The sequence below is a fragment of the Gossypium arboreum genome, chromosome 13, assembly GCF_025698485.1.
Source record: "Gossypium arboreum isolate Shixiya-1 chromosome 13, ASM2569848v2, whole genome shotgun sequence".
NCBI lineage: Eukaryota > Viridiplantae > Streptophyta > Magnoliopsida > Malvales > Malvaceae > Gossypium > Gossypium arboreum.
Genome location: NC_069082.1, coordinates 52540630 through 52601577, shown reverse-complemented (window position 1 = coordinate 52601577; position 60948 = coordinate 52540630). Strand labels below are relative to the sequence as shown.

Here is a 60948-nt window from a genome sequence, read left to right as displayed (position 1 = left end):
AGATAACCAACAAATATACCAAATTATCTAAAGTTGGGATTCAACGAAATGGCTAGGGTTTGTTCATGACATGAGTATGATTTCTTGTTTATGTTTGCTGCAGGATTCAAGGATAGTTGTCCGGTTTGAAGTAAGCTTGTACATCAATGACATGGATGGTCTTTGGGTAGGAAAATGATTTTAGTCCTTTTATGTTTATGCAAAAACCAACAAAAATCACCCGGCGAAAGAATATACAAAGGATGAAGAAAATGGAAGTAGAAGTTTTGCAATATACTCCTCCGAAAAATTGTGCAACTTAAGGATTAGGAAAATTGTTAAATTAATTTCTTTTAAAATGTAATGTTATGTAAATCATACTATTTTCAATGAACTGTTAAAATTTATTATCTATTATAATGTAATTTGAATGTGATATTAATTAAAAATTTTAAAATTTGTTAATAACTTTTCTTTCAAAGATACAATATATTAAATAAATTTGTTAATCTTAATAAAGATTTAATGATTTAAAACTAAATTCAATTTAGGTTAAAGATAAATAAAAACTACTTACTATCAATGTACTTATCCTGACAAATATGTCTATAAAATTGGTGAAATATTTAAATCTCATAAACCTTACCAGTTAAATTTCTTTAAAAAACTATTTAAAAATTACTTTATTTGTCTACAATACTAGGATGAAAATTGCAATGACCAAACGTATTGGTTGGATTTAGGGATTAGATTGATTTGATCTCAAAACGATAGAATGATAGTTAAATTAATTTATATAATTTAATGGAATAAATCGATAGAATAGATCAAAATGGAAACCAATAATTTCAACATTTCGATCACCAATTTAGTGGAGTAAAACTTGTGAAAAAGCCGAAGCGGGGGGGCTAAAATTATAATTCGCAGAAAACAGCAATCTATCAAAGGCGGCGAATTTGCGCGCTTTGCCGAAAACAAAAAAAGGGAAGAAAAAACTCAATACCCCTTTGTACTTTCAGAGTTTTCAAATCCACACCTCGATAACATACCTAAAACAAAATGGCAGATGATTCCCCCGCTTCCCATCGAAGAGACCCCATCAAATCCTCAGGTTCGTCAGCTCTCTCCCTTTCTAGGCTTTTTCCCTAACACGATATTTCCCATTTTAATCTGGCATTCTTTTTTCCAGTTGGGAACGTAGCGGCTCAACGACGGCGGCAGAATGCGGTGACGGTGGGGAAAGAGAGGAGGGAATCCTTGGTCCGAGCGAAACGATTGTGTAGAGTGGGTCCCAGCGGCGACGGCGATGTTCCTGGCGAGGAAAATGATATGGTAACTGATGAAGAAGGGTTTCTTTTAGATGCCCAAACTTCTTCAGCCGTCGAGGACTTAAAATCTGCCATTGCTTACCAGTATGTTTATTGGTTGATTTGATCATAACGTTACATTTAATAATGTTGAATTAGGTTATCTTTATATACTATGTCTGGGTTATAGTAATTTGCGAAATTATGAATAAAATTATTTAGGGGAAAAGGTGCAATGCAGAAGAGGGTAAATGCACTTCGTGAACTAAGGCGATTGTTGTCGAAATCAGAGTTCCCTCCGGTTGAAGCTGCTCTTAAAGCTGGAGCAATTCCTTTGCTTGTGCAATGCCTTTCGTTTGGTTCTCCTGATGAACAGGTTTAAAGAATTTGCAAGTTTTTCACTTTAGCACAATGTACAATGCGTGGTTTTGCAGTAATTAATTTGTAATATTGCATCTACGTCGGAGGAATTTGTGTTTGCCGATGTTTGCAGTTCTTGAACTGAGTCATAATTCTTTGCAAGTAAATCACATGAGTTTCCCATTTGTTTTATGTTGTGTTGGTTAAATTACAGTTGCTTGAGGCTGCTTGGTGTCTTACAAACATTGCAGCAGGAAAACCAGAAGAAACGAAAGCTTTATTGCCTGCATTACCGTTGCTGATTTCTCACCTTGGAGGTTTGTTTCTATGACATGTAGTCTTCTTTTTCTGGCTGTTGAACCCTGAAATATCGTTTCTGTTTTTTGGCTGCCTTGGATCTAGAAATTATGCTGTTAGTCACTGAAAGTTTGTCCCATTTTCCCACATTTTGTAGAAAAAAGTTCCTTGCCCGTTGCTGAGCAGTGTGCATGGGCATTGGGAAATGTTGCTGGTGAAGGGGAGGAGTTGCGAAATGTTCTGCTATCTCAAGGGGCTTTGCCGCCTCTTGCAAGAATGATGTTGCCAAACAAAGGTTCAACTGTGAGAACAGCAGCTTGGGCATTATCAAACCTTATCAAGGTTTTAACCTTTTCTAGTAAATCACTTTCATAGTAGGGATTGTAGCGTGTCGTGTTTATGCATATGTGCATTTTAAACTTTCTTTTTCAACATGTTCTTGCTTGGACTTAGGGGCCTGATCCTAAAGCTGCAACGGAGCTCATCAAAGTTGATGTCCTACTTGATGCAATTCTTCGGCACTTACGAAAATCGTAAGTGCAGATGTCAAATTGAATATTTAGTTCTGTTGAAATACTTTACTGTAGATGCACTGAAAGGTTGCTCTTCTCAAATCTAGGGATGAGGAGCTGGCCACCGAAGTAGCATGGGTGGTGGTGTATCTCTCAGCCCTTTCCAATTTTGCCACTGGTGTTTTGGTGAAGAGTGATGCCATTTTACTTCTTGTTGAAAGATTGGCAACATCAAATAGTTTGCAACTGCTCATTCCGGTAACATACAAAATGAGTTATAATTTTGCTTTGTCACAAGTTCAAGTTTATATGCTTCTCCCCTGCATGATGCTGTTGTTTCTAAATGGCTGATGGTTCGGAATGAAAGAAAGCTAATAAATAAAAGTAAAATAAAAAAATATATATTGCAATTCTTCTTTTATAGTGTTCTCTCAGATAGTATTTATTTGGTCTGTTGCATTCCCGTTGCATTGTTCATGTACTCAAATGGACTTAAGATTTTTCAAGAGCATTTCCTTCTCACTGCCTGATTCTTATAACAACTAACAAATAATGTTTCATCTAGGTGCTGAGAAGTTTAGGCAATCTTGTGGCTGGTGATTCACATACAACTTCTACCGTTCTGATCCCTGGGCATGAAATCACAGGTTAGTTAATATCTCTGTTTTCTAGAGATGATTTATTGTAATCCTTATTGCTTTATATATAAAAAGTTGATGATCGTTTTTCTTAATTGCCTTTCCAGATGGTGTCATTAAAGTCCTAGTAAAATGTCTGAAGAGTGATCACAGGGTCTTGAAGAAGGTGAGTGAGTTTGCTTAACTGGTGCTGCTATTAACCTTCATCATTAATTCTAACTTGAAAGTCTTTACTGTTCACGCAGGAAGCATCATGGGTTCTATCTAATATAGCAGCTGGTTCCATTGAACACAAACGGTTGATATATTCTAGTGAGGCTGTACCTTTACTACTACGCCTTCTTTCAACTGCACCCTTTGATATACGAAAGGAAGTAGCCTATGTGTTGGGAAACCTATGTGTTACCCCAACTGGTGGTGATGGAAAGCCAAATCTGATTGAGGAGCACCTGGTTTCCCTTGTTCAGAGAGGCTGTCTCTCAGGTTTCATTGATCTGGTTAGATCTGCTGATATAGAGGCTGCCCGAGTAGGACTTCAATTCATGGAGCTGGTGAGCAAATCTTGCAAATTATTTGTCAATTTCCACATCCTTGTGCACTATAAAGTTATCTATGTTTTTTACAAATCGTTTTTTTACCATACTTATCTTGAAAAATAGGGATTAAATCTGTCAGCTCTAACCTGAATATGGAAACTCAATCCATTAACTCAAAATCCAAATTAGGCCTAACCTGATTTGACCATAAAAAAACAATCCAAACTCATTCAACCCAAATCTGAAAATTACCCAAAGCCAGAATAATTCAATCCCTAAATGACCTAAATCCGGAATAATCCAACCCCAAAATGATATTTGAACCTGAGATGACCCAACCTGAATGACCTGAACCTGAAGCGATTCAAAACAAACCAATACCGAAATAATTTGAAAGTTTTAAAACCTGAATTGGCCTATATCAAAATCAACTTGACCTGTCCAATTGACAACTCTAATTTGGATCTGAATTCCCCATTTGCCTTGTTTGTTGGGCATGAACAGCATTTTTTGCTTGCTGCAATGTCTTTAGGACCCCATTATAAAACGTGCAACAACCTTTCCTTAGTGTTTCGAGGAATAACAGAAACCTCGTTCTTCTATGTGCATCATAGGTTTTGAGAGGAATGCCAAATGGAGATGGCCCAAAACTAGTTGAACAAGAGGATGGGATTGACGCAATGGAAAGATACCAGTTTCATGAAAATGAAGACTTGAGAAATATGGCCAATGGTTTGGTTGATAAATACTTCGGTGAGAACTATGGGATCGATGAGTAAAGTAAGGTTTTATGACAGGCAATCCTTTGGTTGTGATCGATTTCGTTGTAATGTTTTTTTGTAATTTTATTTACCCTTCTTTTGTGGGATGTAAATTTACATGAACTGGTTCATCGAAGGACTTGTCGGCATTGCCCTTTGTCAACAAAACTTGGGCTGTCAAGGCTAACCATGTAGGATGTCTGATAGGTTGATAGCATTTGTTTCCAAGAATTATCGAACTGTTTGTTGTTCTACCTTTTATTTTATCATCAATTTTGTTGGGTCAATGATAAAAATAGTAACTTTTGTTTGTCTTAGGTTTTATTTTAGTCATTTATATAGTGTTAATTGCCGTTAACTATGTAACAATAAGTTGATGTGGTATGTTAAATCATCATTCTAAACAAAAATTCTAAGTTAAAATATACAATTGGTCTTTATATTTTGTTCGTTAAATAAGTTTTTTTATGTTCTTTGAATTTTTCAATTCTCTTTTTTATATTTTTATTTGTTAAAATTAGTTTTTATACTTTTATTTTCTTGAACAATATAAATTTTTTTCTTTTTTTCTTCTCTTTTATTTTTCTGTCTTCATATTTCTCACTGTAGAAATATAATTTTGCCCATAAAATAAACTAAGTTTTTATTTTTTCACATGATTTATAAATTGAATTTAACTCAAAATCGAATATCAATCATTGTTAATTAAATCTCGATTTGAATATAAATTAATTTTGAAACTAAAATTGAATTTAACTAATCAATATAAAAATCTATATCCTTAATCAAATTTTAACATAAATTGAATTCTTTATATTTAATACAAATTTATTTCATTTCCAAACTTTTACAGCATCATCTAGATTATTACTTTCTTTTCCTTTATTTTTTTTTTATGAATAAAATTAAGCAAACGATAAAATTGATTTAAACCTTCTTGGATATTCCTAAGCAAGCTTGATTGGAAGTCTAGCATGGATGAACTGAAAAGAGAAAGGGAGCATGGAACCAAACTGGTGGGTAAAACTGAGGGTAAGTTTTGTATAGTGGTCGTTTTAGTCATTAAGAGTGTAGAACTCGTTTGAAGAATTCGTGAAACAACATAGTTTCGGAAGGGCGAAAATTTTGCAGGTAAGATAGATAAGGTGGTCGGGGGGGTTGGTTAGGAGGTTAAGGGAACAAGTTTGGGAAATTTTATTGAGGGTGGACTGCCATAAGTCACGACTAGCTATGTCTTCAAGTGAGACGAGCTTGTGGACTAGGTCATTGAGAAATCCAAATTAGTTTGTTAAAGTGATGATGGACGATGAGGATTTGTAATTATTGGGTGAGAAATGCGAAGGAAGTTTCTTTTTTTTTTTTAGCTTTTACCTTGTCTTTTTTCATAAACATAAAAAAAAGTTTTAGCTAACATTTAACCTGAAGTAAACAAAAGTGACTATTTTGGTAGTTTACCTGTAACAGCTCGATTTTCGGCCTAATCAGAACCACAAATACGAGGTCAAGAAATTATTTTTAATATTATTTTATGTGTTATAGCATAATTATATGAGTGCATGAAAATTTTGGACAATTAATTTTAGCAATTGGAAGCTTAATTTTGAAAAGGACTAAATCGCATAAAGGGAAAAAGTTGTGATTTGCTAGCAAATGGTGTCAGATGGCCATGGATTATAAATTAGGGGTATTTAATGTGAAAATAGGCCAATATTTAAGGCATAGTTGGCCATTGAGACAAAGAAAGGAAAAAAAAAATCAAGGGTTGTTGGCATTAAGTGATGTATTTGACTAAATAAATAAAATAAAGAGAAAAATATTGTCATCTTTTTACTCCTCTTTCTTCCACCGATTTTTCCTCCGAGAAATATCCATGGGAGCTTGAAACTTTCAACCACTTTTTCCTTTCTCAAGTAAGTAATTTAGATGGTTATTTTTTATGATTTTGGTACTTTTGGAACCCTTGTAGCATGAGCTATCTATTGAGGGGACTATTTTGAAAAATGGTTGAAAGCTTAGATATTCACCATGAGATTATGATATTTGCTGAAATTTCATGGAAGAAAATGAATCTTAGTTGTTTAATAAACAACTTTTGTGAAGTGGTGTTCATGAAAAACACCTAAAAGGGACTAGTTTGTAGTAATTGTAAAATAGATAGTAATGTTGTGAAATAATGAAAATTTTGGGTTTCTATAAGAGTAAAAAGGGTTCGGCTAGGCTTAATACATGAAGAAATTCGATAAAAATTGATTTTCGAGCCTAGGAGTAAAATGGTCATTTTGTGAAAGTCTAGGGGCAAAATGGTCATTTTGCCAAAAATATGAATTTTTGATTGTCTAAATTTATTTAGTGATTAAATGAGTGAATTTTTACTATTTTAGATCAAGAAATACAAAATCCGAACCTAGACCGGGGAAAGGCCAAGCAAGTAGATTAAATTGACTAGTCGCTTACATTTTGTAATCCGAGGTAAGTTGCGTGTAAATATTTCAACTATATTGTGTTTATGCACTAATAAATTTATATAACATGAAATGTTCAATTGTGATTGTGGAATTGCATGACGAGAATGATATAGTAAAATCCCGGTTGAACCGTAGGAATAGATTGGATATTCCTTGCCATAATACTAGGGTTATTCGAGAGCTAGTGTAAGACCATGTCTGGGACATGGCATCAGCCTCGACATACGAGAGCTAGTGCAAGACCATGTCTAGGACATGGCGTCGGCCTCGATACATGATAGTCAATGTAAGACCATGTCTGGGACATGGCATCGGCACCGATAGATGAGAGCCAGTGTAAGACCATGTCTGGGACATGGCATTGGCACAGATGGACGAGAGTCAGTGTAAGACCATGTCTGGGACATGGCATCGGCCTCGACATACGAGAGCTAGTGTAAGACCATGTCTAGGATATGGTGTCGGCCTCGATACATGATAGTTAGTGTAAGACCATGTTTGAGACATAGCATCGTCTTTGATACGTGAGCTAGTGTAAGACCATGTTTGGGACATGGCATCGGCTTCCTACCCTACATATGAGGCTTATCGGATATCTTTTAATATTCTAATGGTTCAACGGAAAATCGAAAGTTAGGTTAAGAATGAGAAATGCTATGACCATGTTGTGAGTGCACAGGTACCTAAACGATATTTATGAGGATTGAGCCAAATTGTATTGTGTAAATTTGCATGGGTGAAAATGAGTAAGTTATGCCTATGCATGTTTTTGAATATGTGCAAATGATGATATGTTGTGAGTAAATTATCGCATGGTAATTAGTAGTAAATTATTTATATGCAACTTACTAAGTTTTGTGCTTACTTTATTTCCTTTCCATTTTCTTATTGTACCACCTAAATAGCTCGTGGATCAAAGAACGTCGGAGACATCGGTTACACTATCCATTGAAGCACTTAGTATAGTTAATTTTAACATTTTGAATATGGCATGTATAGGACCTTATTATTTTGATTAAGTGACATATTGTTTTGGAGCCAAATGTGTTGGCTTGCCTCAGAATTTGACTCATTTTGTATAAGGCCACGAATGATGGCCAATATTGAAATTTGATATATGAATATGAAAAGGTCTTTCATGGATGTGAAATTGCTAGTATGGTTGAACATATGAATTTCAGTGCATGGATAGCAAAGTGCATAAATTGGTTGCTTAAGCTTATGTGAAATGTGTATAGGCTTTTGTTGTGGTTGTTTGGTTGAGAAATCATGTTGTGTTGGACTTTGGTATGATGGATAGTGTTAGATTATGTTTCAGGGTGGCAAAAAGGCTTGGTAGATAGCCTTATATTGTCCACACGAGTAGACACACAAGCGTGTGTCTAGGCCGTTTGTGACACACGGTCTGCCCCATGGGTGTGTGGCTCGACCGTGTGTCCCCTACACCTTAAAATTTCAAGTCAGTATGATGGTAGTAAACACACAGGTAGAGACACAGCCGTGTGTCTCAGCTGTGTGGAGGACACAACCTCTAGGCACGGGCGTGTGCCTTGGCCGCGTGCCCTTAAATGGTTGCTAACGTCAGAAATAGAATGTCAAGGTTTTTAGACACGGGTTAAGACATGAGCGTGTATTGGCCATGTGAGGGACACGGGCCATGGACACGAGCATGTGCCAGGCCGTGTGAAAACCCTTGTAAGTTCGAACTAGGAAATAAATTCGCACGGGCTAGAGACACAGGCGTGTCCAGATATGTTCAGGCCGTGTGAGCCACTCAGGCCTTCAACATGGCCATGTTAAGGAGTCACACGGGTGTGTTGCCCATCCACACGGGCGTGTGCCCCTATTAGCTTGAATTTTTACAAAGTTTTCCAGAGTGCACAGATTTGTCTCGAATCAAATCCAAAGTGTGTTCAGGGCCTCGTAGGCCCATAGTAGAGGCATTAAGGTATTATTAGAAGTTTTAAATTGGAACAAAATTTCATAACCAGGAAATGTATGTTTGCGTATGTTTAAGTCCAGTAACACCTTGCATCCTGTTCTGGTGTCAAACTCGGGTAAGGGGTGTTACATTACCCATTTTTTTGTTTCTTATTTTTTCTTTGTCAATTGACATCTTTGTACTATATTCGATTTGGGATATTTAGTTTTTTATACTTCAAAGTTTTAATTTTTTTTACTATTATTAATGTTATGCTGTGGTCCAAATCTTAACAAATTGGGTAAATTATACTAATAGTTATCGAGTTATTAATGAGTTTTTGTTTTAATCACTCAAGTTCAAAAATTATATTTTACTAATTAATGTTATCATATGATATTTTGGTTATTTTCTTATTGAATTATTAATGGAATGTTAACATGTTTCTTTTATTGACATAATAACAAAATTGGCTTTCTGATGTTTTTAAATTGTTATCAAATTGGTTCAATTTTAAAACTTTTGACAATTTTGAGGCTCTTTGAAGAATGATTGGATGGCGGGGACGAGGAGAGAAAAAAAGTATGATGATTATGGCTAATGTGAAAGACTACTTAGAGGCCAAAATACGTAGAGCAAACCAATATAAAATAAGCATGTCATCACTTTTATTGTGACAAATGATAACTTCATAATTTTAGTGGTTTGAAGGTTAAGGAAGATGAAATGAACTAGAAGATTATAAAGGATTGTTTGGTTGAGAAAGGAAGTTTTACCAACAAATAAATGAAATGTACCGAAAGAAAGTGTAAAGAGTAGAGTCGGTAACACTAGGTACAATGACTGGTGATGATTGGTAAGATGGAAAAAAGGAAATGTACTAGAAGATATAGAGGAAGGATGGAGTAAATATGATAACACCGAGTACAAAAACAAGTGATAGTAGGTAAGATGTAGAGAAAGAAATGTGGTTGATAATCAAGCTACAAAAAATAACATGTTGGAGAGGATTCTAGAGAATATTGGGAGTCCAAAATGTCAAAAGTCCCCAAATAAGTTGTAAGAATTTGTATTTATAAGGGAGTGAGAAATAAAAATTACAAAACGCAAAAGAATATAGCATATGATCAACCACTTGGATTCTCATTGTTAAAAACAAGCCTAAGATGTTCCCTAGACCTCAGATGCCGGCTAAAAGAAAGAAAGTGAGTCTAAAGCATTTGCTTAGCAGTTTCAGAATCAACATCATAACTAGAAAGCAGACCTGAGAAACTGTACCTATAAGATTTCCAGGCAGCATAAAGCTATAAATGATGCCAAAACATTTCAAGCCGAAAAGTTCCCATGAGATTACATTGAAATCCACCAAGCAAAACAGTTGAAACATAGAGCGTACCACTGAAAGTTAATGTATACATAACAAATGTTAAACCTGTAACTATTAGCATGCAGGCCATCCATAATGTTCGACCACTGGTTCTCATCCTGCAACAACACAAACCACTTTGTAACCTCTCAAACCCAGCCTAGATGTTATGGTCAAATTGTGGAGATCACATTGGTCACCTATACAACACTGCTACTGTATCGTTTGTTGAAAACCTTAAGTACCATCTCTTTTAGGAAAAATCATGGTTAGGAAAAATCATGGTTTATCTCTGTTATTTTTGAAAAACATTCATTAATTAAATTCATCATTCTTAGGTAATGTTATTAACACTAATTATGTTTGGAAAATAGTTAACTTAATGTTATTTATCAAGAATTTTGTTATCTTTTATCGCAATAAAAAAATTCGATATTAACAGATTAATTGTTTAAGCCAGATATCATGCTTTGTCCATTTCCAAATAATCCTATAATAACCAAATCTATATCTCAAGTATGCATGCATAAAAATCCCAAAGTAGTAAGAAAACCCTAACCACAGTTCAAATAGCTTTACAGTCCAAAAAAAACTGAATAAATTTAATTAAAACCCAAACAAAATAATAAGAATGTCTAAAGTCCATTGAATGTCCACATGCAATGTCTGATCCTAGTCACGTTCGTTACTTGAGAAGGATGAAACTATGGGGTGAGCTAACTAGCTCAGTGTGAGTCAAATCAAGAGAACATACAATCATACATGCTAACATCATTCACCACTATTACATTTGCAACACAAACATATCATAAGTATAATCATTTATAAATGTCATGACATATCATAATGCATAATGAAATCCTACCCATACCATCCGCTACACATCACGAGTTCATTAGAACTCATCTGCCAAACTCCAATCATTGCGAGCAAAGCTCGTTGTGGTTAAACCACCATAATACATAATGTAGTCATACTATCTTTTAACATAAAATGCGATATTATCGTCATTCTCCTCATTACTCCCGGTGTAGTGAACTGACAACATATATACGGTGTAACAGCTCGTTTTTAGTCAAATCAGAATAGTGGTTTCGGGACCAAAAATATGAGGTAAAAATATTTATTTTATTATTATTTTGAGGTCTACAGCATGATAGTATGATTGTATGAAAATTTCGTTAAGAAATTTTATCGTTTGAATGTTTAATTTGATAAAAAGGACTAAATCGCGTAAAGTGTAAAAGTTGAGTTCTAATAGCTAAAGTGGTCTAATAGCTATGGAAATTTAAAATAGAGGTCCTTTTATGGTAATTAGCCCATTAATGAGTTAGTGGATGATAATGGCTTGGTATTTTGTGTAATTATTAATGTTTTTAAAGGTTAATTTAGTAAATTAGTAAATAAAGATAAAATAAATAGAACAATTAAAGTTGTCATCTTTAATTTTGCTTCTCAACCGATTGTGAAGAAGAAGAAAGCCATTGTTGTCTTTAACATTCGGCCAAGCTTCCATTGTCCATTTAGGTATGGTTTTTGTCTCGTTTTTTATGATTTCTATGTTTTTGGAGTCGTTGTAACTTAATCTAGCTAGCCCAGGGACTAAAATTGTTAAAAGTCTAGGGTTTTACCATTGATGAATAATTGTGTATTTTGATTTTTTATGATAGAAAATGAATGGTTGTTATTAGATAAACAACATTTGTTAAGTGATTTTGGTTGAAATTGTTAATTAGGGATTAAATTGAGAAATGTGAAAATTATGTGGTAAATGTGTGAAATAATTAAAAGTATGGGCTGCTATGGGTATAGGTGAAATTTGGCTAGCATGGGTGTGGACTCAATTGCATGAATTTGCATTTTTATGAGCCAGGGACTAAATTGTAAAGATGATAAAATATAAGGGTAAAAGTGTAAAATTGGCATAATATAAATTTTTGGATTGAATTGAATAGAATGTATTTTGAATAAGTTAAATTTGACTATATATAGATCAAGAAAAGAGAAGTTTGAAATTAGATCGGGGGGAAAATAAAATAGTTGATTGATAGCTCGATTCTCTCCGTATAAATATGAGGTTAGTTCGTATGTTAGTAAGCATTATTTATATGTGTTTTAAATGCCCTATAATTGCATTATTTGTGAATACAATTTTATGGAAATGCTCGACGAAGATTTGATGATGTGTGAAAGCTCGTTTGAACCTTAGGAATTGATAGGATACAAATGACATGTCATTAGGGGTTATAATGTTTTGGGTGTTGGTCTATACGTTCTACCGCTGAGTTTTCTAGCATGTGTTGTGGATTCTTGTCAGCTTGTGTGAGCAGCATCTTGTAGCTACGTCTTGATCGTCAGCTTGTGTGAGCAGACCCGGTGATAGCTCAAGATGAGCATTTACATATGAGATATGAGATTGAGATGGTTTGGACCATGTATTAGCACTTAGGGTGTGAGATTCCCGAGTATCTGATATTGTTCGAAATGGTTCAACGGGTATATTGATGACATGAAAGGGTAAGAGATTAATACGTATCAGTACAGGTATGTACGTAAACCATATACACATTAAATCTTTGAAATTTTTGAGTTTCGTGATTTATTATGTGGATGAATATATGTTAGCCTTGTAATCAAGTTGAGTTGTAGTATATTATGTTTAGATTACTTAATTTGTGAATGATGGTAAGTTATATTTATTAGCAGTACGAGCTTACTAAGCTTTTTATAGCTTACTCTGTTTACTTTTCCGTGTTTTATAGTGATTTCAAAGCTTGCTTGGATTTGGGAGTTGTCGGAGATCTCATCACACTATCTAGCTTTCTTTTTGGTACTTTTGAACTTGTGTACTTGGTTATATGGCATGTATAGGTGTTGTGGATAATATAGCCAATTAAACTGGCTTGTAAATGATATATGTTTTGGTTATGTGTATAGCCATGTGATTTGGCTTGTTTTGGTATATTTGGTTATGGAAATATGTATAAATGGCCTTTTGATATGTTGTGTATAATTTCTTTGTGAATGTCTTATTATGGATTGGTATTTTGTGAAGTAAATGGTTAGAATTGAGATGAGCATGTATGCTAAGTTAGGCACAAATTCTAAAATAGGTAATTGACCATTTAGGTATACTTTGGAAGCATTTTTAGTATGTTTAAAAGTGGTCAAATGAATGTGCTTGTGGTTATCATGTTGTATGTGTGATTAGTACATGATATAATCTTGATATTGGTTGGTTTTGAGGGCCTATTTATGCCATGATTATATGCATATTGAAGTGTGCAGGTTGGAACCTCTTTGGGTGAGAAATATGGCTTGGAAAATAGCCTATTTTTGTCCATATGGGCATTGACACGGGCGTGTGTCTCAGCTGTGTGTGACACACGATTGGATGACACGGTCGTGTTTCCCCTAGTACTTATTTAGTAATCAAGTCAGTAGCTCCACACGGCCCAATGCACGGGCATTTGACTTGGCCATGTGGCATAAGTCAGTCGTAACACCCCATACCCGTATCCTACGCCGAGGCGAAATACGAGGCGTTACCTAACTTGAACTCATACTTACAACCAATTCCGAGTCTTCATGACTTGGAAAATTTAAAACTTTCTTAAACTTATCAATATATTCTTAATATGGGATTACGAGGCCCAAAACACACATCGGAAATCATTCGGGACCAATCCGAGTCCTTTTGACAACTATAGGAAAATGTCACTTGACATAGGGGCACATGCCCGTGTGGGGGGGGGCAACATGCCCGTGTAAGCATTCCAACATGGCTGTGCTAATGGCCCGTGTGTCTCACACGGCCTAAGCAAGATAGGGACAAGCCTATGTTCTCCACCCGTGTGGAATTAATTCTAAATGCACACCTACAGGGGTTTTCACACAGCCTGTCACACGCCCGTGTCCCTGGTCCGTGTCCTTCACACGACCATGACATGCCCGTGTCCTAGCCCGTGTGTAAAAACCTGGACATTCTGTTTCTGACGTCAGCATTTTATAAGGGTCACATGGCCAAGGCACACACCCGTGTGTAGACCATGCCCTTCACACGGCTGAGACACACGGCCATGTCTCTACCCGTGTTTTACTATCATGCATACTGACTAGAAATTTTACATGCAGGGGACACACGGCCAAACCACACGCCCATAGGGTAGACCGTGTGTCACACATAGCCTAGACATACGCCCGTGTGCCTACCTGTGTGGACAATATAAGGCTATTTACCAAGCCCCATTGCCACCCTTACATATGTAGTTCTATACAAATACCAACCAATACCAAAACAAGCATAATTCCTATAACCAAATCAGCCACAATACACATTCATTCAACCATGATAATGCATCTTTTATAAATTCAAAATAAATGTTAGCCATTATTCAAGGCTTAATACAAATTGAAGGGTTTCCAACCCAAGCCAATACATATGGCCAAACCTCAGTGACACAAAATAATAAAGTCTAAGTCCTATACATTCCATATTCAAAATATAAATCCAACTATAGCGAATGCTTCAGTTGATAGTGTGATCAATATCTCTAACTTTCGGTGATCCTTGAGCTAGTTAGGCGGCACTGTAAGGAAATGAAAAAGGAAGGGAGTAAGCATAATAGCTTAGTAAGTTGCATATAAGTAAGTATACAACAACCATTTATCAATAATCAACATGCTCATAACACCAAGGTAGGCATAAGCATAACTTACTCATTATCATCCATACAAGTCACATATTATATATTTAGCTCATATCTCATACGTACCAATTAAGTACCTGTACCAATCACAACACGGTTATACTTTCCTCATTAGCTTAAGAATGTAACTTTCACCGTTGAACCATTTGGAATACTACCGGATATTACATAAGCCTCAAGCATAGGGTAAGATGCCAATTCCATGTCCTAGACACGGTCTTACAATGGCTCATATCTCAAGTTGATGCCATGTCCCAGACATGGTTTTACACTGATTATCATCTCGTAACCAATGCATGTCCCAGACATGTCTTACACTGGCTTACGTCTCGAGGCCGATCATGTCCCAAACATGTCTTACACTAGCTCTCGTCTTAATGCCGATGCCATGTCCCAAACATGGTCTTACACTGGCTCTCATAATGTGGCTGATGCATGTCCTAGACATGTTTTACACTAGCTCACACACGAATGACCCTAAATGTCATGGCATGAATATCCGATTTACTTCCTAAGGTTCCAATGGAAATTCTATTATCTCATTTATCATTTTACATTCTCAATTTCGCAATCAAGCAATTTATGCTGTAATAATTCAAACACATATAATTAACAATGTAGTTGTATTATTTATATACAACTTACCTCAGATTACAAAATGTGGCGACTAGTCGATTTAGTTGATTTGCTTGGCTTTCCCTCGATCTAGGTTCGAATTCGGTATTTCTTGATCTATAATAGCAAAATACACTTATTTAATCACTAAATAAAATTAGGCAATCAAAAATTCACTTCTTTGGTAAAATGACCATTTTGCAGACCCTGAGAAAATGACCATTTTACCCTTAGGCTCGAAAATCGATTTTTATCGAATTTATTTATTTCTCAAGACTAACCAAACCTCTTTGACTCTTATAGCTACTCCAAATTCCCACTATTTCACACATTTATTATCTATTTTACAACTTATGCATATTAGTCCTTTTAGGTGTTTTCATACTAACACCTTTCACAAAAGTTGTTTATAGGACACCCAAGACTCATTTTCTTCCATAAAAACTCAGAAAAAATCACAAATTATTTCATGGCAAAACCCTAGACTCTTAATCATTTTGCAAAATAGTACCCTCATTTGAAAGCTCATGCTTCAAGGGCCTCAAAAGTACAAAAATATTTAAGAAAAGCCATTAGGATCACTTACTTGTGAAGGCTTAAAGTTGCTGAAATTTCAAGCTCTTAAAACCCCATTCTTTGCTGAAAATTTTGGTGGAGGAACTAGATGAAAAGGGATGATATCATCTTTCTTTTATCTATTTCTATTTTTGGTCAAAATAAGCCACCTAACCCACCAAATTTTAAAATTGTCTCCTCTATGACTCTATGGCCGGCTTTACTCCTTTAAAAGGGTCTAATTGCCCTTTAAAATCCCCCAATTTTGATTCTATAATAAATAACACCTTTAGCTATCAAATTAGGACTTTTGCACTTTATGCGATTTAGTCCTTTTTCGCAATTGGGCTCACAAATGTTAAAATTAGCTCACCAAATTTTTCATGCACTAACATAAACATGCTATGACTCTATATTAATAATAAAAAAAATTAATCTTCGGTAAAAGTATATTATATGTTATACGGTATGAGTTGTTTCTATGAATGGTTTATTTATTTTCGAGTCAATGAATAGCAAGTTAGCTTTGAGTTGTATTGTGGTAAAAGTATAGTATATGCATTTAACATGATTTGGCTTATATTTATAATAACATATGTTGTAATAAATTCGATATGATACAAATCTTAGAAAAATGTATACTTAAATGCTTAGTCAAATATATGGTTTTTCGTTTAGTTATAATTATGATCTTTGTTATATTGTTTAATATGATACAAATTGGATGATTTAGGTGCAAGCATGATTGGGTGGAAAAATGGCTTGGTAAATAGCCTATTTTTGTCCACACGGGCAGAGACACGGGCGTGTGTCTCAGCCGTGTCTGACACACGGTCAGGTTGCACAGTCGTGTGCCCATTGTGTTGTAATTGAAATCAAGTGAGTATGCTCTACACGGCCTATCACACTGGCGTGTGACTTGGTCGTGTGGCCTAAGTCAGTATACCCTACAGGTTTGGCATGGCCTAGAATACGGCCAGGCACACGGGCATGTGTGGCCATTTCTAGGGTACAAGGGCTAGCCACACAAGCATGCCTATTGGCCGTGTGACCCAAGTTAGAGAGTTACACGGGGTCGAACACAAGCAGGAACATGGCCATGTGATTTCATTTCGAATGTCCACACAGCCTGTGACACAAGCATGTCTTTGGTCGTGTGAGACGCATGGCCGGGCCACACGGGCGTATGTCCCTTGTATTATGGAAAAATTTTCTAAGTTTCGTAAAAATTACCTAAGTTGTTGGTTTAGTCCCGAACCTTCCCGAATGCATGTTTTGGGCCTCGTAGGCTCATATTAGGGACAATGTGATTGAATTTGAATGATGATTGCTTGATATTTGAAAAAGTATATGAAATGAATTTTAATTATTTTTATAGTCTGGTAATGCTCCGTAACCCTATTCCATCATTGAATACAAGTGAGGGGTGTTACATGAATAATTGCATTTACGACTGTTTCTACTCTGCTAGGATAATCAAATTGCATGTACAATTTATTGATGGATTCCTAGATTTGAGGCCATTAATAGTTATATACTTTGTAATATACTGAACTTAGGTGTTTGATAACCAAAGTGGTAAGTTAGCTATATATCATGCCAAGATTATGTTTGAATATGAAATACTTACTCATGTTCTCCAAAGCTAAACAATTGTACCATACTTGCTCAAGGGTCGTCTTTCCATTTATTGCTTTTGTTTGCTTTGCTTGAGGACAAGAAAAGACTTAAGTGTGGGGGAGTTTGATTTACCATAATTTGTTGTGGCAAATAAAACTAGTTTTTGCACTTCAAGAGCTTGAGTACAAGCACTTTTGTTAAGTTTTAGTTAATTTTTTTGTAATATTATCTAAATTCAATAAAGTGTGCAATTTGAGTCTTTTATTAACCTTAAGGGCCGAATGAGGCCTAAAGGTGAGATAATACACTTTGTGAGTGTTTACGAGACCATTAGCAGGCATACTAACTCAATACTGGTCACTGTGTTGCAATAGGAAGTATTGGATGTTGTGGCATAGGGATTAGAATAGAAGAATTTCAAAACTGCCTTCAGTGTCGTGACATAGTCTGAGGATGTTACGACACACCCTTGAAGACACCTTGAAGAACGCTGAAGATGGAGCATATTGCCCTCGATGTCGCAACACAAGGCCTGGTATGTCACGACATCACCTCTTTATGAGAAATAATTACGAGCCATAGGCATTTTGGTCCCCACAATTAAACATTAAGCACAAGGACGATAGTTGACCTCGGGGTAAAGACAATGACCACTCTAAAGTCTATAAATAGGCTCAATTAACACATGTGATGGACAACTTTCATATTGTATAATTTTCTTATTAGATTTAGTATTTAGTTTTTCTCTTTTCTTAGGCTTTAGGTTTATTGCAGTTTTTTTTTCTTTGCTTTTGTGGAAGAAACCAGATTTTTGAAGCATTATCAAACTCTATGAGGATTCAACATTCAACTCTAATACAAATTAGGCTTCTTCTAAGTCTTATATTCTTTAATTATTGTTCATGCCTATTTTATACATCAAGTCTATATTATTTATGGGAGCCATGAGGAACTAATCCTCTTGTGGGTAATTAGCAAGTAGTGATATGATTAATTAACTATTTTGTGGGGTTCTCTTAGCGGATCAGCTATCAAAAAAGAAAGAACCTAAGCCCTAGGCCTAGAGGCCTTCAAAAGCCTTCGTAGTTTAGAATTAGTTTTAGATTATTTTCTTTTTGTCTTTTAATTACTTTTTTTGTTTTTCTTCTTGAATCAGTTGTGATTCAAGGACTTGTTTATTTAATTAAATTATTCAGATTATATTCTTCTTTGAACTTGTTTTATTTCGTTATTCCAATGGAGAGATTTACTACTTCTTTCCCTATTCGATACTCAATCTACAATTATTCAAATCTCTTTTCTTCTTCGAATCTATTATGTTTCTTACATGATTTATTCAATTAAAGTTGAGATTATGAATAAAATGAGTGGCTAAATCCCTTAGGAGAGATTAACAAATGGATGGGTATATGATTAAAAGAGGTTTTGGGATTTCTCGAGATAGATTGGTTGGTATAAATTACGTGTTCTTAAACTGTTAGGCTTGACAACCCTAATAAGTTTTCATAAGGTAGACAAGATCAAAAGATGAAGTTGAACTGAGTAAATCGTAATTAATCCTGGGTGAGAAAGTGATGAGAGAAGATAAGCGAGTATCAACCAATCGGTTATGCTAATTAGAACTATGAGGTAATAATTCTCTGTAGTGATGACTAACCTACTCTAGAACTCCCAATCCAAAGCTAGTTGCAAACCCTGAAACAAGTTAATCTTCCTAATTGGTTTATCGATTTAATTCATTTTTTATCTTTTCTTATTTATTTATTTCTGTTATTTATTTATTTTTAATCCGCTTAATCTATTTTATGATCCATCGTAATATAGGAATTAACTATTACTACTTAGACTTAATATTGTAAAAAGTATTTTCATTATTTGTTCCATCCTCCATTGAGTACGATCCTCGGAATACTTATGGTATTTTGTTGTACAACTATATTAAAATTTGACCCATGCACTTGCGGACACCATCATTAAAACTTTTTTTATATTTTTGGTGTTTGATTTATTCTATAAATGATAACTCGTTTATAGGTGGTCAACAAGCAAGCTTTCTTTAATTTCTAATAAATTACCAAAATAGAACCTTACAATTGTTGGAATATGAAGCTAAAATAAACTTCTGAGAAATTAATAAAGGTTACAAGACGTGCATCTAGCCACTATCTTTAAGGTTCTATTCGCCCCCACCTATACTTGGTGTGCAAATGAGTTTCAAGCAAATGAACCTTAAGGTTATAATGAAGCCCGATGACTATGTAACACCCCGAATTTGGGCCTAGAAGTATTGGGCCTTGAGTGCGGGTCCGTAAGGAGGTTGTATATAGGTATTTAATTGTGCAATGAAATAACACAATTAAATGTCTGCTTTGGTGGTTAATGGCCCTGAGAAGTGTTAGAGAAATCTTGGGTTCAAACTTGGGCTTTAGCAAAAATTTTGGTATTAAGTGAAAAAAACCGGATGCTTGGATGAGGGTTTTAAATTATTGTGTTAAATAAATGACACAAGGAAGCTTGTAGTCTAGTGGTTGTGGCGTCATTAAGGTTGTATGGGAGCCGGGTTCAAGCCTTGGCTCTTGCAATTTATTTTGGTTTTTTTAAGGGAACACGGACTTTGGCCTTTAGACCTTATAATTAATTGGGGATAAAATATGACACAAAAAGCTTTGTGGCTTAGTGGCAAGTAGCGTGTGGAGCATCCGAAGGAGGCATGGGTTCGAATCCCATGGCAAGCAAGGAGCATTTATTTTGCTAACAGGTGCAAGAGTTGGTGTTGAATTTAAACTCGATGTTGGAGGATCCCACATCGGAAGCTAACATAAGAGTGGTTTGGTCGGCTTTAAATAGAGGAACCATAAGGGAGTAAAGGTACTTTTCTTGGTCGATCCCTTTCATTGTATGGCGTGCTCGTTTGGGTCAGGCGTCGGCTAAGAGTGCTCGGAGCGTGGATTAATTCAGTCTCCTATCAGGTGTGTATTTTCTCGCTACTCTAGCTGTAGGATGGCTACTTCGAGCCGCGATGGGCCGAAAGGGGTCATGTGGGCCTAATGGGCCTACGGGCCCAATTGGATAAGTTGTTTGATTGTGTAGTAAATATTGGACTAGACTAGGTGAATCTCATATTTGTGGCTAGATTTGGGCTAAAAGGGCCACACGAGCGTGAGGGCCCATTTGGGCTGAGAATAGGCTTTAGGCCCATTCGTATTGTTATTCTTGTTTAGAATACTTTAGTTTACCAAATTATTGAAATGCCCTCGATTTGTAGAATTACCGTTTCACCCTCGATTTATAGAATTACCGTTTCACCCTCGATTTACAAAATTACCGTTTTACCCTCGATTTATAGAATTACCATTTTACCCTCGATTTACAGAATTACCGTTTTACCCTCGATTTACAAAATTACCATTTTACCCTCAGTTTACTAAATTACCATTTTACCCTCGATTGTGAAATTATTGAAATACCCCTGTAGGATAGAATTACCAAAATACCCCTAGTTTGTAAAATTATCGAAATACCAATTGGTTTGTGAAATTACCAAATACCCTCAATTTGTAAAATTACCAAAATACCCTCGATTTACAAAATTACAAAAATACCCTTGACTTTCTAAAAATTATAGAAATACCATTGGTTTAAAAAATTACTAAAATACCCTTGGTTTGTAGATTTACCAAAACACCCTTGTCGGATGAAATGACTAAAATACCCCTAATAGGTAAAAAGACCGTAAAGCCCCTATAGGGTAAAGTGACCATAATACCCCTGTATGGTAAAATGACGAATATGCCCTTATGTTCCGTATGACTGATGTGCTTAGGATTTACATATATTGATATTGGATTAGTTAAGTTTGAGTGATAGGTGGTGGTTATCGTAGGTGATTGATTTTGGAAACGTTTCAACTTTAACCCATAACAAGTGTGTAATAACCCTCGCAGTAGCTTCGAAAAATGCTAAAATTTCGGCATTTCGGGAACTTGTGATTTTGCCTTTGCTTAAAGATGCGATAGATACGATATGATCGGTGTTTGGATCGATGGAGCAGGTAAGAGCGCAATTTTGTGCACGATGGTAAGTTGGGCCTCAATTGGCTGGAATCGGGCCCAATGGGCTTTCAAGCCCATTTGGGTAAAACTGATAGAAAATGGAATCTGGAAAAGTTGCATGTTAACACGGTTAATCTTGTTGTAAAATTTGGATTAAGCGAGCTTAGTGGGCTAAATCAAGATTCGTAGGGCCCATTAGGGTTTTGGGCCCAAAAGCCCTAATTTGATAAGTGGGTTAAAGATCATTGTTTAAACACTCAGAAATATTGACAATTGTAATGAACATGGAAAACCCTAATTTTTGGTAAAATTACGAAAATACCCTTATAATATGAAAAATGACTGTTTTGCCCTTGTGGGCAAAGTGACCGACTTTTGTGTGGTTGATGGATTTGATTGTGAATATATGTTGGTGATATGAATGACTTGATTGTGATTGTTTGATTCAAATATGGGCATGACATTTCGCATACATGACATGTTGCATGGGTTGGGTTTTATAAATGGAGGAATGCTAAAAGGCTATGCCCGATTTCGAAAAGGGCTTTGCCCGGTTTATCAAAAGGGCTTTGCCCGATTATTAAAAGAGGCTAGGCCTCGGTTATATGATAAAGACTATGTTGCTAGTGGAGAGTTTGGTTGGGTGGGTTGAGTTATTCCCACATGGTGTGTTGGTTGGTACGGTGGAGAGTAGCGGATGGTGGGTTGAGTAGTCTCCCAAATGGGCTTGCATACATTCATTGATATTACATGTGATCTTGAAATGGGCCTATGGGCCATACCGCTTCTGATAAAGGCTTGCCCGATGATATGATTTATAAAAGGCTTGCCCGGTGATATGATTTATGAAAAGGCTTGGACCGGTGATATGATTTATGAAAAGGCTTGACCCGGTGATATGATTTATGGAAAGGCTTGACCCAAGATATGTCAAGACTAAATAGGGCTTTGGCCAGATTGTACCGATACTGAGTGTTATTTATGTTTGTTTGTTATTGGGGTTACACACTGAGTTTTCGTAAACTCACCCCTTTCTAACTGTGCAGGTAATCCCTAAGCTTAGATGGTTTGGAGCTGCGAGGGACTCGGAGATGGCCACCTCTTGTTTCTATTTCTTTTAATTGTAATAAGTAGCCAATTTATTTCTTTATAAGTTTTATCTTATTAATATTATTATTTGGTTTTGGGTTGTAATAAGGCCATTTTAATTATTTTTCGGGATTATTTTATCTTATACCTATATTTTTTGATAACAATATGAGTTAGACCTAGGCGCATTTCCAAAATGATAATTGTTTTCAAAATAACGCAACGATACAATTAATCAGTTTATCAAAAATATCTACTTAAATGAATTCCAACTCGTTTTTCTCAAAACCTAACCTAGCACCAAAGTGTGGCAATGGTTGTGGGCAAGTCTAGGATTGGATCTAATCAAGAGCTTGGTACTTAAGTAGCCTTCTAGGCTTACCTCTTATGTTTCGGATACCTACCTGGTGCACAACTTCCATTCACTTTATTAACTTAGCAAAGACTATCTTTTAAAACACTAAGAAGGACGTTGAAAAAGGAATGGGTTTTCTTAAAAACTTCAATGTGACACGTCAGATCCGGCCATAACGTCTGGGCCAGGTTTGGGTGTTACAGACTATTTGTGTTTTGCTGATAAAAATAGTTCACTAAGCACTAAGCAAAGTAAAAAAGAAAATCAATTTCCATAAAGAATTTTTGTAGTAATTTTTTATAGAAGAATCTAATAATAGTATAAGATAGAGGAATGATAGAAAGAAATTTTGAGAATTTTTGGTATATCTTTCAAATGAAATCTCACTCCTATTTATAGAACTCTATGTCTCTTCATAGAGACAGAACTTTCAATAGGTGTTTTTTCTGAGTAATCACATCTTTAAAAGAGACATAATTATTCAACTAATATATCATAACTATTCAAGTAATTTTACTTGTATAGTTATAATTCATTGTCAAAAATGAAGTGATATAACTCTTGATCAATGACCAAAAGATATCACACCCTTTCATTTATAGTTATTGGAATACTATAAATATTTTAAAATGTTTCCAACTGTCTATGTACTATATTTAACCACTAATCTAATTAACCACTTAGTAATTCTCATTTTTATTCCTGTAATAGTCTCGCATACTTCTCGATTTAAAAATTTCAAACAATTTAATTTAATAAATTCCACCTTGAAACTAACTTTTCTGAAACTAACAAAAATTGAGTCGTTACAAAATTAGCCATGGTGTTTTTCCTACAGTGGTGGAGATTGCTTCTACTCTCATGTGCTTCTACTCTCATGTTGGATGACCCTACCTGCAAAAGATGTAAGAATGCATAGGAGGACATGTTACACACATTCAGGGGTTGCGATTATACTAGAGAAGTCCTTACTCTTGAAGGGTTGCATGAGAGTCTTTTTTATGGTCATTTTTCTCATTGTATTGATTAGCTTAAAAACATTATATATTTTAAGGATATTCATGGTTTTTCCAACTTTATCGGATTACTATGGTAATTTTGGAACATGTATAATGAGTTCGTAGTGCAGGGAAAGTCTATTCCTTCCAAAGTGGCATTTGAGTAACTCGATCTTTACATGACGATTTTTACTTGCACAACTTCACTCATAATCCAGTTCCCCTAAGAGGCTGAGGAAGGTCAAATGGAATCCTCCACTTGGTCCTCTTATTAAGGTCAATGTGGATGGTGCCTAGCTCGAGAGAGATCGTAACAATAGGGTAGGTTTGGTGGAGAGAGAATTAGAGGGCTTTGTTCTTGAAGGCCTTTGAAAATCACTCCAAGGCACTTATTCTATGAACTTAGTAGAGGCGAGGACTTTCATCATAGCTCTTAATTTTGCTAGGGATAGAAGACATTTTGAGGTATAGTGATCAAAGGTAACTTTATGGTTGTGATCAACAGGATTCATTCAAGAGGCATAAACTTATCATTATTTGGTGAGCACCTTTGGTAGGCTTATAGCCTTATTAGCTCATTTACCCCTATTTTCTTTTCATATGTTAATTGTTCTGGCAATTTAGTTGCACAACATTTAGCTAATTGAGCGCAGAATAGTATGGATGTTTTGTTTTATCTATTATGATTATTCTGATGTTGTCCATGACTTTGTAATACGTTATGCCATAAATGTTTAATGCATTATTATCCTTTTATCCTTAAAAAATTAATTCTAATCTAAACATTATCCCCAACCAGCCACATAAAATTACTTGCTTAACAAGTAGGTTCAAGTCTAAATAAGCTTTTATGTGAACACAAAATCAATGTAGGATAATTTCGACCCAAAAAAAATAAAAAAAATACATAAATTTAATATGAAATTATCATTTTGTCATTAATGAAGTATTGGAAATTAATTACATAATGAATTCAAAATAATTAAAATGGAGACTCTAAATTTGCCCAAAAATATTAGCTAATTCAATTTGAAGAATCCTTGTTGCGTAATTTAGAGCTCTCTATATTGTCCCTTGTAGTTTTTTGTCTCTAGGAATGTTTTCTAACAAACTTTACAAAAGCCTTCACTTGCTTGACCTTTTATCTTGTAGTTGGCCCACTTGAAAAACCAAGTTTCTTTTGTCCAAGGGCTTGATTCAGCCCACCCTTATCATTAGAGCTCTTATCGTAAAAATAAATATTTTAAAATTAATTATAAATTTAAAGATATTTTCATTGTAATATAAATAATTGTTTATATTATAAAAATTTATTTGATGTACTGTTTGTTGTGAAGTTAAAAATTTTCATAAGCAAGGATCAAATGTTGTTATATGTCTTAAGGGAATATTAGAAAAGAAAAAATATATATTTGATGCATTTTTAATAGAGTTTTAGACTCTATAAATAGGATTAGGGGTGACAAGTATTCCATAGAAATATAGTAAAATATTTTAAAAAAGAAGTCCATGTCAATTTTTTAAACTGTTTATAGAATAAAAAAATAATGTCGGTGTCTCAAAGACTAACCTTTAAAAATTAAAATTAAATTAAAATAGACACGTATCGTGTACTAAACACTACTTGTGGAATTTAAAATTTATTAGTAATGGACAGAATACTACCCTTATATTATTTGTATTTTTATAGAAAATAGAAGTAAAATAAAAAAAGGCATTAAACTTATGTCAAAAGAAGATGGTAACATGTGTCACCAACTGATAAATAATAAAAGTATTAATGAAATGACTGAAAATAATCATTTAATTGAATGATATTGATAATTTAAAATTTTATTTTCAATTAAAAATTAATTTAAATTTTATTGATAATGGGGAGAAATAATGTATAATAAAAGAAAATTGGAACTTGGTGAAAAAGAAAAAGTAACTTTTGTATCACTTTAAAATAGTGTTATTTTTATTTTCATCGCTTTTAAAAAATTATCAATTTAATGTCTAATTATAATAATTACTTGGCTTAATTATTACTGTTAAAATTTTATTAATCTATTAATTAATTGATGACGTTGCATTTTTTTATTTTTGAATAAAATTTTGGGTTCTTAAAATATATACTTTTTAAGGGCTAAAATGAATTCAGTGATTCAAAAATTAGAATAATCCAAGAATTGAAGATTGAGATTTTTGAAATGAGAATGGCTAATGATTTAAAGTGGGTGATAAGGAATAAATAAGCTTTGTTGAAAAATTATTCGAAGGTTTCTCTTCCTTTCGCAAATAGGATAACCACATCACCTATGTTAGAGAAGAAGTCGTGTAAGGTGATTTTATGGTATCGCAACAACAGGGGCATAATTAAGGGGGTTGGTAGGCCCGACCACTTTTGAATTTTTTTTTTTCTATTTAGATTTTAAATTTTTTAAAATTTTAAATTAATAAAGATAATTTGTACTTTAGTTTCTCAAAATGATAAAAATTAGACTTAATTTTTTAAAAATTATAAAAATATAGGCTATTAAATTTGTGAAATTATATTTTTACTATTGTAAAATTACAATTTAATTTCATTCCCGCTCAAAAAATTTGGCTTCACCCTTTGGCAACAAAGTGAGGAGATAATGGTCATGAAGATTGGTGGTTTTAGCTCTGAGTGTTTGTTGAAAATGAGAATTGATAGTTCTTATGTTGCAAATAAACAAAAAAAAATATTTTAAACTACTTATAAAAAGGTCCCTAGCTTTAATAAAAAAAATAAAAAAAATATCACATTAGCAACATGTTAGTGAATTAAAGGATTTTTTAACTACAATAATCAATTCGATAAATTATCTTAATTAAAATGACTAAATTAACAAAATAAAATTTAGAGTACCCAGAATAGAAATGATGCTAGAGTGACCAGCAGTGAATATTATTTAAATCAGGCTAGACCAACCGAGTTACTAGTCTGAAAAGGGGCTTTGAACCAGTTGACCCTAGAATCGATATAAATCAAATAAAAAGTCAATTGAATTAAATAGTTGAACTAATTAAACAGATTTTTTATTTTTATTTTTTAATTTTTTAAAATTTTTAATAAATTTTTAATCGAACAGATTAAAATGATCAAACCGGTGATCTCACCAAGGCAATCACCCATCTAAATCGGAAAATATTGCCTGCGGCGCAGTTAAAAAAATAACTACGTAGAGCAGAGAAGAAGACACTAGGGGAAAAAAGAAGCAATAAATTAGATGATGTAAATAGAAGGCCAGGGGTGAAGAACCTTGGAAGACACAATCTAACCCTCATTTTCCAAAACCGGCAACTTGCAAATGCACGTTCTGTTTCTGCTGTCATCCCATTCATTCACTGAACCCATCCACTCTCGCTCTCTCTTTCTCTCTCTATTATGTATATAATTCCTTGGTACTATTGCTATTGAATTGAATTTTGTTCTTACCGATCGACCAACAACACATTACACATGAACAAAGAAAGAATATTAACTTAAACAGGACAAAGGAGAAAGAAACAGAAAAAAAGTGAGGGAAAAGAGAAAAGATCACTAATTCAACCCAAACCCAAAATCCCATTTATTCCAAATTAATATCTATAGATTCACGCATCCTTCCTTTTCCGCTACCCCCTAAATTCCTCGCTTCCTATCCCATTCTTCTTTAAAAGGGGAAAAAGATAAAAATGAAAACGAAAAGAAATTTATTGCAGATGGGTTTACCTTACATGCCATATTCCTGTTGCTGTATTAGATATTGAGATCAGCAGAGGCCCTCTCCCGTTCTTTCTTCTCATTCTTACCGCCACTTTCATCTTAAAAGGTATCTATCTATCTTCTCCCTTCATTGGCTATTAATCATAGACTATCATCTTAAAAATGAAATTCGTTCTTTTTTTCTTATTTATTTTGTATTTCTCTCCAAGTAGGTAGATCTTGTTTTCGGAGTCTCTAGATCTCATGTCTTAGTTTTTTTTTTCCTTATTCTTTTACCCAATTACCAAACCTCAATCTCAAGAGTGGTTTGTAATTTGCTTAACCTATATCCTATTTATTGAAGTCTGGTCAAAATGATTCCTTTTCTATTCTAATATTTTAGTTTAGTGTGGTTCCATTACCTTAATGTTGTTCATTTCCGTAGCTTTTGAATGCCTTTGTCTTGGTCTTGAATCGATTTAAATGCCGGAATGAAGCTGCAGGTGCATCATTGGAAACGACGTTTCATATCCCATAAATTGAAGTCAGATTGATACGTAATTTTGCATTTGTAGATGCTTCAAATCTGAAGAAAGTGAGCCAATTGTTGAGCCTGGCTGTCAGTCCAAGAGTAATTGCGTCTCACCTGAAACTTGAGCATCCTTTAGTTGCCTGATCTGGACTGCATTGCAGAATCTTAGTGGTGCTTGAATCGCATTGTGCAATAAAGCATCCTTTCTATTGGTTTAAAGAAATTGGGTTTTGGGTGATGCAATTGGGGAGCATATTCTTTGGGATGAAAGGGCTATGCAATCACTAACTACATATTCATCTTCAATCCTTTCTCTGCTGCTGTTTGCCTAAACATGGTCACATTTCCGATTCTACATTGACTTCGCATTTCAAAGAGAGTATCCAGACTATAGGGGCTGGCTAAAGAAGGGGTTTGATCTGGGTTTCATATAAAGAGGAATTGTTGAAGGTGTGCAGATTCATACTCAAATATGAGAGTTGGTAAGTCGGTTGTAGAGAGAAAGAAAGGGGAATATGAAGGATTACAAGGAGGTGGCAGAAAATCATTACAGGCGAAATACTTCAGCTTGGAATCTCTGCTTCTGCTAATATGTCTGACAGCATCCTTGCTCATCCTTCCCTTAATACTTCCACCGTTACCTCCCCCACCTTTCATGCTGCTACTGCTTCCCATTGCCATTTTAACCGTGCTAATGTTTTTGGCTTTCATGCCTTCTAACGTTAGGGATATTACTTTGTAAATTGGGGTCTAGAACTGCAACCCCCCAGGGATACAATTTTATTTTTATTTTTATTTCCCAATAGATATTTGAAAATGAAAGAATTTGTTATTTGTTACGTGTCCCTTGCCAAGCTACAATGGCTCATTCTTACGAATTTTACTACTTAACTGCAGCACCTTGGTAGCAATTAATATAATTAATAATGAGATATGAAAGATATAAATCATCGTTGAACTTTCTTTTGGAGAAACCAAAACTAAAACCTTTGCAGAATATCAGAAGACGTGAGGAGAAGATTTGAAGATTGAAGCCCCAAAGAATTTGGAGAAATTTTGAAGGAACTCTAATAATGTTTTGAAGAATTGTCATCCACTCTCCAATCTCATTCAAAAAAAAAAAAAAAAAAACTCTCTTCTGGATAAAATCTTTAGAAGGTTCACAAAGCGGAGTCATCCGTTTTGGAAAGTTTTAGAAGTGGCTTTCTCCAATTTGCTTCCATGAATACAAAGGATATCAAACATGTTCTTCTATATCTCAATAGGATATCAAACCATTTCTTTAAAATCTCAATGGTTCATAAAGCAGATTGTATCCATCCTAGATAATTTTGGGTCAAATTTCGTTGAAAAAATAATCAAAAGGTTTCTTTTCATTCAACACCCAAGTACAATTTTATTGTGAAATTCATTGTATGTTTCCAATTTTTCATGCCTTATTTGACCAAAATTTTGTATCTACAATGTATGGCTAGCTTGAGAAATACTCCAAGCAAAGGTCTAAATATAGGGTTGCCGCCATGTTTGCTTGGGAAGTGCTCGCAGCTTGAATTTACTTGGCTATTGAATTATGAACAAGCGGTCGCTGCTTTTCAACATCACGTTCATCTTTCTTTATATCTCAGATGCTCAACCTTTAATACTTTTCCAACGCCTCGATTACTTTTTATTTCTACCATGTTAATTCTTTAACTGATAAGAGCCCTAATCGTGAGCTGACGCGAGCCTCTTTGTACTGGTGAAAAGAGGATTTTATTTCTGGTTCACAAAAACTCTTGTGGAGGTGGAGATATCAGTACATTACAGTACTTTAGGATTACATATATAACGATAATAATACAATCCCATCATAGTATATATTTATATCAACCCTTTTTGCGAAAATAGTTGCTCTCTGTCTTGCATTATAGATGAACAACATATCTATACCTACTATATTATGATATACGTGCCATAGAAGAAGCGCTGCAAATCACACGATGGAAGGAAATTTGACAAACTTAGAAGCTTTGTGACGTACTAACTGCTAAAATGATATTATTACGTATGGCACATGGGATAATATAGGGTCAAGGGCATGCGAAAATCCAAGAGGTCTAACCAACACTGGGAGCACGAACCAAAAATGGAGGAAGGTGATGCTCCAAAGTAGCTAGAAGCTCTCCGGCTTGACTTACTTCTTCTAAAGACCCACCTCCAAGCATTCGAACAGCTTCAACAAGCTGCCCCCTCAGCCTTTGCGATAACAGACGACCACCCACCTCAACACATTCCCTGTACAGTGGCATGTATGCAATTCCAACCCTCAAAGGAGCTGGCAGATCCCTTAAGCAAATTGGAGATTCCCCCCTCTTCAAAATCCTCATCAGCTTCATGTAATGTTGTTGCCCTTGCTTTAATCCATCCAAGAAAGCTGCCTCCGACCAGTGTTCTTGAACAAATGCTCTCAGCTCAGGAGCAACAGCCTCATCATCAGACTTTGCAATGCTGTCTGCAACAGCATAAGTAGCAGCAGCATCACCTAAGAAGTCAGAGTGGAGGAGAAATGCAACACCATCAAGAGATCCCCCACTTCGTTCACCCGCAGCCTTAAGAATTTCAATGCTGAGGGCCGTTAGGACATGCTTAGGAACATGAGGGAGGAGATATGCAGCCACACCAACTTGGCTGCTGGAAGTAGCGGCAGTGAGGGCCAGACAGAGCTCCATGTCTCGACAACCTCTTTTAACAAACCACTGGACAACCTGCATGCATCCTCTTTCAGCTGCTCTCATTAAAGGACCCAAAAACGCCATAGCATTACCCTCTTCCACTAGACACTCCATTGTCCCAATCTTGCAGTAATGCGAGGCAAAACCCAAGGCAAGATCAACATCAACATCCAAGCTATTCCGTTGGGCAATCTAGACCAGAAAAATGCCAAATAACCAAACAAGAATTATTAAGGAAATGTCAGTAAACAATAAAATAATGATAATAATAATCTTTTCTTTTAAAAAAATAAGAAAAAAGCCCTTCTCTTATAGCAAAAGTGAAAGCACACCTCAATTTCCATTGTTACAAGAAAAAATATAAATCTGATTAGGGTGTGATTCTAGCTTCGGTTCCTCAATTTGAGTTTTTCCATGTAATCTGTTTGGCTCACTTACGTCTAAACAAGAAAAAGCCATTACATTTTCCCACAGGGCTTTCCATTCACTTGCATGTTTTCCCAATCTAAATGCTAGGATTCCCTCACCACATTTGTTAGAGAGAGTATCAACCTTATTCAGTCTAGGAATAAAAAGGAATGTTATGACAACTAGTTCAGACCATGTTTACTCTTGTAAACGTCTGATTATTTAAGGAATAACTACCACTTGACTACCCCTCATATCTCCAAATAGAAATTAGTTTACATGCAAGAACACCAAATAATTCTACGACTACAAGTAACCATAACTAAAATGTGCAGAGTGAGATTTTGTTCAAAAATAACTAAGAAACCCATTCCATCCAAGGACAAGATAGCGTGTAAGAATCAATCACCAAGTAGAATGAGATTATGTTCACTTTAAAGCCTAAATTGGAAATTTTCTAACATAATGATTTTCTGTGTTCAGCATATACACAATAGCACTATTTTCTTTCACCCTACTTGTTTAAACAAATCTCGATTCAAATTTGTCACAGGTTCAACCGGAGAGCCTCTCCCCACCCAGCAGCCAACTCCCTTCAAGAGAAAAAAGAGAAAGGGGATGATTCCCCTTCAAAGTTTTCTCCACTCTGGTGGATCAAATAAACAACCTTCATGGCCAAACAATCTCTCACAGACACCTTGATCAATGTCAAGGCATCTTCAACAAAGAATTAAGAAATTGCAAACAAGTAACTTGAAAATGTTGGGATTGCGCATCTCTCTCATGAGAGGATTAACATATGGATGCATGCCACTGGCAGAACTTAAAAGTAGGCACAGAATCACAAATACACATGCACATATAGAGACATGCATGCATTTATAATTTTGATTTTGAGCTCTTGTTGTAGTTCCTCAAAAACATGTTTGATATTTCATTCCATATTCCACTTAAGACCCCATAACAAGAAGAAATTTGCTCATTGAAATAATAAGAAGAAAACATGTAGGCTGACCAAAAAACAATTTTAGGCAGTGCAACCTGCCTGATTGACTTAATTACCCTTAATCCTATTGCAATATTAAACGAATCTTAACCAATTAATTTTTTATATAGCCAAAAAGTTATCCATGCTTTCTTTGACAATTTAATTTGAAGAATTAGTTTCAACTCATTCCTTTGCCAAAGAGTAAAATCTTGGTTCTTGAAAAATGCTACATAAACATACACAGCCAACAAATGAGAAAATTTCAAATCCCATTCCAAAGAAATAATACACACCTGCAATAAAATGCGAACAAGTTCTGTACTGCCGAATCGAGAGGCTTCAAGGAAACACTGGTTGACATTGTCTGCACCCCCCTCCACCAACATATCCAACAAACCTTGGATCACTGTAGCTGAGATCCCAGAAGCCCAACCAGCATCAAATGAGCTAGAGAAGAGAGTAAGAGGAAAGCAAGCTGCATCAAATGCTTCTGTAAAATCCTTTCCTGTAAGTTGGTTGCCAGCAAGATCTAGGAAAGTCTTAAACGCAGTTAACTGGAGTTGTATTTCAATAGCTGAGCAATGATTCACTCTATCGTTGCTTCCCTGACAGCGAGAATGGGAACCTATACATTTCAAAGCCCATTCGGTGAACTTTTGCACCTTGGCACCAGCTTCTGCCTTCAAGACCTCATCCCCATGGCATTCTTGTAGGCGCTCGTGCAACCTAATGAGAACCAATACAAAAAATTGGCACATACGCAATGAATAACCAATTAGGCAAGGTCTTCTACAAAAAGTGAGGAAAAAGCAATGGTAAACTCCATTTTTTTCCAGAAGCAGATTTTATAGAAGACACTCACAAAGAGTGTCATATGGCATGAGGAGAACATTCAAGCAGTAACTTTAAATAAGTTCATTTCAGATTATTTTTTCCAAAATAGTGAAATCAATGACATAAAACAGGCTGCATACATTATATGCATCTTTCATTAGACCTATCTTAAGTAGGCCCACTCTCCAATTTACTACAAGCCACACACATAAATACTCCAAGTTCAATAACTAATTCAAAGCCACTTTTGTTGGTTGAATTCAAACCTTACTTCATGGGGAAAAAGGTGTGAAGGTTCATTCAATCAGATTTACAGAAAAATAGAAAATAACTTCTACTTCAGTTCTCAGAAACTATATAAGCCGGAAGCAGGGAGAAATGCACAATCGTTAGCATTCTCTTATATGATGAACATAAGTGCAGTGAGTATAATGCAACAATAAACGTACAGTTACCTGATTGTTAAGCCGGATCATACATAAAAACTGACAAAGAGTAACATGCATGTCAAACAGCATGCAAGAAACCATTGACAGACTTAATGCCTTACCAGTGAATATTCCAATATTTAAAATATAACACAATCATAACAGACATATCCAACAGATGTAAAGCCTTACAAAAACAATTTTATCTAATACATAAACATATAAATAATTACCAAGTAAAATTGAAGTTAAAAGTTGCAGATGGTTATATGTGATCCCTAGTAGTGGAGTAACAATTTCTCGTTGCTAGAAACTAGAATCAAGATCTATATTTACCTATATAGAAATGCATGGTAACCTAACATCAACAGGTTTTCCCCTTGTAACAACTGACAACATTAATGCTTTTGAAGATAATTTCAAAGAAGCTTTATTATCTATCTACTAGTCAAAAGAAATAGCTTGTTTACCTCTGGGCCATCACAGTTACAGTGTCAGCAAGAGTCATCGTGCGACTCTGGCAAGCAGAGACGCAAGAAGCAAGAAATGAAGTCCGGAGAGCGGCTCTAGTAAAGTCATAAGCACCATTGGCAATGATCTTCTTAATCAAATCAGTAATCCCATAAAGCTCCTGTTGGGTGCTCAAAAACCAGATAGCATCCAAGGTGACACACAACGCATCATTTAGAGTCTGTGGATCTGCCGACAAGATTAGACTCTCAGCAAGTTCCCAATCATGGGAACTCACGGCCCCTTGAAATAATTGGCCCAACTCAATCCTATATTGTCGGCTGAGCTTCTTGTCGTGCCCAGATTTATCCTTCTGGCAGAACTCAGAGCCTTTCGGAGCTACTGTAGATTTGATTTTCTTCAGACTACAACTACAACTACCAGAAGTTGGTGACTCTTTAATTACAAGGGGTGCCTCAGTCGAGAAAACCATATTGCTTGCCTCACCTTTTTCCAAGCGAAAGCCTTGAATTTCACTGTTTGGTTGTCCCATTTCAGTTTCCTCAGTATCCATTCCAGTAAACCAAGGCTCCTCTAAGTGCATGCTTTCACTCCCCACAACAAATTCGCTCCCTTTTTCCATTAGTTACACTATTCGTTGAGCAAATTTTCAGCAACCAAAACCAAGTCACAAATGAAGTGAACACTTAAGTCTCAACCATCAAGAAGAAAGGATCCATCCTCAAAAGGCACCAAACTGTCAGAAAAAGTCGAAGAGAAAATGTGTCCTCAAAAACCCAGATGCATGTCTCTTGCAGCAAAATAAACTGAAATTTTGTATGCTTAACAATAATTTTCTAGTGCCCAGTCACCTAATCCGAAGGCAAAAGCAAAGCCCAAATACCAGGAATATTCAATGATCAGACATCAATTCCCAGAAAATAAAATAAAGGAAACCCATAAAACATAAAAGGGGGAGAATGGCCAAAGCAAAGCAAGAGAAACTCTTATCAGAACGATCTAAAGGATTCAATAACAAAAGAAAGGAACTGAAAAATCATTAAAGGAGCAATATATACAGGGATGAGCAAATCTAGCGGAGATGGCCATTAAAAGCATGAAATGGGTTCTATCCGTAGAAAACCCTAAAAGCCCTTGTTCGTCTCAAATTATTCCACTTTAATATAAGAGATCCAAGGGAAAAGGCCAAACGCAGAACAAAAAAACCCAATTTGATAAATATAATCCAATAATTCTTATCAGAAAAAGAGGAAGAATCACGGTAAAAAAAAATCAGATAGAAGCATTAAAGCATACAAAAGGATGAGTTTGGTCAGTAAAAAGTAGTAAAAGAAAAAAAAAACGATGAGAAATTAAGATAGGGAACCTGAGTAAGAGAATGGAGATTGAATGAGAGGAGGAGGAGAGAGAGAGAGAGACAAAAACCCTCTCCGCCGCTGTTGTATGGTATGTAGTTATTAGATACCAAAATGGAGAAATTAAGATAGGGGAAGATGAGTAATTAGAATCGAGATGGAATGAGAGATGGAGAGAGAGAGAAGGAGAGACAGACAAAACCCCCTCCGCCGCTGTTATATGGTTTTCAGATTCTTAGATACCAATATCAAATTGCTACCTCTGCTTTTCTTCCCATTTTCTTTCTTTTCAGCTACTACCACGTATGTATTAATATGAAGGCTATAAAGTCCACAAACTCCCAGCTTTTTAATAAAATTCCAATTTTCTCCTTCATTTACTCATTTACTTTTATTATTTTATATTTGGCAATATAAATTATAATTTTATAAATATATAATTATAATTTTAAAATATAGTAATTATTATAAAATTATTAAAAATTTATTTAAACAATTAATAAAATTTAAAATCAAATCATCATATAATAATTTTGTGTAATTTAATTATTTACTTAGAGAAAATGTATAAGAATTTATCTCTCGTGAATAAAATTTTTAGATTATTTAAAGGAGATTAATAAAGAACATATAATTATATTTAAAAATATAATGTATATCTTAAAATTAAAATATTATTTTATCACATAAAAATAACATGTCAAACTTAAATAAACTACAATCATGTTTGAAAATTCGTACAATAATCGAATTTGAATGTAATTATTTTTAATTATCTATATAATTATTTCAATTCTCACCCTCTCCTTTGGGCTTGTTTGGACACTACAAAATAAGTGGATGAAAGTGTAACTATTAGGGCAATAATTTCACTTTTTTGTAATTATAAAGAATTGTAATTTTCTATATGTGTTTAGCTAATAGAGTGTAATTACATCGTAATTCTTTATGTCAAGTTTAGTAGTACAAACTGTAATTACACAGTTACATAATTTATATTTTTAAAAATATGAATTATAATATTATCATTACGATAAAAAAATTTAAACGAGTAATAAAAATTAAAATCAAATCATCATATATAATTCGTTAGTCTAAGAAAGTAGTTAATAATCCGATTACTAATAAAAATAATAAGAAAATAAGCATAATATGAAATTTTATCCAATTGCTATAACATTTCATATTTGTTGGGCTATTCCTCTTAAATATTTAGTATTATTATCATCTAAACCTATATCATTAAAATTAGAGTAATCTACCTAGTTGGTCACTCAACTTTTAGGCACTTTTATTTTGGTCACTCAAAATGAAATCTCTACAATTTTATCATCCAACTTTTAAGGTGCTTTCATTTTAATCACTCAAGCGTTAAATCACTAACGTCGATTGATTGTAAAACACACCGCATTATGTTTATACTTTCATTTCAGTCACTCAACTTTTAGGTCGTTTTTATTTTGGTCACTGAAAAAATATCTTTTTTAAGTATTGACCGGGATAAAAAAATTAAGTATTAAAGCGAAAAAAGCAGTAGAAACTAAAACAATCAATTAAAATTTTCAATTTGCACTTGTTTATCCTCTTGCCGAAAGTTTTAAATTTTTTTTCATTATTGAATTTTTAAAGTTTAAAAATCAAAATCGAATAAATAAATTGTTAAATTTTTTATCCCTTGATAATATTAGTTGATTTGTTACCATAATATTGAAATTAATTAATTTAATTAATTTAATCTCCTTATAAAATTTAAAATTTTATTGTATGTTTCTAAATTAAAATCAATTCAAATAACTCATCTTTAATAATTGTTTATGAAACCAAAATTTCTTTTAATTATATGATTTTGAATCTTCCATGTTAAGCTAAAAGTAAAAAATAATAATCCTTACAATTAATTAAATTCATTAATTTTATCTTTTATGTCAAACAAAAATAGAGTTTTTTTTTTTCATTATTTCTTTACCCATGTAACGCCCTCACGCCCGAGACCGTCGCCAGAGTCGAGCTTGAGGTGTTACTAAACTTAATTCATTAATTTAACAGCTCAAACAATTTATTTTTAAAATTTCCAGATAAGTTGGCCAACTGCATCACAGTCGCTTAAAAATTCATATCTTGAGTTCCGAAACTCGAAATTAAAATCCGTAAATTTTCTTTGAAACTAGACTCATATATCTATTTATTAATTTTTTTCTAGAATTTCTGGTTGACTCAATTAGTACATTTTATTAGTTAAAGTCTCCCCTATTTCAGAGTTTGACTACTTTGACCCCTGTGTATTACGAATCAGATATCTCCCTATACAGAGTTTCAATGACTATGCTGTTTGTTTCTTATAAAACTAGACTCAATAAGGATTTCATACATGTAATATAAAACTCATAATTGGTTTTTTTACAATTTATAGTGAATTTTTAAAGTCAGAACAGGGGATACAGAGATCACTCTGACTCTGTTCCACCAAAACTTAAATATCTTACAAAATATAACTCATGTACCTGTTTTGTTCCATCCATATGAAAATAGACTCATCAAGCTTCAATTTCATAACTTACTCATCATTTAATTCTATTTCTACTATTTTTAGTGATTTTTCAAATTTACATTACTGCTTGCTGTCGATTACATTTTTCGGCAAATTTTACTTTACTATATATTTTCATGGACTAAATAGCATTTTAAACATACATAACATCAAATATGACTTAGATTGGCCATTCCAATGGCTAATCATTTACAAACCCTTTTCTTGCCAAACCATAGCCATATCATAAAATCATTTACACAAAGTGAGTATTTTGCCATACATGCCACATTCAAAACACACAAGCCATTTTACCAATTTAGGCCTTCGGATAGTGTGGACGAATCTTTGACCTATCTCGATTCTCAAGTCGGCTTGTCAACAACTACAATGAATGAAAAGAAGGGGGTAAGCATAGATGCTTAGTAAGTTCACAAGCAAATAGCAAGTAACATAAACATTAAATTCCACGTAAAACATCATTTGCATAAACAACACCAAGACATTCATGTTTCATTTGCATTTAATATCTTCTACGATTTTATCATACCAAGTTCTCAACCCGAGGATTTAAGCACATACCTGTCAAATTTTCTCATTCACCATACTTACCAATATGTCACCTTCGTTTTAGGCATTCTTCTCATTCACTTAAGATTCACCCGTTGAACACATCAGAATATAATTCGAATACGCGGATTTCATGAACGTAAGTGCCATACCCACAGCTAGACAAACTCAATAGCCTGCGGAACTTATGTAGCCAAGCTACCATGTAACCCGCCCATAAATGAACTCGGACTCAACTGAACGAGCTCGGGCGTTTGCATCCATAAGTGAACTCGGACTCAACTCAATGAGTTTGGATGCCTAGTTACATCTCACGAACTCGGACTCAACTCAACGAGTTCGGAACTCAAGTATCCTAGTGACATGTCACTTGTATTCTAATCTATTCCTAAGGTTCAAATGGGCTTTTTCCTCGATCTCACATCTTTGCCGTCTTCCACGGAATATCGAAACCGATACTCGGTGATAGTTCATACTCATCAAGTAATTCACATAATTACATATTATTTAACAATAACCACAAAACATAACATTTCATGATAATAATAAGCATCATATCATATAAACAACATTAAATTGCTCAAAATGACAATTATGTTACTACATTTACACATGAACTTACCTCGATACAAAATATTAGCAATCGAGCCTATTCTTCAGAACTTTGTTTTTCCCTCGATCATGACTTGAATCTCGTTTCTCTTGATCTATAATGCCAAATTAATCTTATTTAATACATATATTCATCAAAACAGCATTTAATATGAACTTTGGCAAAATTACATTTTTACCCCTAAAATTTTGCATAATTACACTTTTGCCCCTAGGCTCAGGAATTAAACTTCATCCCTTATTCTTATGTTTTATGACATGCTGATCATTTTTCCCTTCTATGGCAACATCAAATTCACACTCTAACATGTACTTATGACTATTAGGTATTTTTACCGATTAAGCCCTTTTACTCGTTTTTGCTTAAAGCCGAGTAGCACAAGTTGTCTAACATAATTTAAAACCTCATATTCTATCATAAAACACCAAAATACACAAATTTCATGTATAGTTATTTTTCCAAATATGAACCCTGGGTTGAATTATTGCTAACATAAGTTAATTCGAGCTACCGGGATTTCAAAAACATAAAAATCATTAAAAACGGGGCATGAAATCACTTACTATGAAGCTTGAAAGTTGAAGAAACCCTAGCTATGGGGAGAGGTAAAATTCGGCAGCAACAATATGGAGAAGATGATCATTTTGTGTTATCTTTCCCATTTTATTTCATTTAATATGCAAATGACCAAAATGCCCTTACTACTAAACTTTCCAAAAATTCCATCCAAGTCCAATTTTTGTCCATAGACTTAGAAATTGGTTAAATTCCTATTTAAGACCTCCTCATTAATATTCCAAAGCAATTTCATACTAAAAACTCTTAGAATGCAAATTTTGTAAATTATTCGATTTAGTCCCTAATTTCAATTTAAGCACTTTAGGCATAGGATTTCATCACAAAATTTTCACACAATCATGCAATCATATCATAAACATCACAATAATTATAAAATAATTATTTATATCTTGGATTTGTGGTCACGAAACCACTATTCCGATTAGGCCCTAATTCGGGATATTACAACTCTCTCCCCCTTTAAAGATTTTCGTGCTCGAAATCTTACCGGTAAATAGGTGTTGGTATTGGTTTCTCATAGTTTCCTCAGGTTCCCATGTAGTCTCTTCTACCCCGTGCTTTTACCACAATACTTTCACGAGAGTGACACTTTTATTTCTTAGTTGCTTGACCTCTCGAGCTAAAATTTTAATTGGTTCTTCTTCGTAAGTCATATCCAGTCATAGTTCAATTTCTGTCGGTGAAATTATATGTGAGGGATCCGAATGATACCGACGTAGCATAGATACGTGGAACACATCATGCATCTTCTGTAATTCAGGTGGTAATGCTAGCCGATAAGCTAATGGTCCAATTCTTTTAATTACTTCATACGGTCCAATAAAACGCGAACTTAACTTACCCTTCCGTCCAAATCTAAGGACTTTCTTCCATGGAGACACTTTCAAAAATACCTTATCACCAACTTGAAACTTGATTTCTTTTCGTTTCAAATCCGCATAAGATTTCTGTCTATCTGAAGCAGCTTTTAAACAATCTCGAATCACTTTCACCTTTTCTTTGGTTTCTTTTATTAGATCAACTCCATAAATTTAATTTTCCTTGAGTTCAGTCCAATATAATGGCGTCCGACATTTACGACCATACAATGCTTCACAAGGTGCCATCTTCAAACTCGTCTGATAACTATTATTATAAGCAAATTCTATCAACGGTAAGTATCTTTCCCAACTACCTTGAAATTCCAATACGCAACATCTGAGCATGTCTTCAAGAATCTGAATTATTCTCTCTGATTGTCCATCAGTTTGTGGATGATGGGCAGTGCTGAAATTTAATTTCGTACCTAATGCCTCTTGCAACTTTTGCCAAAACCGTGAAGTAAATCTCGGATCTCTATCAGAAATGATTGACAAAGGTATTCTATGAAGTCTAACAATCTCACGGATATTCAATTCAGCCAACTTATTAAGAGAATAATCCGTATGTACCGGAATAAAATGAGCCGATTTAGTCAGTCTGTCAACTATTACCCAGATGGCATTTTTCTTCCCCGGAGTTAACGGTAACCTTGATACAAAATCCATAGTAATCCGATCCCATTTCCATTTAGGAATCATGATAGGCTGGAGTAATCTGGAAGGTACTTGGTGTTCAACTTTCACTTGTTGACAAACTAAGCACTTTGATACAAACTCTGAAATATCTCTTTTCATTCCACTCCACCAGTACATTTTCTTCAAGTCATTATACATTTTCGTACTGCCCGGATGAACCGCCAAACAACCATTATGTGCTTCATGCAAAATCTTTTGAATCAACTCATCATTTTTCGGTACACAAATCCGGTTTTTAAACATCAAGCAACCTTCAGAACCGATTTTGAAATCTGATCCCGTATCAGCTTCACACTGCTTTCTCTTGGCTTGCAAATCTCGATCATTTTTCTGAGCTTCACATATCTCTTGTAAAAACATCGGTCTTGCTCTTAACTCTGCTAGAATCGAACCATCATCTGATACCTTTAACCTAGTGTTCATAACTCTCAAAGCAAATAGCAACTTTCTGCTTAAAACATCGGCAACCACATTTGCTTTTCCTGGATGGTAATCAATAACAAGCTCGTAATCTTTCAATAACTCCAACCATCTTCGCTGTCTCAAATTCAAGTCTTTTTGTGACATCAAGTACTTAAAACTTTTATGGTCGGTATATACTCGGCACTTTTCACCATACAAATAATGTCGCCAAATCTTCAAAGCAAACACTATAGCAGCCAATTCCAAATCATGAGTCGGATAATTCCTTTCGTGAGATTTTAACTGCCTCGAAGCATAAGCCACCACTTTTCCTTCTTGCATAAGTACACATCCTAAGCCATTTCGAGAAGCATCACTATACACCACAAATTCTTTACCTGATTCGGGTTGTACTAACACTGGTGCTTCAGTTAATAACTTTTTCAATTCTTCAAAATTCTGTCGACATTCTTCCGTCCATTCAAATTTAACATCCTTTCGGAGTAGTCTAGTCATAGGAGCAGCAATCATAGAAAATCCATTTACAAACCACCGATAATACCCAGCTAGCCCCAAGAAACTTCTAACCTCGGTTACATTTTTCGGTGGTTTCTAATCAACAATTGCTGAAATTTTACTAGGATCAACCCGTATAGCATCACCTGAAACAATGTGACCTAAAAATCCAACTTCCCGAAGCCAAAATTCACTTTTACTAAACTTAGCATACAACTGTTTATCTCTCAAAGTTTGCAAAACTATCCTCAAGTGCTCAGCATGTTCTGTCTCATCTTTTGAATAAATTAAGATGTCATCTATAAACACTACAACAAATTTGTCCAAGTATGGCCAAAATATGCGATTCATTAAATCCATAAACACAACAGGAGCATTTGTCAACCCGAATGGCATAACTAAAAATTCATAATGACCGTACCTTGTTCTAAAAGCAATTTTAGGCACATCCGACTCTTTTACTCGCAGCTGGTAGTACCTAGATCTCAAGCCAATCTTTGAAAACCATGTCGCTAAAGTTGATCAAACAAATCATCAATTCTTGGCAACAGATACTTGTTTTTGATTGTCACCTTATTTAATTGCCGATAGTCAACACACAGTCTCATAGAACCATCATTCTTTTTCACAAATAACATGGGAGCACCCCAAGGTGAAAAACTCGGTCTCACAAAGCCTTTATCAGTCAACTCTTGCAATTGCGACTTTAATTCTTTCAACTCTGCTGGTGCCATTCTATACGGAGCAATCGAGATCGGAGCTGTTCCCGGTATCAAATCAATACCAAATTCTACTTCCCTGACTGGAGGCAAACCCGGCAACTCTTATGGAAATACGTTCGCAAATTCACACACAACTGGCACTGATTCAACTTTCTTTTCAACTTATTTTGTATTAATTACATAAGCCAAATAAGCTTTATAACCCTTTTTCAAATATCTCTGAGCGACATCGAAGAAATCATACTAGATAATGCCTCTGATTTATCTGGTTCAACTCGCAGAATTTCACCACTTTCACACTTTAATTCTATAACCTTTTCTTTGCAATTTACTATAGCATCATGCAATGTCAACCAATCCATACCCAAAATAACATCAAATTCATCAAACGACAACAACATCAAGTCAGCCGGAAAGTAATGACCTCGAATCATTAAAGGGCATTTCTTGCATACTTTATCAACTATCACACATTTGCCTAATGGATTCGACACTCTAATCATAAATTCTGTGTTCTCAACAGGTATATTCATACTAGACACCAGTTTCATGCATACATATGAATGAGTAGAACCAGGATCAATCAAAGCAATAACATTAACATCATAAAGAGAAAATATACCAGTAATCACATCGGGTGATGAAGCATCTTCACGTGCCTTTATAGTATACGTTCTAGCTGGAGCCCTTGCTTCAGATTTAGCTATTGAATCTCTGACTACATTTTTGCTGCTTGCTTCATTTCCAGCTTTTCTTGAATATCTTCCCCTCGAGTCTGCACCACTAGCTTTTACACTCTAAAAGTTTTTTTTTTCAGCTCTCTCTGGGCAGTCTCTAATAAAATGATCCGGAGAACCACACCGAAAACATTCATTCGCTCTACATGGGCTAAAATGATTTTTGCCACACCGCTGGCGCTCGGGCTTAACAAATCTCGTATTTCCCACACTAGCCGTAGAAGTAGTATAAGATTTAGGACCCGTATTTTGCTTCTTAAAATTTCCATATGATTGTCCAGCCGAAACCTGTGAACGAGGATTCATATTTCTAGATTTTCTGGATTGCTGTGAGAATGAACTGCTCATCGGTCTTTTCTTCCAATTTCTAGTCTCAGCCTCTACTTTTTTCTTTTCTTTAAGTAGTTCTTCAGCCTTGCAAGCTCGATCAACCAGTACTACCATTTCTTTTAATTCAAGAATCCCAACAAATACTTTGATGTCTTCATTGAGTCCGTCTTCAAATCGTCGCACATTTTAGCTTCAGAGGAATATATTCTCTAGCATACTTACTCAACCCGACGAACTCCCTTTCAGATTCAAGAATCGTCATGTTCCCCTACTTTAATTCAAGAAACTCTTTATGCTTCTGATCAATAAATCTTTCACTGATGTATTTCTTTCGAAATTCTTCTTGAAAGAACTCCCAAGTTATTTTCTCTTTCGGTACTACTGAAGTCAATGTCTCCCACCAATGATAAGTTGAATCCCTCAACGATATAGCACATTTTAAGCATTCCTCAGGTGTACAAGACAATTCATCAAATACTCGAATAGAATTCTCAAGCAAAAACTCTTCTTTCTCGGCATCATCATCAATATTTGCCCTGAATTCTTCGGCCCCTTGCTTACGGATTCTGTTAACTGGAGTTCTATGAAATTTCATTAGATCTACACCCTGAGGCATCGAGGGTACAGGCTGAGGAATCGGGAGAGGCGGGGGAGGTTTTGCATTCGGGTTCGTACGAACGAACTCAGTATACCAGGCACTCATCATTTGGAGAAAGGCTTCCCGAGCCCCTTCGCCTCCTCCTTGACCAACAGTAGGAGGTATATTTTCAGTTGGCACTGCCCCTTCAGTCAGAGCTGGTGCATTACTATCTACATCATCAGTCGCAACTGGATCGGGATCCATTTACTATAAAAAAAATCATTTAAAAGGTCAAAAGTTGTCACACTATCATAATATATATATGGCATGTATAGCAAAACCCGTACATACAAAACATTAGTCCGAAAACCGACTAAACCTGGTCTGATACCACCAAATGTAATGCCCTCACGCCTGAGACTGTCGCCAGAGTCGAGCTTGAGGTGTTACTAAACTTAATTCATTAATTTAACAGCTCAAACAATTTATTTTTAAAATTTCCAGACAAGCTGGCCAACTGCATCATAGTCGCTTAAAAATTCATATCTTGAGTTCTGAAACTCAAAATTAAGATCCGTAAATTTTTCCTGAAACTATACTCATATATCTATTTACTAATTTTTTTCTAAAATTTTTGGTTGAGTCAATTAGTACAGTTTATTAGTTAAAGTCTCCCCTATTTTAGGGTTTGACTACTCTGACTCTTGTGTATTACAAATCAGATATCTCCCTGTACAGAGTTTCAATGACTATGCCGTTTGTTACTTATAAAACTAGACTAAATAAGGATTTCATACATGTAATATAAAACTCATAATTGTTTTTTTTACAATTTATGGTGAATTTTTAAAGTCAGAACAGGGGATACAGAGATCACTCTGACTCTGTTCCACCAAAACTTAAATATCTTACAAAATATAACTCATATACCTGTTTTGTTCCATCCATATGAAAATAGACTCATCAAGCTTCAATTTCATCACTTACTAATCAGTTAATTCCATTTCTATTATTTTTAGTGATTTTTCAAATTTACATTACTGCTGCTGTCAGATTCTGTTTTATGGCAAATTTTACTTTACTATATATTTTCATGGACTAAATAACATTTTAAACATACATAACATCAAATATGACTTAGATTGGCCATTCCAATAGCTAATCATTTACAAACCCTTTTCTTGCCAAACCATAGCCATATCATAAGATCATTTACACAAAGTGAGTATTTTGCCATACATGCCACATTCAAAACACACAAGCCATTTTACCAATTTAGGCCTTCGGATAGTGTGGACGAATCTTTGACCTATCTCGATTCTCAAGCCGGCTTGTCAACAACTACAATGAATGAAAAGAAGGAGGTAAGCATAGATGCTTAGTAAGTTCACAAGCAAATAGCAAGTAACATAAACATTAAATTCCACGTAAAACATCATTTGCATAAACAACACCAAGACATTCATGTTTCATTTGCATTTAATATCTTTCTACGATTTCATCATACCAAGTTCTCAACCCGAGGATTTAAGCACATACCTATCAAATTTTCTTATTCACCACACTTACCAATATGTCACCTTTGTTTTAGGCATTCTTCTCATTCACTTCAGATTCACCCGTTGAACACATCGGAATATAATTTGAATACGTGGATTTCATGAACGTAAGTGCCATACTCGCAGCTAGACAAACTCAATAGCCTGCGGAACTTATGTAGCCAAGCTACCATGTAACCCGCCCATAAATGAACTTGGACTCAACTCAACGAGCTCGGGCGTTCGCATCCATAAGTGAACTCGGACTCAACTCAATGAGCTCGGGCGTTCGCATCCGTAAGTGAACTCGGACTCAACTTAACGAGTTCGGATGCCTAGTTACATCTCACGAACTCGAACTCAACTCAACGAGTTCGGAACTCAAGTATCCTAGTGACATGTCACTTGTATTCTAATCTATTCCTAAGGTTCAAACGGGCTTTTTCCTCAATCTCACATCTTTGCCGTCTTCCACTGAATATCGGAACCGATACTCGGTGATAGTTCATACTCATCAAGTAATTCACATAATTACATATTATTCAACAATAACCACAAAACATAACATTTCATGATAATAATAAGCATCATATCATATAAAAAACATTAAATTGCTCAAAATGACAATTATGTTACTACAGTAACACTTGAACTTACCTCGATACAAAATATTAGCAATCGAGCCTATTCTTCGTAAACTTTGTTTTTCCCTCGATCGCGACTTGAATATCGTTTCTCTTGATCTATAATGCCAAATTAATCTTATTTAATACATACATTCATCCAAACAGCATTTAATACGAACTTTGGCAAAATTACATTTTTACCCCTAAAATTTTGCATAATTTCACTTTTGCCCCTAGGCTCGGGAATTAAACTTCATCCCTTATTCTTATGTTTTATGACATGCTGATCATTTTTCCCTTCTATGGCAACATCAAATTCACACTCTAACATGTACTTATGACTATTAGGTATTTTTATGATTAAGCCCCTTTTCTCCGTTTTTGCTTAAAACCGAGTAGCACAAGTTGTCTAACATAATTTAAAACCTCATATTCTATCATAAAACACCAAAATACACAAATTTCACCGATGGGTATTTTTCCAAATATGAACCCTAGGTTGAATTATTGCTAGCATAAGTTAATTCGAAGCTACCGGATTTCAAAACATAAAAATCATTAAAAACGGGGCATGAAATCACTTACTATGAAGCTTGAAAGTTGAAGAAACCCTAGCTATGGGGAGAGGTAAAATTCGGTAGCAACAATATGGAGAAGATGATCATTTTGTGTTATTTTTCCCATTTTATTTCATTTAATATACAAATGACCAAAATGCCCTTACTACTAAACTTTCCAAAAATTCCATCCATGTCCAATTTTTGTCCATAGACTTAGAAATTGGTCAAATTGCTATTTAAGATCTCCTCATTAATATTCCAAAGCAATTTCATACTAAAAACTCCTAGAATGCAAATTTTGCAAATTATTCGATTTAGTCCTTAATTTCAATTTAAGCACTTTAGGCATAGGATTTCATCACAAAATTTTCACACAATCATGCAATCATATCATAAACATCAAAAAAATTATAAAATAATTATTTTTATCTTAGATTTGTGGTCACATAACCACTATTCCGATTAGGCCCTAATTCGGGATATTACAACCCAAACAAAGAACAAGCAATTAATTTAATTGATTATAAGGATTTTTCTTTTCTTTTAGATTAGCATGGAAGATTCGAGACCATATAATGAAAAAATTAAGTTTCAGAGACAATATTAAATGAGTAAAATGAGTTAATTTAGTTAAGGATAATTTGGAAACATAAAATAAAATTTTAAAATTTAGAAGGAGATTAAATTAATTAATTTCAATAGGATAGTAATAAACCGATTGATATTATCTAAGGATAAAAAATTTAAACAATTTATTTAATTGATTTTAATGTTTTGGAATTTAAATTTTCAATATTGAAAAGAAATTTAGAATTTTTGGCAATAGGATAAACAAATACAATATGACAAACTTTTAATGATTATTTTAGTTTCTACGAATTTTTTATCCTTAATTTTTTTACCCCGATCAATACTTAAAAATAGTTTTTTGGTGACTAAAATAAAAGTGTAAGCATGATGTCGTATGTATAGTCAATCATCGTTAAATATTCAACACTTGGGTAACTAAAATAAAGTGCCCTAAAAGTTAACAAACTAGGTAGTTTACCCTTAAGGCTACCAAGATCTCTTTCTTCCATGCACTCTTCAAAGTATGGATCGTTCAAATTCCACCTACGAATGAAGGTATGAAGTATGCAACATGCTAATATGATTCAACCTTATCTTTTTATGCTACACTATGATGATGTTATTAATATGAGAAATTTTCTTTTAGAACAAAAAATATCCTCTCAACCACATTTCGAAGCTTTTGATTTTCCTCCTCAAATCTATTCAAATTTCCATCATCATTCTTTCATTTTCTTGAAAACCCATCACATACAAGCCACATTTGTAACACCCTCAACTCGTATCCAATGCCGGAATAGGGTTAAAGGCATTACCGGACAAATCGACACATTTAGCATTCATTTCTCAATCATCATAACATCATAGGTCATATATTATTACAAAGTCCCTTATATTAGGTCAACGAGACCTCAAACATGCTTTAGAAAGGGGTCGGGACTAAACTGAGCTCATACGAAATTTTTCGAAACTTAAATATTTTTCAAAGTTATAAAGGTCACACGCCCGTGTGAACAGGCTGTGTGCCTTACACGGCATTAGGCACACCCGTGTGTTTAGGCCGTGGCAAAATAGGGCATACATGCTGACATGCCCGTGTGCCTTGGCCGTGGTCGAAACTAATTTGGGTCACACGGCCGACCACACACCCATGTGTCAGCCCGTGTACCCTTCGAAATGGTCACACAGACCCATGTGTCAAGGTTGTGTGCCTCACATGGTCACCAGACACACTCGTGTGTCTAGATCGTGCTCAAGACTGACTTGATTAGCTAAATTACAACAGATACACGGTCGAGACACACGCCCGTGTGCTCAACCGTGTGGGGTGAAATAAAGCTTGGTTTAAGCCACATTTTCCCACCTATCTCAAACATACCAAATCCACAACATTTTAGCATCATTTGCATACATTCATAGGCAACCAAATTATTATAGATTACATAAATTTCAAATGCATAAACTCATTATCTTATCAACCATTTCATATCACAAAATTTACCATTTCAACATTTCATAACTAATCCATCTCATAAGCAATATATGCATCATATAAATTATTTATCAAACACACCATTTATGCCAACTTAAGAGGCCATACAAAACAACATTTACAAGCCAAGTCTCATGGCTATAATCACAACACAAAACATACCAAAATAACTCTAGCTTATACATGCCATATACCATATATACAATTCTCAAAATAGTACCAAAATAGATGTCTGATAGTGTGATAGATGTCACTGACGATCCCCAGATCCAAGCTAGCTTTGTAACATTATAAAATAGAGAACATTTCACATAGTAAGCTTTAAAGCTTAGTAAGTTCGTACCATAAATAATCAATAATTTATAATATATGAAACATCAACTAATAAACACTTAGTAATTCACAATTCATCCATCAATTCTATTATATCTCATTTAATATGTTCATACGAATTCATAAAGCTTCCTACAAATAGCATCATCTACCACATAGGTATCAAACATACCTGAACTTTCCCGTATTTATTCATTTCATTCACACCTCTTGTTCAATTACATTAATTCATTCGGAAGTCTTTTCATGTTTTAAGAATTAGCACACTTAGTGCATAAGTGATTTGCCAAAGCCATAATAATCTCGCACACTTAGTGCCATTTCAATAAACCGAAGCTATCTCAATATTGCACACTTAGTGCCTCATATAGCCGAATCTATTTTGAACCGCACACTTAGTCCTGAACATAGTCGATTATCATCATGCTCAAACCATAACCAAATATCTATACAATTTATGCATTATCAAAGCATTAAAACATAACTAACATCATTTATCATGTAACATCCCCTTACCCGAGACCGTCACCGGAGTCGAGCATGAGACATTACTAAACTTATTTTAGCATTTAAACAAGTTCAAACAATTCTCGTAGTAAACTATCCATCTGCATCACATTTGCTAAAAAAATCATATCTCGAGCTACGAAACTTGAAATAAAATTTCGTAAATTTTCCCTGAAACTAGACTCATATATCTACTTACTAATTTTTTTCTAGAATTTTTGGTAGGGCCAATTAGTACAGTTTATTAGTTAAAGTCTCCCCCATTTCAGGGTTCAACTACTCTGACCCCTGTGCACTACGAATCAAATTTCTTCCTGTACAGAGATCCAATGACCATGTCGTTTGTTTCTCTTAAAAATATACTTAATAAGGAATCCATAAATATAAAGTGTGAGTCCTAATTATTTTTACACAATTTATGATGAATTTCTAAAGTCAGAATAGGGAATCCAGAAATCTCTCTGACCTTGTTTCACCAAAACGTAAATATCTCATAAAATAAAACTCTTTTACCTATTTTGTTTCTTCCACATGAAAATATATTTATTAAGCTTCAATTCCATATTTTATTCATCATCTAATTCTATCTCTACTATTTTTAGTGATTTTTCAAAATCACGTCACTGCTGCTGTGTGATTCTGTTTTATAGCCAATTTCACCATTTTATGGATTTCCATAGATTAGTTAGCACATAAAGCATACGTGTTATCAAATATAATCTTGATTAGCCACTCCAATAGCTAATCATTCTCAAACATTTCCATGCCATCCATGAGCCATATCATAAGATTATATACACAAAATGATTATAATGCTATACATGCCATATTCTCAAAATATACAAGTCATTATACCAAAATAGTTTGTTGATAGTGTGAGCGCGCCTCCGACCGTTCCTGATCTCCTAGCCGGATTGACAAAACTACAAAGAATAGAGAGGAGGCATAATTGCTTAGTAAGTTCACATGTAAATAGCAAGTAACATAACCATGCAATAATACGAAATCCACATTTGCATCATATCACCAAAGCATTCATATCATATTTCTCATTCATGATCCTACCATATTATTGTTATATTGAAGTCTCAACCCGAGGGTTAAGTACATACTTGTACAAATTTTCTCATTCACCACACTTACCAACATGTCACCTTCGTTTTAGGTACTCACCTTATCCACTTAAGATTTACCCGTTGAACACATCGGAATATGATTCGAATACACGGATTTTATGCACATAAGTGCCATACCCACAGCTAGACAAACTCAATAGCCAGCGGAAATTATGTAGCCAAGCTACCATGTAACCTGCCCATTAGCGAACTCGGACTCAACTCAACGAGCTCGGGCGTTCGCATCCATAAGTGAACTCAAACTCAACTCAATGAGTTCAGATGCCTAGTTACATCTCACGAACTCGGACTCAACTCAACGAGCTCGGAACTCAAATATCTTAGTGACATGTCACTTGTATTCTAATCTATTCCCAAGGTTCAAACGAGCTTTTTCCTTGATCACACATCTTTGCCGTCTTCCGCGGAATATCGAAACCGATACTCGGTAGCAATTCATATTTAACAAGTAGCACACATAATTTGCATATTACTCAATAATAACCACAAAGCATAATATTTCATGATATTAATCATCATATCATATAAATAACATTAAATTACTTAAAATGACAATTATGTTACTACATTTACACATGAACTTACCTCAGTACAAAATAAAGAAATTTTGCAATTTAGTCCGCAATCTTTTCCTTTCCCCGATCAAGGTCGATTCCACGTCTTTCTTGGTCTAAAATAACACATTTAGCTGATTTAATCTCACATTTATCAAAATAGTCCTTAACTCTAACTTTGGAAAAATTACGATTTTACCCCTAAACTTTTGCATATTTACACTTTTTCCCCAAAGCTCAAAAATTAAATTTTTTTCCAAAATTATTATGTCTTATGACATGCTGATCATTTTCCCCTTCTATGGCAACATCAAATTCTCACTCTAACATGTAGTTATAAACATTAGGTATTTTTACCGATTATGTCATTTTACTCGTTTTCACATAAAATCGTTTAGAAAAAGTTGTTTAACACAATTTAAAGCTTAATATTCTACCATAAAACATCAAAATAAACACATTTAACCTATGGGTATTTTTCCAAATATAAACCCTAGGTTAAATTATTGCTAGAATAAGCTAAATTAAGTTATCGGGACTCCAAAAACGTAAAGAACATTAAAAACGGGGCTTGGAATCACTTACTATGGAGCTTGGAAGCTTGAAACAAACCCTAGCTATGGAGAATCCTTGAAATTTCGTCCTAATGAAGAAGATGGACATATTTTGCCATCTTTATCCTTTTCTTTAATCTTTTAATTACCAAATGACTAAAATACCCTTCATTAAAAACTTTGGTTATTTCTACCTATGTATGTCCACTTTTGTCCATGAAAACCTAATGGTATTGTGACATCCCTAATTTGACCCTAGTCGGAAAGTGGTTTCGGGACTACTAAACCGAGTCTTATAAGTAATTAAAAGTTATATTCTATGTTTATGATGTTAGTAAATGCATGTGTGAAAGTTTCATGCATTAATTTGATCATTTCTATGTGAATTTATTAAAATGGACTTGTATGAAACATTGTTGAAAGGTGATAGGCTAATCTTACAATGGTCTAATAGTACATGCATGCAAAAGAGTGGTTTTGCATGTCAATTTGCCCAAAAAAGGGAAGAGTGGCGGCCATGACAAGAATATGGGCAAGGAACATGTTTCCAACATGTTTAGTTAGTGGATTATGTAGAAAAATAAAGAAATGAAAAAAAAAATGAGCATGGATGCCCCCTTTGTTGCCGTGAGTAGAGGAAAAGAAAGGAAAAAAATTGTTCATCCATTCTCAAATCTTGGCTGAAAATACTAAGGGAAAAGGAAGGATTTTGCTTCATGCTTGGTTTAGAAGAGAACTAGAAGGAGATTTGGTCATACTTGTGTCAAGATTAAGGTATGTTTGAGGTTGTGTCATGAGATTCATGCATGTTTTAGTTGCTAACTTGATGTTCTTGTTAGCCCATGGTTCAAATCCTTGTTATGCCATGGAAATGGTATTTGGCCAAGGTTGATATTGTGTTAAAGCCATTGCATGCTAAATGTGAAGCTTGTTGATGATACATGTAATGATGGATTGACTACTCTTGAAATTTCTTTTAGCATTCTTGAGTAAGACATGGAGTTTTCTTTGTTTAACCATGACCAAAAATTGAAAGGGGATGGTGTGGGATGTATTCGCCATGGCATGCTCATAAGTGCGATTTATGCTTGTTGCATGATAGGTAAAAATTTGTGTTTTGATATATGTGTATATGTGTTTGTACATGATGTTACAAATGGATGTGAAAATATATGCTAGATTGGGAAAATTTGATTAAATGTTCATGAGATGAAATTAGGTGATTAAAAGATGTTAGTTGACATTGTACATATATATATATATTCGCCATTAAAGTGAGTATGTAGGTAATGTTGAAATCAAGTTTTGGTGCATATTCGGTTAGGTGTATAATCGACCAAATGGGCGATTAGTAAGAATGGTTGCCGAATATACAAGCATACATATGCATGTGTAGTTGAATTATGAATGTTTAGCAAGATGGTTAAACTAGTGATTTATTGATTAAGCTCAAGGAGTTAAAGAAGGAGAATCAAGCAAGGAAAGACGAAGGTCATCGAGTAGCCGACTTGGAACTATTTTACCCAACACAAGGTAAGTCATTAACACGTATTTGATATTGCTTAAATGATTGTAAAATTTATGCAATTGTGTTTAATGGGATGATATATATATATATAAATGAAAATGTATGTGTATGGAGTGATGACATTTGTTGAATGTAAAAGAAATAGTGAAATGTGTAGAAAGTTTGCTTTTGGCACTAAGTGTGCGGGCAATACGTGTGTACGGTGACGAGATCGGCACTAAGTGTGCGGTTGGAAATATATGGCACTAAGTGTGCAAGCTGGAAAAATACTGACCTTTGGGTGTGCGAGCTCGGAGGGTATGGCAATCGTGTGCGGGCTTAAATTACTTGGCACTAAGTGTGCGAAATCGAGTAGTAAGCACTGTGTGTGTGTACTCTATATATATGGAGGTGTGTCTCCATTGAATTGAGTATGGACAGCGGATCGGGTAAGTACCTCGAGCTCATGACGAATAGAGAATACGCTCATGCTTGGGGTTGAATTTGGTAAGCCTTAAATCTATGTGATGATTGAAATTGTATGGTTGTGCTGGAAAATGAGTTAATGTGTAAAAAAATGCTTCGATTATCTTGTTGTGTAGAATATGAAATGTGGATGTATGAATTGGTACGAGATTGGACCGAAAGGTCCGAGGTATTATGGTATAGATTCGATATGGACGAGTACCTAGCCTCATTTGTTGTACATGTAGTAGTAACTTTATCGGTGGATTGATGAATGCTTATGACTTACTGAGTTGTAAACTCACTCGGTGTTTTCTTGTCACCCATTTTAGGTCTCTTGGACTCAGATTGTTGCGTGCTCGGAACCGTCGTTGAAGTCATCACACCGCTGAAATCTTGTGGTATTGTTTTTGTTGTTGAAGAACATTTGGCATGTATAGGCTATTATATTTTGTCGAATTGTGGGTTGTAAACTTTAAGCCATGTGAAAATGGCCTATGTGGTCGTCGAGTGGGATGCTAGAACCTATAGCCACGAGTCTTAGAAACTCAAATTTTGATAAGGTGGCCATAATTTGTGTCATGTATGATGGATGATTAAGGCCAAGGAAAAATTCATGAAATTGGCATAGTCTCTGCAGTAACTGTTGCGGACAGCAGCAGTGAGATGAGATTGAAAAATCACTAAAAATAGTAGAAGTAGAATTAAATAGTGAGTAAATTATGGAACTGAACCTTGATGAATCTATTTTTATATGGATGAAACGAAACGACCATATGAGCAGTATACTGAGAAATATTAAGGTTCTCGTGAGACAGGGCCAGAACGGTTTCTGGGTCCCCTATCGCGACTTTGAAAATTTACCATAAATTATCCAGAACGAATTAGGAGTCATGCCTTATATGTAAAGATTCCATTTTGAGTCTAGTTTCATTATAAACAAACGGAACCAGTATTAAAGCTCTGTACAGAGAGATATTCAAGTTGTAACGCGCAAAGGTCAGAGCAGTCGGTCCCTGTAACATGGGTGACTTTAACTAATAAACTGTACCAATTGGCCCAACCAAAAATTCTAAAAATAAATCCATGGATGGGTATATGAGTCTAAATTCATGGAAAATTTACGAAACCAGTTTCCGAGTTTTGAAACTCGAGATATGATTTTTAAGGCGATGGTGATGCAGTTTTCCAGCCTGACTGGTAATGTCAAATTGGTTGGTATCTTGAGAGGGTTTGGCCGTTAACCCTCGTGTCCGATAACGGCGCCGGTCACGAAGTTAGGTGTTACAATTTTATTGGTATCGAGCTATGGTTTAGTCGATTCTAGGACTACCATAGCGCGTGTGAGTCTTGCTATACATGCCAAATTGTTAGTGCTTAAAATGTGATGACTTCGACGGTTGAAATTTTTGTTTTGATTAGTAAATGGAACCCGGTAGAGAGACCCTTGGCGGATGACGTTGAAAGTGTAGCGGCTGCTCCGCGCAAGGGACACCGCTTGTTGAGCCTCATCATCCGCGAATAATCAAAATGAAGGGCGAAACAAGCCTTCTTCACTATGATGAATGAGTGGGTCGCGAATATGCCCGAACCAACCCGGCTGTCCAACCATTCCCGAATTTAAATACTCCACCCCAAGAGCCCGCAATGCCTCCAGTTATTGATCCTGTGAGGCTGAGTAAACCACCGTGGACTTGATTAGGAAGCGGGGCCGAGGAGTTCAAGGCCATAGTTACCGATGATGCCGAAAAGGCCGAAGTTCGCTCGATAACACCATTAGAGTGTTAGATGAACTGTCATGCACACCGATGAATGTCTTAAGTGTGCTATATCCTTGTTATGAGACTCACTTACTATTGGTGGAGGACTTTAATTTCCATAGTCCCAAATGAACGAGTTACTTGGGATTTCTTTCAATCCAATTTCAAAGAAATACATTAGTCAACAGTTCATCGATCGAAGCGTAAGGAATTTTGGAACTCAAGCAAGGCCGGATGACCGTATCTCGAATACGAATATGAGTTCGTAAGACTTAGTCGGTATGCTCGGGAGTGTGTGGCTGATGAGGTTGCGATGTGCAAAAGATTTGAAGAAGGATTGAATGAAGAGTTAAAGTTACTAGTGGGAATTTTGGAGATAAAGGAGTTCGTGACACTAGTCGAACGAGCTCGCAAGGCGGAAGAACTTGGGAAGGAGAAGAAGAAGGCTGAATTTGAAGCAAGAGATTACCGTAAAAGATCGACGAGTAAAGCTCCGTTCTCTACTGTAAAGAGGTTCGTGGAGGACACCAAGAAGTCGAGGACGATCGGGAATTTCCATTAGAGCCCGACCATTGACGGACTCCGAGCTACTTCAGTAGCTAGTGTGGGCAATAATCGTCAAGAGAGACCCGAATGCCCCCAATGTGGAAGTCGACACCTAGGTGAATGTTGGGGTAAGTCTGTTAATAGGGCTGTTATGGATGCGGTTCAAGGACCACTTCATTAGAGATTGCACGAGCTAGATGAGAGGAATAAGACGCAAGGTGCAAGACCTAGTGGAACGACTACTGGAGGTAGGCCCCGAGAATCTCTGGAGGTAGGGGTGGTAATCGAGAGGAGCCTCTAATACGGCCGTCCGATCCGAGACCCGTGCTCTGCTAGAGCATATGCCATCCGCGCACGAGAGGAGGCATCCTCCCCGACGTTATCACCGGTACTTTTACTCTCTTTGATACTATTGTGATTGCATTGATTGACCCCGCTCTACTTACTCATATGTATGTGAAACCTTAGCATCCAAGAAGACTCTACCGCTGAGTCTACCGAGTTCGTAATTCGAGTGTCAAACCCTTTGGGTCAATACGTGCTTGTTGATAAAGTGTGCAAGAGATGCCCCTAATAATTCGAGAATCGCTTTTTTACCGATCCGATGCTTCTACCATTTCATGAATTGATGTTATTCTTGGTATGGATTGGTGACCGTACATGATGCAATGGTGGATCGCAAAAGGAAAACCATTGATTTGAGGAGTGCAAATAATGAGGTAGTCCGAGTCGAGTTCATCGATTTAAAAGGAGCGCCAGTGATAATATCTTCTATGACCGCCGGAGGTATGTGAAAAGGGTGTGAAACATACCTTGCGTATGTGTTTGGAAGTAAAGAGACGGAAAGGAAACTCGAATCGGTACCAGTGGTTTGTGAGTATTCGATGTTTTTCCGAGGAGTTACCGGATTGCCACCGGTTCGAGAAGTGGAATTCGCATCGGTTGTACCGGGTACTACGCCGATTTCAATAGCCCCGTATCGTATGGCATTAACGGAATTAAAGGAATTGAAGGTTCAATTGCAAGAATTGACGATTTGTTTGATCAATTAAAGGGAGCCTCGGTGTTTTCAAAGATAGATTTGAGGTCGGGGTACTATCAGTTGAGGGTCCGACAATCGGACATACCCAAAACCGCTTTTAGAACGAGGTACGGTCACTACGAATTCTTGGTGATGCCGTTTGGGCTCACTAATGCCCCTGCGGTGTTTATGGATTTAATGAATAGAATTTTCAGGCCATACTTGGATCGGTTCGTAGTTGTATTTATCGATGACATTTTGGTCTATTCGAGAGATGAAACTGAACATGCTGAACACCTGAGGCTAGTGTTGCAAATCTTACGAGATAAGCAGTTATACGCAAAGTTTAGTAAATGTGAATTTTGGTTGAAAGAGGTTAGCTTTTTGGGGCACGTGGTGTCCGTGATCGGTGTGTCGGTGGACCCAAACAAAATTCGCCATAGTCGATTGAAACCACCAAGGAATGTTACCGGTTAGAGCTTTTGGGGCTTGCGGTTATTACCGACGATTTGTAAAGGTTTCTCGACGATAGCCACGCCAATGACGGCTTACTCCAAAAGGATGTTAAGTTCGAATGGACGGAGAAATGTCGTAAAAGTTTCGATCAACTGAAAGCTTATTTGATCGAAGCCCCAATTCTAGTGCAACTCGAATCGGGCAAAGAGTTTGTCATTTATAGTGACGCATCCCTACTTGGGTTGGGTTGCGTATTGATGCAAGAAGGGCGAGTTGTGGCCTATGCGTCGAGACAATTAAAGCCACATGAGAAAAATTATCCAACCCATGATCTCGAATTGGTCGCCATCGTGTTCGCCTTTAAAGATATGGCGACATTACTTATTTGGTGAGAAGTGCCATGTGTATTCGGATCACAAAAGTCTCAAATATTTGATGACTCGAGAGAGACTTAAATCTGCGACAAAGACGATGGCTCGAGTTGTTAAAAGATTATGAACTCGTCATTGATTATCACCCGGAAAGGCTAATGTGGTTGCGGATGCCTTAAGTCGGAAATCTTTGCTTGCTTTACGAGTGATGAATGTACACTTGTCTATTCTACCCGACAATGTGTTAGTAGCCAATTAAAGGCCAAACCATTATTGGCTCATCAAATTCGTGAAGCTCGAAAGTTGATGAGGAGTTGCTTGCAAAACGGGCCGAGTGTGTTTTGAACAAGGAATCGAGTTTCAAATTGATGATGACGATTGTTTGAGGTTCGAAGTCGTCTGTGTTCCAAAGAATTGAACTTATTTCGATAATTCTAAATGAAGCCCATTGTAGTCGAATGTCAATCCACCCGGTAGTACTAAAATGTACAATGACCAAACGCCAATTTTGGTGGCCGGTATGAAACGAGACATTTCGAATTTGTTTCAAGGTGTCGATATGTCAACAAGTGAAAGCGGAACATCAAGTGCCATCGGATTACTTCACCGATCATGATACCCGAATGGAAATGGGATCGAGTAACAATGGACTTTGTGTCAGGTTACCATTGACTCGAATAAGAAAGACTCGGTTTGGGTCATTGTTGATAGACCGACCAAGTCCGCTCATTTTATCCTCGTCTGCACGGATTTTACGCTCGATAAGTTGGCGTAATTATACGTCTCCCAAATTGTTCGATTGCATGGGGTACCTATTTCTATCGTGTCGGATAGAGACCCAAGATTTACGTCGCGGTTTTGGAAGAAATTGCAAGAGGCTTTGGGTACCAAACGCATTTTAGCACTTTCACCCCCAAACCGATGGTCAATCCGAACGGATAATTCAAATACTCGAGGATATGTTGAGATGTTGCATCCTTGAGTTTAGTGGTTCATGGGAAGCAGATATCGCCTTTGATTGAATTCGCTACAACAATAGCTTTCAATCAAGTATTAAGATGGCGCCTTACGAGGCTTTATACGGTCGTAAATGCCGTACCCCATTATTCGGGTGAACTTAGTGAAGGTAAATTCTTGAGGTTGATTTGGTTAAGGATGCCGAGCAAAAGTTCGAGTAATTCGTGAAAGTTTGAAAGTCGCCGGATCGCCAAAAGTCGTATGCGGATTTGAAAAGAAAAGATATTGAATATCGGGTTGGAGACAAGGTCTTTCTCAAAGTTTCACCTTGGAAGAAGGTGCTTAGATTTGGTCGTAAGGGCAAATTGAGTCCGAGGTTCATCGGGCCATATGAAGTATCCGAACGAATTGGGCGATCGATATCGATTAATTTTACCCCGAGCTTGAAAGGATCCACAACGTTTTCCATGTCTCGATGCTTGACGATATAGGTCTCGATCCATCGACGTAATCGCTCCGTCTCGAGATTGAGATTCACCTAATTTGAGCTATGAAGAGGAACCGGTTCGCATTCTGATGTGTGAAGTAAAAGAGTTGCGCAATAAGAAAATCCCATTAGTGAAGGTGTTGTGGCATAAACACGGAATTGAAGAAGCCACTTGGGAACTCGAGGACTCTATGAAAGAGCGATACCCAAACCTATTTACCGGCAAGATTTTGGGGACGAAAATTTCGTAAGTGGGGAGAGTTGTGACATCCCTAATTTGACCCTAGTCGGAAAGTGGTTTCGGGACTACTAAACCGAGTCTTATAAGTAATTAAAAGTTATATTCTATGTTTATGATGTTAGTAAATGCATGTGTGAAAGTTTCATGCATTAATTTGATCATTTCTATGTGAATTTATTAAAATGGACTTGTATGAAACATTGTTGAAAGGTGATAGGCTAATCTTACAATGGTCTAATAGTACATGCATGCAAAAGAGTGGTTTTGCATGTCAATTTGCCCAAAAAAGGGAAGAGTGGCCGCCATGACAAGAATATGGGCAAGGGAACATGTTTCCAACATGTTTAGTTAGTGGATTATGTAGAAAAATAAAGAAATGAAAAAAAAAAATGAGCATGGATGCCCCCTTTGTTGCCGTGAGTAGAGGAAAAGAAAGGAAAAAAATTGTTCATCCATTCTCAAATCTTGGCTGAAAATACTAAGGGAAAAGGAAGGATTTTTGCTTCATGCTTGGTTTAGAAGAGAACTAGAAGGAGATTTGGTCATACTTGTGTCAAGATTAAGGTATGTTTGAGGTTG

General features: G+C 35.5%; 2 protein-coding genes and 1 long non-coding RNA gene across 4 annotated transcripts; 2 read left to right on the top strand and 1 right to left on the bottom strand.

Moving 5' to 3' along the window:
- Positions 1–665: 665 nt before the first annotated feature.
- Positions 666–4686, top strand: LOC108461322 (importin subunit alpha-9). Its single transcript, XM_017761132.2, has 11 exons — positions 666–1090; positions 1169–1391; positions 1509–1662; positions 1861–1963; positions 2101–2285; positions 2397–2476; positions 2563–2713; positions 3021–3102; positions 3201–3259; positions 3339–3644; positions 4244–4686. Exons 1-11 carry the CDS (start codon positions 1039–1041, stop codon positions 4406–4408), a joined length of 1560 nt encoding a protein of 519 aa, XP_017616621.1. The 5' UTR covers positions 666–1038; the 3' UTR covers positions 4409–4686.
- Positions 4687–27256: 22570 nt separating this feature from the next.
- Positions 27257–29200, top strand: LOC108461652 (uncharacterized). Its single transcript, XR_001867804.2, has 2 exons — positions 27257–27956; positions 28327–29200. It is a non-coding gene; the product is annotated as an uncharacterized LOC108461652 (long non-coding RNA).
- An 890-nt stretch (positions 29201–30090) lies between these two features.
- LOC108463894 (ankyrin repeat protein SKIP35-like) lies at positions 30091–35874 on the bottom strand. 2 transcript variants are annotated; one of them, XM_017763884.2, is made up of 4 exons: positions 35568–35874; positions 34201–35052; positions 32762–33194; positions 30091–31264 (listed from the first exon to the last, which is right to left on the bottom strand). In XM_017763884.2, the coding sequence occupies exons 2-4, from the start codon at positions 34821–34823 to the stop codon at positions 30458–30460; spliced, it is 1863 nt and encodes a 620-aa protein (XP_017619373.1). In that variant the 5' UTR covers positions 34824–35052; positions 35568–35874; the 3' UTR covers positions 30091–30457. The 2 variants fall into 2 exon arrangements, with proteins under 2 accessions (XP_017619373.1, XP_017619374.1); XM_017763885.2 differs by having other exon boundaries at positions 34201–34937.
- Positions 35875–60948: the final 25074 nt, after the last annotated feature.

Excerpts from the sequence above, each read along its gene's own strand:
- LOC108463894 (XM_017763884.2), bottom strand. The coding sequence starts at position 34,823 with ATGGAAAAAGGGAGCGAATTTGTTGTGGGGAGTGAAAGCATGCACTTA. Across the intron at positions 33,195-34,200 it reads GTAACTGTGATGGCCCAGAG|GTTGCACGAGCGCCTACAAG; the intron begins GTAAACAAGCTA and ends GGTTCTCATTAG. Across the intron at positions 31,265-32,761 it reads TTGTTCGCATTTTATTGCAG|ATTGCCCAACGGAATAGCTT; the intron begins GTGTGTATTATT and ends TTTCTGGTCTAG.
- LOC108461322 (XM_017761132.2), top strand. The coding sequence starts at position 1,039 with ATGGCAGATGATTCCCCCGCTTCCCATCGAAGAGACCCCATCAAATCC. Across the intron at positions 1,964-2,100 it reads GCTGATTTCTCACCTTGGAG|AAAAAAGTTCCTTGCCCGTT; the intron begins GTTTGTTTCTAT and ends CACATTTTGTAG. Across the intron at positions 2,286-2,396 it reads CATTATCAAACCTTATCAAG|GGGCCTGATCCTAAAGCTGC; the intron begins GTTTTAACCTTT and ends GCTTGGACTTAG.